We start from the raw sequence: 72089 nt of genomic DNA, 5'->3' as shown, positions 1-72089 counted from the left end.
CCCAATCAGCAGCTGTGCGTAAAAAGAGAAATTGTTTAGAAGGCCAGTCCCAATCAGCTATTGTGCGCAAAAAGATGAACTGTTTAGTAGACCGTTTTATGCACAAAAAAGGGGTAATCGGGGCTGGACCCCACAGTTTGAAGCAGAGCTATATGTATCTATATATTTTTTTTAAATTGTCACCAGTTCCAATCAGCCGCTGTATGCAGAAAAAAATTGTTTAGAAGGCCGCTTTATGCACAGATGGGGTAATCGGGACTGGGTCTACAGTTTGAAGCGGTGTCATATGTATGTATTTAAATTAGTTTTTAAAAACTGTCACTAGTACCAATCAGCCGCAGTGCGCAAACAGAGAAATTGTTTAGAAGCCCCGTTTTATGCATAGATGGGGTAATCGGGACTGGACCTATAGTTTGAAGCGGAATCATATCTATCTATTTAAATTAGTTTTTAAAAACTGTCACTAGTACCAATCAGTCGCAGTGCGCAAACAGAGAAATTGTTTAGAAGCCCCGTTTTATGCATAGATGGGGGTAATCGGGACTGGACCTATAGTTTGAAGCGGAATCATATCTATCTATTTAAATTAGTTTTTAAAAACTGTCACTAATCCCAATCAGCCGCTGTGCGCAAAATGAGAAATTGTTTAGAAGGCAGCTTTATACACAGATGGGGGTAATCGGGGCTGGACCTACAGTTTGAAGCGGAGTGATATCTATGTATTTAAATTAGTTTTTAAAACTGTGTCACCAGTCCCAATCAGTTGCAGTGCGCAAAGAAAAAAAATAATTTAAAAGGCCGCTTTATGCACAGATGGGGTAATTGGGACTGGATCTACAGTTTGAAGCGGTGTTATATGTATGTATTTAAATTAGTTTTTAAAAACTGGCACTAGTTCCAATCAGCCGCAGTGCGCAAACAGAGAAATTGTTTAGAAGCCCCGCTTTATGCATAGATGGGGTAATCGGGCCTGGACCTACAGTTTGAAGCGGTACCATATGTGTGTATATAAAATCACTCTTTTAAAACTGTTACCAATCCCAATCAGCCGTTGTGCGCAAAAATAGAAATTGTTTGGAAACCCCGTTTTATGCATAGATGGGGTAATCGGGACTCTACATATAGTTTGAAGCGGAGTCATATGTATCTATTTACACTTGTTTTAAAAAACTGTGTCACCAGTCCCAATCAGCAGCTGTGCGTAAAAAGAGAAATTGTTTAGAAGGCCAGTCCCAATCAGCTATTGTGCGCAAAAAGATGAACTGTTTAGTAGACCGTTTTATGCACAAAAAAGGGGTAATCGGGGCTGGACCCCACAGTTTGAAGCAGAGCTATATGTATCTATATTTTTTTTTTAAATTGTCACCAGTTCCAATCAGCCGCTGTATGCAGAAAAAAATTGTTTAGAAGGCCGCTTTATGCACAGATGGGGTAATCGGGACTGGGTCTACAGTTTGAAGCGGTGTCATATGTATGTATTTAAATTAGTTTTTAAAAACTGGCACTAGTACCAATCAGCCGCAGTGCGCAAACAGAGAAATTGTTTAGAAGCCCCGTTTTATGCATAGATGGGGTAATCGGGACTGGACCTATAGTTTGAAGCGGAATCATATCTATCTATTTAAATTAGTTTTTAAAAACTGTCACTAGTACCAATCAGCCGCAGTGCGCAAACAGAGAAATTGTTTAGAAGCCCCGTTTTATGCATAGATGGGGGTAATCGGGACTGGACCTATAGTTTGAAGCGGAATCATATCTATCTATTTAAATTAGTTTTTAAAAACTGTCACTAATCCCAATCAGCCGCTGTGCGCAAAATGAGAAATTGTTTAGAAGGCAGCTTTATACACAGATGGGGGTAATCGGGGCTGGACCTACAGTTTGAAGCGGAGTGATATCTATGTATTTAAATTAGTTTTTAAAACTGTGTCACCAGTCCCAATCAGTTGCAGTGCGCAAAGAAAAAAAATAATTTAAAAGGCCGCTTTATGCACAGATGGGGTAATTGGGACTGGATCTACAGTTTGAAGCGGTGTTATATGTATGTATTTAAATTAGTTTTTAAAAACTGGCACTAGTTCCAATCAGCCGCAGTGCGCAAACAGAGAAATTGTTTAGAAGCCCCGCTTTATGCATAGATGGGGTAATCGGGCCTGGACCTACAGTTTGAAGCGGTACCATATGTGTGTATATAAAATCACTCTTTTAAAACTGTTACCAATCCCAATCAGCCGTTGTGCGCAAAAATAGAAATTGTTTGGAAACCCCGTTTTATGCATAGATGGGGTAATCGGGACTCTACATATAGTTTGAAGCGGAGTCATATGTATCTATTTACACTTGTTTTAAAAAACTGTGTCACCAGTCCCAATCAGCAGCTGTGCGTAAAAAGAGAAATTGTTTAGAAGGCCAGTCCCAATCAGCTATTGTGCGCAAAAAGATGAACTGTTTAGTAGACCGTTTTATGCACAAAAAAGGGGTAATCGGGGCTGGACCCCACAGTTTGAAGCAGAGCTATATGTATCTATATATTTTTTTTAAATTGTCACCAGTTCCAATCAGCCGCTGTATGCAGAAAAAAATTGTTTAGAAGGCCGCTTTATGCACAGATGGGGTAATCGGGACTGGGTCTACAGTTTGAAGCGGTGTCATATGTATGTATTTAAATTAGTTTTTAAAAACTGGCACTAGTTCCAATCAGCCGCAGTGCGCAAACAGAGAAATTGTTTAGAAGCCCCGTTTTATGCACAGATGGACTAATCGGGGGCTGGAGACAATTTTACAAACACAGTTTTATATAGATTAATGATGGAGTGAGTGACTAGTTGACAAGTTGTTAGGTAATTTTGAACTTATAATTTTCAGATATCTTCGAAAAATGGAAACTGGAAGTACTACTAATTTTGAGAAGGTTATTGAAATAAGCACCCAAGAGGTGTTGAATAAAATCAGAAATGAAGTCGGAGAATTTAGTCAAAGTAGCTGTATATCCACCCAAGGTGTGCTCAATGATTTGGATTTGGTTTTGGGTACAACTGGGGGAAATAATTCGATTGACAACATAGACAAAACCGTAAACATTGATACTCAGGATATTTTTGTTGCTGTTGCCAATGAATTGGGGGAAGACATTGCTAATAAATCAACTGGGGTTGATTATTCACAACAGCATAATAAGCACAAACAAAATGTCTCTTCTACTGTTCATAGTTATGGTAGTTATAGTGACTACATCCAATCTACCCCCTCCACCTCAATGGAAAATGCAGGCACTGCTAATTTTGAGAGGGGTATTGAAATAAGCACCCAAAAGGTTTTGAATACAATCAGAAATGAAATTGGTGAATATAGTCAGAGTAGCTGTATATCCACTCAGGGTATGCTCAGTGATCTGGATTTGGCCTTGGGTACAGATGGAGCAAATAAATCGATTGACAACATAGACAAATCTGTAAACATTGATACTCAGGATATTTTTGTTGCTATTGCCAATGAATTGGGGGAAAATAATGCTAATAAATCAACTGGGGTTGATTATTCACAAGAGCATAATAAGCACAAACAAAATGTCTCTTCTACTGTTCATAGTTATGGTAGTTATAGTGACTACATCCAATCTACCCCCTCCACCTCAATGGAAAATGCAGGCACTGCTAATTTTGAGAGGGGTATTGAAATAAGCACCCAAAAGGTTTTGAATACAATCAGAAATGAAATTGGTGAATATAGTCAGAGTAGCTGTATATCCACTCAGGGTATGCTCAGTGATCTGGATTTGGCCTTGGGTACAGATGGAGCAAATAAATCGATTGACAACATAGACAAATCTGTAAACATTGATACTCAGGATATTTTTGTTGCTATTGCCAATGAATTGGGGGAAAATAATGCTAATAAATCAACTGGGGTTGATTATTCACAAGAGCATAATAAGCACAAACAAAATGTCTCTTCTACTGTTCATAGTTATGGTAGTTATAGTGACTACATCCAATCTACCCCCTCCACCTCAATGGAAAATGCAGGCACTGCTAATTTTGAGAGGGGTATTGAAATAAGCACCCAAAAGGTTTTGAATACAATCAGAAATGAAATTCGTGAATATAGTCAGAGTAGCTTTATATCCACTCAGGGTATGCTCAGTGATCTGGATTTGGCCTTGGGTACAGATGGAGCAAATATATCGATTGACAACATAGACAAATCTGTAAACAATAATACTCAGGATATTTTTGTTGCTATTGCCAATGAATTGGGGGAAAATAATGCTAATAATTCAACGGGGGGTGATTATTCACAAGAGCATAATAAGCACAAACAAAATGTCTCTCCTACTGTTCACAGTACTGTTCATGACCTCAACCAATCTACCCCCTCTACCTCTACTGCTATTAACAGCAATCAACCCAGACCCTCTGTCTCTATTTCTAGTGAGACCAACCAACATGTTGAAATGTTTCCTAACAACTATAACAACCAGGATACAGAGATATTTGGGTGTATTGGAACAATCGATGAAAAATGTGGAGATATTTTCCATTTAGAATCTGTTTTAGACACTAGAGAATTGGAGCAATGTACAAATCATATTTCGCCAGCGTTATACCAAATGGTGCTTAGGGATTGTATTCAGGAAGCGGAAGTGTGCAGACAGGTAGGCGGTGGCGATGATGCAGTGTTACATCATGTTGAAGTTATAGAAGAGACAAAAAGGCGTTACCAAAGATTCAATATGGAAGGACGAATGGTGCGTGCTCGGTTGCGGGGGGCACCACACAATGAGAATCCGGTGATATGGGTTCAGGAGGGATTGCAAGAACTGGTCCAATATGTTCTACGTGATGTGGCCGAGCATGACCAAGTTGGTATTACTATCAGAAATGAAGATCACCCTGATCGCCCTTTTTGGTTATCTTTTCGGGAAGCACAGGCGGTAAATATGGAGATATTGTGGGCAGCATTGGAAAAAGTATTGCAGAGCAATACAACATTTTTTTCTGACAACAATTTCTATGTATATCTCCATCATGTCCAAATGCCACGAGGGGGAGGACGTGTTCGCCAAAATGCAATGAATGGGGAACAATTCTGTAAACTAAAAAAAGGAATTATAACTATTAAAAATTCCGATAGCAGGTGTTTGGCTTATGCGTTGGTTGTGGCAAGAGGTATTAATGTTTACAAAAATGAACCTAAAAAACGTTATCAATATGTTAGACAACATAAATGTGTTATGGAAGAAGAAGTGGATAAACTGTGCAGAGAAGCTGGGGAAAATTTGAATAGTGGTGGAGGAACTACCGAAATTCAAAAATTTCAGGACTATTTATCTGATTTCAAGATTACCGTATATAATGGATTTTCCGGGAGTGATGTGATATATGAAGGTCCTTTATTACCTAGGCGCGAAACTTTAAATTTGGTGTACATAAACAACCATTTTAATGTTATAACATCTCTTACAGCTGCATTCTCCGCTAATTTCTATTGTGAAACTTGCCATAAAAAATATGATCATGTTTCTAGACATCTAGGATCCTGTACAGCTGTTTGTTCACAATGCCAAGAAAAGCCCAAATGTACTGTTTCAGAAACCAAAATAAAGTGCACTGATTGTAACAGATTTTTCTATGGTCAAAAATGTTACAATAATCATAAAACATGTTACAATAGAAAAAACTCTCTTTGTCAGACAGTAAAATGTTGTGAAAAATGCCTGAAAGCGTATGCTATCCGTACAAACAGAAATCCTCATATATGTGGAGAGAAATTCTGTGTCAGCTGTAAAAATATGGTACCATCTGAACATCTATGTCACATCCAAAAAATTTATGGCAAACAAATATCTTCTCTTATATCAAAAAAAGCAATGCTTGTTTTCTACGATATTGAATCGAGGCAGGACACAAAACTAGAAGGCACTGAAAACAAATTTCTGCATATTCCAAATCTTTTGGTGTGCCAAAATGTATGCTATAATTGCATTGAGAACAAAGATATGTCTCAATGGTGCAGTGTATGCGGAAAAAGACAGCACATTTTTGATAGTACAGAACCTGTTTACGATTTTCTGCAATTTGTTTCAGCTCACCGCACCAAAATTAACAATATTGTGTGTATTGCACACAATAGTAGAGGGTATGATTCGCACTTTGTACTGCAAACTATGATCGAAAAAATGAAATGGACACCGTCTGTGATCATGAATGGAGCCAAAATATTATCTTTGAAGATGCACAATATCCATTTCATAGATTCTCTCAACTTTATTCCAATGGCGCTCAACAAATTACCGAAAGCATTTGATCTCCCAATGTCCAAAGGGTATTTTCCTCATTTTTTTAATACTTTGAAAAATAAAGAATATGTCGGATGTATCCCTGGTACTGAATTTTACGCTGTTGATTCTATGATGGAGAATCAGAGAACCAGTTTTTTGGAATGGCATAGTGAGCAACAGAAAACAGGGGTAGTTTTCGATATGCAGAAGGAGTTGAGAAAATACTGTGTAGAAGATGTTAATGTACTACGTGCTGCCTGTTTGAAATTCATGACCACTTTTGAAAAAGAAACAACAGTGAACCCATTATTGGAAGCCATCACCATCGCTTCAGCTTGTAATAAAGTATTCCGTAAAAGATTTTTGAAAGCAGAACATATAGGAATTATTCCTAAAAACGGATACAGATGGTGTGATATTCAGTCTATAGAGGCTATTCAATGGTTGGTATGGGAGGAAAAAAAACATAAAATCGAAATCCAACATGCAGCCAGAGGACCAGAAGTAAAAGTTGGAGGAAATTTGAAAGTAGATGGATATTTTAAAGATCAAAAGGGGCAAGAGCATGTATTTGAATATCAAGGATGCAGAACACATGGTTGTGTCAAATGTTTCCCTACTTCACGTACAGAACCTCTTCATGATGACCCATATGATACATTGTCTTTTCGGTATGAAAGAACAGAAAATAAAATTACCAGATTAAAAGCACTTAACTACATTGTCCATGAGATGTGGGGGTGCGAATTTCACCAGCAGTTGAGAAATAACAAAACCATGAAACATTATGTTGAAAAACATCCGTTATCAATTAAAGCCCCCATAATTCCCCGGGAGGCGTTTTATGGTGGTAGAACTAATGCTACCAAACTACATTACACTGTGAAAAAAAATGAAACAATTCAATATAAGGATGTATGTAGCCTGTACCCTTATTGTTGCAAAGTTAAAAAGTTTCCAGTTGGCCATCCGGTGAAAATTTATGTGGGGGAAGAATGCCCCGATATTTATTCTTTTGAAGGACTTGTCAAAGCAACAATACTTCCACCGAGAGATCTGTACCATCCTGTGTTACCATATCGAACCAATTCAAAATTAACTTTCCCTCTATGTAGAACTTGTGCCGATGAAATAAACCAGGCGGAATGTAACCATACTGCTAGGGAAAGAGCTATAACTGGAACCTGGGTTGTGGATGAAGTTCAGAAGGCAGTTCAAAAGAAATACAAAATTTTAGAATTACATGAGGTATGGGAATATAATGTTGAACAATATGATTCTGCAAAAAAATCAGGTGGTGTTTTTGCAGAGTACATCAATACATTTCTCAAAGCAAAAGTTGAAGCAAGCGGCTGGCCATTGTGGTGTATTGATGAAGAATCCAAAAAAAAATACATAGCTGACTATCTTGAAAAGGAGGGTGTGTTGTTGGATGAAAACAGAATATGTGCTAATTCTGGATTACGAAGCTTAGCAAAACTTATGCTGAATTCATTTTGGGGTAAATTTGGACAGAGAGAAAACCCTGGTCAAGTTAGTATTATCAACAATCCTAAGGATTTTTTCGATAAACTAGAAAATCCCAATGTTGAAGTACATCAAATTATACCTATAAATGAAGATATGTTGATTGTTCACTGGCAATATCTCGAAGAATCTGCACTTCCATTATCGACTGTAAATGTAGTTATTGCAGCATACACTACAACACATGCACGATTAGAGCTTTATGAATATTTGGATACATTAGGCGAAAATGTATTGTACTATGATACCGATAGTGTTATTTATATTCAAAGGCCAGGTGATGTTGATCTGCCTGTTGGAGACTATCTAGGGGAGTTAACAAATGAACTAGAACTCTATGGGAAAAATGCTTATATCAGAGCATTTTCATCCAGTGGGCCGAAAAGTTATGCATTTGAGGTAGTAAATCCAGACAATACTAATGTTACTACTGTTTGCAAGGTGAAAGGCATATGTCTAAACCATAAAAACAGCAGCACAATCAATTTCGAATCACTCACCAATGCTATTCTCAACAACACCTCCTCTTTAACTTTACTCAACTCGAACAAAATCGTACGCACAAAAACACATTCCGTTGTTAGTAAGCCGGAAATAAGGGTTTTTCAGGTGGTATATACCAAAAGAAAAAGATGTGCATCAAGTTTCGAGACTTTACCATATGGATTCAAACAACAGAAAACAGAATGAGTTAATTTTGTAATGCAGTGGAATATATTTTTATTAGATTAAGTTAATGCTATCCTTAGTAATAGTATATCTGTGATTTGGTCAACATACAAACTGGATACCAAAACAAATCTCATATTATATGCAAATGTTAAAGCTTTTCATTACCAAATCTGTTACTTAGTAAAAAATAAAAGTGAAAACCATTCATTTGAAACCATTTGCTGTCATTGAAATATAATTATGCAGCCGCTATAATTTTTTGCTTATTATCAGTGCAAATCTGATATTATGTTGTGCACTTTAATGATGGAGTGAGTGACTAGTTGACAAGTTGGTTCTTCGGTGCAACGTTGTATGGTACAAACGGCTTTGTGCCCCTCTCCAACTTAAAAAAAAAAGAGGCCCCCACAGATGGTAGCCACGTTGATGTCGTTGTGGGGCTTCTACAAAAAGCTACCTGTACCAAGCCCAAAAACTTATTTTGAGATGGCGAATAAAAACTTTCCATGCCTGTTGACCTTTAGTTTCCTCAACACACATACCCCAGTTGTAATCGAACCCTCGACCCCCCTTTGGTTTCAAAACACATCTGTTTGTGCATAATGGCTAATCGAGACTGGTAACGCATTTTTTTAAAAATTCGATACTATTATTTATTTTTGGTTTTAAAACATAGCATACATTAGTGGAAAAGTCTTTGCATTGTAATCAAAAGGTTCCAGGTTCGATATTCGTTGAAACAGCTTTATGCATTACGGTTAATCGGGACTGCGTTAAAAAACGCCAACATTAGCCCCTTGGTTACGCATTTTCTATTTGTGTATCAAAAATAATCGGGGATAGTAACTCACTTTTTAAACAAATCAATGTTATTCTGCAAATTTGCCAGCATTGGAACCCAAAACCTTTTGAATACTAAACAACAATATGAGCTATTTTGTTTTGCTTTTTGAATATCTGTTCGTGCTAATCGGGACTGATAACACACTTCTTTTTTTTATTTAAACAGAAAATCATTATTAGGCACTTTGACAACAATTTCTATGTATATATCCAACATGTCCAAATGCCACAAAGGGGGGAGGACGTGTTCGCCAAAACGCAATAAATGGGAACTAATTCTGTAAACTAAAAAAAAAAAAAATTATAACTAGGAACTCGAACCTGGAACCTTTCGAATACTAAACACCAGTCACAGCCATTTTGTTTTGATTTTTAATATCTGTTCCTGCATAAATACTAATGGGGACTCAACACACTTCTTTTTTTATTTTATTTTAAAAACAACATCATTATCAGCCAATTTGACATTGTGAATCGAACCCGGGATCTTTTCATTACAGCATAAACATCCTATTTCCAATTAGTTCATTTTCTCTTTGTGCACAAAAAAGCTAATCGGAACTTTTAAACAAATACAATTGAATATCCAATTTTCACTAACATTGGGAATCGAACCCTCAACCACTTGGTTAAAACATCTCGCGGAATAAAAAACACCACCCGCGCCGCGCCGCCCCGCGCCGCGCCCCGGTCGCCGCCGCCGCCGCTAAACACAAAACGCGGCCGCCATTTTGATTTTATTCAAATACTATTTATGCACAGATGGACTAATCGGGACCTATAATGGCGGGACAAAATAATTGGCTTCATTTAACTACCTAGAGAATCGAACCCGCGACCTCTTCATTACCAGGCGACAACATTAACCACTAACAAAAGGCCGCCATATTGATTTTATTCAAACACTATTTATGCACAGATGGACTAATCGGGGACCTATAATGGCGGGACTTAACAATTGGCCTAATTTAACTACCTAGAGAATCGAACCCGCGACCTCTTCATTGCCAGATGACAACATTAACCACTAACCCAACTCGATTTTCGAACTCAAACATTTTGTTGCCTTTATTTACACCCAGGCTAATCGAGATCATTCAATATTGACATCGTCGCCTTGTAATCAAGGGGGTCCCAGGTTCGATACTCGGTGGAGGCACATAGTGGTCCGAATCACCACTTTTCAACTGTAGCTCCAATCCTGATTAGTTTTGCCGTGCATAAAACGGACTTAAAAAACTAACTCAATCTATCAATCAATCAATATTGACTCTACCAGGAATCGAACCCTCGATGCCTCTTGTTTTACAGAGCAATAACCTTAGCCGCTAAGCTTTCGGGGTAAAGAACCTTCGGCGCCATCTTTAAATCATTTCTTCATGTCTTTGAATCATACGCAATGGTTGCGCGCGCATTTCCTCCACACACACACAAACATACGCACGTGTTAGGTTAGCATACATCAACAAACAACGTGACAAATCCATTGACCCCCCTCCCCCCACCGCTTCCGATGTCTTCAATGTCAACAGTCACGTTCTGCTGACTCAACAATAAAATCGCTCGTGGCCCGCTACCACCGGATGTAACATAACACCAGGCGCATCAAATTTTTGCTGACGCGTAGGAACATAGTGCTGCCATTACTACTACAGCTTACTTTCTCTTGATAAATAAGAGGCCATAGTGCGGGGACAAAAAGTAGGGGGCAACTGCCCTCAACGCCTCCCTAATATAATAGCCGCCACTGGTATAATATATATATACAAACACATTGAATTATTGTAAGGAGTATAGTTATTACTCCTATTAATAATAGCATTATATTTTGTGGTTAAATGGGATAATAATAACAAAAACAGAGGGAAAAAGTAATCATAAATAAATAAATATGTTGTGTTAAGAAACAACGTGTTTATATAATATGCTCTACGTCATTATCACTGGTTTGCAATACGTTTCTCCCACTCTTGATGAACAACTATTAGAAATGAACACGTTAAAGAATAAATAAATATGGAAACTTAAAAGCATTTTTTTCCTATGTATTGCGACTTTTGGCCCACCCTGTATGTGTGTATATAATGGTTGTACGCTCGCACACACATTTCTCTATCTCTCTCTCTCTCTGTGTGTGTGTGTGTGTGTAATCTTTTCTCATTTGGCGTTTTTTTTTTACTTTTCGGATGCTCTTTATGGGTCACATTTTTAGATTGCGATTTTCAAATCAGCAATGTGGGAGAAAGCCAGGAAACTTATAATTCGGTAGAAAACGATAGTTTATCGGTTGACTGAAGGCCAGGTTTTTGCGACTAGTCGGTATGGTATCTGACTGCCACGCGAGATACCCGGATTCGATTAAGGTTGGAATTTTTCCGGCCTTGTCCCCACTCAAAACGGCTCCGGTTTTCACCCAGCCTCAAATCAGTGGTTACCTGGAGGAAACCGTGGGAGGTGAAGGCGGTCGGAGAGTGGTGCTGATAACATCACCTCCAAAGCGGTCTAGATCGAGAATATGTGGGGCCCTATACCCCACATCCACTAAATGTGCCTCCTCTGCACGGGGAACTTTGCCTTGACTTCCAAAAGACGAGACCAACGTTGAGACGTGCTTCTCTAAAGACTGAAAGCACTGAGACCTACTGTTCGACACTCTCGTCTCGTTGGATAGCTGGTCAATCAGAATGTGTGGCCTTCGAGAAATTAACCTAAACCAAAGTCGCGCTAGACCTCAGAACTCGAAGGGATTGGTACAAGTTTGTTACATCTCAATATTCTAAATTTTAATGACAGGGCCGAGAACAAGACAAACTTTGTAAAATCGAGACGAGACAGAGACCTACTGTTCGATAATGACCCCCGTTGGAGACTTTGGTAAACTGTAATGTAGGCTATGGTGTTTGAAAAATACCCAAAAACATAAATACATTATTATTTAATTTATCACATAAAAATGGGAGTAAAGTTAATTCATTTCATTCCTCTGACGACCTAGGGCGCCCGAAGAATTTTTGTCTGCAGGAAGGTGAGGCATGTCTTCATCTTTAGTCATTAGGAAAATATATATTACCTATATTAATATTATTATTATTATTAGGGCTGAGCTGATAGCGATGCCGATGTATCGGTATCGGCCGATACCAGTGATATCGGTATCAGAAAGTATCGGTTGGAATTCTTCCACCGATATCAGCCGACACTTTCCCGGCATTTTGGTCCTTCACGAGCTCCGCAAAAATGCCGCGCAACCCTTTCGTAGAGTCTAATTATCCTGGAAATTATGCAAAAGTCAAACTTTCTTTTCACCAATTTTTGCACCAATTTTGCAAGACAAACTATATTTCTTTATGACATAATATATATTTTAATATTCTGATGCAATTCTTGAATATTATAAAGCAAATTTCTTGGTAAATCGATACATATAATTGGAGAAGAATATTTACACACCAATATTGATCAATATTTTGAACAAATTTTAATTATTGCAATTTTCAAGTATCGGTATCGGTGAGAGTATCGGTATCGGTGAGGGTATCAGCATCGGTATCGGTTCAAAGTGGTATCGGCTCAGCCCTAATTATTTTACAGATCATAAAATTCTAATTGAATTCATAATACTTTGGCATTGTTGACAAGTTCATATTTGAGTCCACTATCATTATAAAATAATCGAGAAAATAAAAACATATAGAGATCACTTTCTCTGCTCTCCTTCATGGTATCCCTGATGCATGATTTTACGCGCCGAAAGATTATGCAGAAAAAAAAAGTAATTGAAAATACCGTCGCGTGTATTGTCAATGTCAGTTTCCGACTTCCCTAAATGATTTCTGCACTTTCTAGATCCCGAAAACGAAAGTCTAGAAATGTCAATACAAATTCAAAATTTAAATTCCATGAACTTGTTCCAGATATCTCAGGGGGAGAAGTTCTCTCCCATCTGGTGGCTTCTTTCCAGACGCCACAGCAACTCTCATATTGCAAGAAAGTTGACCGAGGGTTTGGGTGTTCCTCGCACCCATCAACAGTCATAAATTATATTGCCGCTAAGTGGACGAGGGAGGCAGCTGTGGACTTGGGGTGCTCTTCGAACGACCCGCCTCTTGTGCAGTGTTCCCTTGCGCAGTGTTTCCAACGAGTGTAAACCTCGGCAAGTTTTTAATTGTCCCCCATCGCCTTAACTTCTGAAAACTGCCATTTCCGAGCCTTCTTCCGGTGTAACTGCACTGCCCTTTGAGCCCTAGCTGCTGCGTTCAGGTGGCGGAACGAGCAGAATACTAATTACAACAAATATGTGAGAAATATATATAAAAAGAACAACGTGTTGAAGCTATTGACGGCGCCAAAGAAAAGACAGAAGAGAAACGTGGAGAGTACAGTGATATTTTACGGGAAGCAGCAGGCACGTTTCCAGGGATTCCTTTCGGGGGGGAGGCTGAACACCATTTTTTAAAGGGGTATCACAATTGTATGTTTAAAGCCAGTAGTGTCAATTGGGTTCCAAAATGTGTGTGTGTGTGTGGGGGGGGGGGGGTGGACAAGGAGACAAGCATTAAGAGGCCATAGTGTGATAGTGTGGAGGCAAAAGAATGGGGAGCAACTATCTCCTAAATCGTCGCCACTGTTTAAGGCTGTCATCTTAATCAGAACGTGAAATCGGGACATTTTCTACCACTCAACTCCTCTGTTTCCATGCATTAACATTGTGTGCCGGAACCATCTCAGTATGTGTGTTTGTCCATTTCTTCTCATCAGGCATCAAAACATCTATGTAGCTACCAGAAGTATTTTTACGAAAGTGTTACACATGCACGGAATGCACAATCCACTCGACAACGCGAGATTCAAACTGTGTGCTGGGATCTGGACGCAGACAGTTCACGAATATTTCTCTCTCATTCGAGCCTGAACACCACTAATGTATCTTGTCCTCCCATGTTTGCAGCTCTTATAAAAGCCGAAACCCACCAAATTGTTCATATTAAGGCCTAAGCACTCGCAAGTGTTCAAAATTGTCTGTTGAGTGTGTGTCGAACCCAGTAGCCTTAAACAAAAGTATTTTTTTTATGCCATGAAATTCTCGGACTGCATACACAAAATTTGGTTCTGGCACAACCAAGTCATCACTCAAAACTTTGATTTTCAGTTGATCTGTGCAGCTTATTTCTTTCTTTTTTTTTTTTTTTTTTAATAAAACGCTCCAATGCCCAGCCCGATACTGCCGAAATATTCACTTTCGAGAGAGAGACCTTCGATCTCTTCGTCTTTCGACCCGAACTACTCGTAGCACTACTCGAAGTTCCGCTGTCGTCAATGTCTTTAGCTTTGGGCCCGAACTGGAACTAGTAGTAGACTTCGCTACTTTACGGTATTTAGTCCATTTCATTTTCGAATTACTAGAACTTATAAAGCAACCAATGGACACCGACTGATCACTAATCGACTGTATGAATTGTCACACTTACTGAAGTCTCCACCTATTCTGTTGTACAGATCAACCGGGAAATTCAAGCCGCGTATTAATATCCTCATTATATTCTAGAACGTTCCGCAGATAAAACGATTTGTAAATATTTCCAGTAGTTCGACTCCTTCTCTTTTTCAAGAAGGTTCCCCCTCGCGCTTTCCAGAGATTAAAAAATTACAATGAATCCGAATCGCCCTACGTGTGGCGCTACCTTTGTTGTGCAGCTTGCAAATGCTGACAAGTCTCTACATAGAGTTCAAGTTCGCTACGACAACACCGAAAGTGTAAGAAAAGTTTACGTGCAATATTATCAACAGCAGGGTTATAGAACATTCTCCGTCTAGCCTTGATAAGTATTTCTCTCCTAAAATTATCGTCACATTATTCAAGAAGACAACAACCTAATTTTATCTAGTGTAAACTGAAAAATTTCCTGGTGGAGGGAGGGGGGCGCGAGTTACGATCCGCACCTTGGATACACGCTATAAACAATAACAGGGTTATAGAACATTCTCCGTCTTGCCTCGATAATTATTTATCTCCTTAAATTATCGTCACATTATTCAAGAAGTCAAAACCTAATTTTATAAGTGTAAACTGAAAAATTTCCTGGGGGAGGGGCTCGAGACACCTGATGCCCACCTTGGATACGCACTATTAACAATAACAGGGTTATAGAACATTCTCCGTCTCGCGTCGATAATTATATATATCAAATTATTATCACATTATTCAAGAAGCCAAAAACCTACGTAATTTTATCTAGTGTAAACAAAACAATTTCGTAAAGGGGGGGAGGGCTCGAACTCCTGATCCCCACCTTGGATACGTTCTATTAACAATAATAGGGTTATAGAACATTCTCCGTCTTGTCTCGATAATTATTCCTCTCCTTAAATTATCGTCACATTATTCAAGAAGTCAAAAACCTAATTTTATAAGTGTAAACTGAAAAATTTCTTTGGGGAGCGGGGGGGCATCGAGCCACCTGATCCCTACCTTGGATACGCGCTATTAACAATAACAGGCTAGAACATTCTCCGTCTTACCTAGATAATTATCTCTCAAATTATCACCATATTATTCAAGAAGCCAAAAACTAATTTTATCTAGCGTAAACTGAAAATTTTCTAAAGGGGGGTTTGAGCCCCCTGATTCCCACCTTGGATACGAGCTGTTACCAATAACAGGGTTATGGAATATTCTCCGTCTTGCCTCGATAATTATTTCTCTCCTTAAATTAACGTCACATATTTTATTTGACACTACAAGAAACAAAAAAAAATAATCATTTTATCTAGTGTAAACCGAAAACTTTTGGGGGGCTCGAGTCCCCTAATCCCTCCCTTCGATACGTGCCTAGGAAGCAGTGACGTTTATTACACCCTTACATTTATATACAATATTAAAAAGTTCCGCTTTTAGATCTCGCACAATGCCTTTTTCACAAAAATACCGCATTTTTTATATCAGTCAAGCTGTGATATTTTAGATTTATTCCGTTAGTTTTCTGATAATAGTTTTCACAGCTTTCCATAGCATTTAGGCATGATTTCAGTTGACAAGAACAAAATAATCTTATTTCAAAACATAGAGCAAGAAGAAATCCAACGCGCTTAAGTTAAAACTCCCTTACATTGGAAGCCTGGAGAGAACAAAACAGGGGTTCCTTCATAACACGATTTCTTGAAAACCATTTGACACATTTGAATCAACTTTGTGATAAATTGATTAGAAAGGATGAATCTTAACAGTAAAAGTTGTAACTTTTCACCTGCTTCTATATTTTAGAAGATATTCGTTGTCAAATATCTCAATATTTGCATAAGGAACCAGCCTCTTGCGTGCCGAGCGTTTCGATGATGACGTCATGCATCCACGGACAACTGCGCATACGATCTGCGCCGCCGAACGAGCACCCCCTGGGTGACATCTGCTGCCGATTCGGACGCGACCTGAGATGAAATAGTGAATGTGAATCACAGACTACTAAGTACAGCTGTCAACGGAAGTACAAAGTACAGCACAAAGAAACGGACATATGATGACATTTTTGGAATCTGTGGATCTGTTCTAACGGGTCTCACTTATCGCATAACATTTGAGCAAACTTGTGTTCTGACGTCACATAAATCTTTAAATTTTAGACTAAATGCCTACGTTGTTAGATTAGGCTAACTATGCTTAGTTCTCTTAGTCTAAATAATAATTTTTCATTGCATTTATGCTAATTGAACCTAAACTAACAGGGCTAACCTTAACATCAAAGGCATTTCTTGTCTGACGTCAGAACACAAAGTAGCAAGACTGTTGTGCGACAAGGAACACCCGTCGTCTATGCCCGTCGTATACAAACTTCCCATGAGGCAATCCTTGTTTTATATTTTTCACTGAAATATGAAACTTTTGTGATAGTTTAGTTTAAAACAATGAGACCCAAATTACTGAATAGAAATTTTTATAAGCACACAGAAATAGGGGAGGATTACCATAATTTATGTCGGCTTTGCTTGACAAACACTAGTTCGAAACTGAACATCTGCCTAGATGAAGGACAAAGACGAGATATTCAAGGGAAAATATTAAATTGTCTATCCCTCATTGTGAGTATATTTTATTATTTGTAAGCATTACTTTTAATTTATTAGTTCATGAAGCTTTTTTCAGTGTGGATAATGTATACCTTTACCAATATTTTGGGAGCTCACCTAGTCTTTGGCAAACCTTTGGAATAAAGGCGGCCAGAGTGCGTTGCTGATCATATCACATCCGAAATGCCCGAGATCTGGAATATGCAGGGCACTGCACCCTGCCTTTGTGGCACGGGGAACATTTCCTTATCTAACCTTGCCAATATTTGGGGTTCAGTACACAAGAATCCATTACCCCATTGGGCCCAAGTTCTTTTTGTCTTATTGCGATTTCATCATGTTACGAATGCAAATTTTGGTAAATATGCGATAACGCCCGGACACCTTTAACTCATTTATTTCCTTTATTTTACCACTGGTACTTACCTTTTCTGCATTGCGGAACATTCTTTAAGGTGAAGTTATGCCTTTTTCCATAAAATAGTGTCAACTTTTCATATTACGAGTGATTATTTGTCTTCCTGTCTTCCTTGTTCCGCTTGGGTAACAGACAATATGGCATGCACTTGTCATGGATCATCGCGCCGTGCTTGTGTTTTCTCGTTTTGGAGCGGGTATGCAGTGCTTCAACCTTCTTAACCGAAAAATACCTACTTTCATGTTCATTATGTCATCACAAACCACTGACGGATAGCCCCTAAAAACCATTCACGATAGCTCCAAAAACCATTTCTGGCAAGGTTAGATTAGGTTAGGTAAGCATAATTTAAAAAAAAGAAAACAAAATTCTCGTAAAAAAATGCACGTTGGGAAACAGTGACGAGACTGTGTGACTTTCGACGCTCTCGCCATCTGCACGCACACAATGGAAGCAACGGCATAATATGGCAGGCAATGCAAGTTTCTTACGTAAAAAGTGATTAATTCTTGTTCGGCAGCGTTCAAATACAAAGTTTTTAGTTTCCCGTGAAAGAAAATACCTCCAAGAACGTCCAGAATGCTAAAGAAACTCATTTCAGTAAGTACTTTCTCCTGTAAATTTGAAGAAATCCATCCGGGCGATATCGCATATTTACCCAAATTTTTACATGGTTCGAATTCGATGTACATCTGTTAACACATACTGCGGAGTTTTAGCGATTACTTAAGGTTTTGTTCAATATATGCTTTCGTGGTTAGGTTAGGTTCCCTTAGCATTAAAATAAAGTCCCTTAATGCATTCTACTAAGGTTCCGATTTACTTCTACATTCATTCCCACGCTTCTACAATATTTACTGTCGCTTGTCGACGGAGAATATCTTGTCCATAAAAAGTGCGTAGGTAATTTTCAAGTTTTTTTTTCAACATAAAAAAAAAATTGAGTCCAAACAGTGCTCATTATGGTATTGGTAACATTATAGTATGGGAGAAATGGATTCCTTCAAACTTACAGGAGAAAGTACTTACGGAAATCATTTTCTGTATCGTTGTGGAAGTTCGTGAATGTAGTTTTGATACATTTTAATGCGAAAATCTCTGTCCGACACACTATTTCTGCTCCCGCCATTTGCTTTCTGCACAAGAGTACAATGTTCCGTGTGTTAAGATGATGCAACCCCATAGTCAGTGTTTCAGCTTCACCGTGTTTTCACTAGAACATGACATTTCAAGTATTTTTAATTTTTTTTAACTATGCTTGCCTAACCTTACTTAACCTAACCTAACCTTACGGAAAATGGTTTTTGGGGCAAACGTGAATGGTTTTTGGGGCTAACGTGAATGGTTTTTTGGGCTAACGTGAATGATTTTTGGGCTAACGTGAATGTTTTTTGGGGCTAATGTCAATGGTTTGTGGGGCTAACATCAATGGTTTTTGAGGCTAGCATCAATGATTTGCGACTTATTAGCATAATTTCAAATCTGGGCACGAAAGTTAGTATTTTCCAGTGAACAAGGTTGCAACACTGCATAAATTGACAAAACACTTGCACAATGTGCTCTGAACCAGTACGCTATCGCCATAATGTGTTACAGAATCGAAATAAGAAGTAACAGTAAGTACTCGTAAATCTAATAAATAGACATTGAGATGCATTATTTCACTTTAGGAAATGTTCCACATTCCAAAATAGTACGTTAGCAATGTAAAAAAGCCCGAAATATATGATTCATAGGTGTTTCGCCCATACTATAATGGTACCCTCATTACTTTAAGGAAGGTTCAAATTTCGTGTGACAATGAATTCCAAAATTCTACGATAATTAGTCTTTGTGCTAAGAGAAATCATGGTAAATATCCGATATCGCTCGTATTTCTTCAAATTTACAGGAGAAACTACTTACTGAAATCAGTTTCTGTAGGATTGTCGAAGTTCTTTGAGGTATTTTCGGTAACAATTTCATAGATCGGAGACATATTAAAATCGCATATTTTGTGTTTCACGTGGTTCGTACTTACCAATTGTGTATTGCGGAACATAGTTCAAGGTGCCATTATGCTTTTTACTCGAAAACAAACTCAATTTTTAACATTTCGAGTGCTTTTTTTTTATTCCTTTCTTCGCTTCCGGAACACCCAGTATGGTGGGCACATATTGATTCACGTTATGGTTATGCAGTGTTTCAACCTTCTTTACCGAAAAATACCTACTATAGTGTTCGTCACCGGTGAAAATTATACATTATGCACAGGTAGCTGACGGATAGCTCCACGAACCATGCACGGATAGCCCCGCAAACCATTTCCAAGAAGGTTACGTTAGGTTTGGTTGGGTTAGGCAAGCATAGTAAAAAAAGAAAAAGGGGGTTGAAACACTGACGGGACTGACGTCATCAAACGTACGCAGCATCCGGTTGTGGTAGGGCAAGCAAATGAAAGCAACGTCAATTGTGCGTCGCTGTGATATTTCTCTTGAAAAATACATGATTTCCTGGTTAAATATATTCCAGATGAAAGAAAATACCTCGACAAACGTTGTAAACCTTTGAAAAACTCATTTCCATAAGCAGTTTCTTGTGTAAAATTGAAGAAATGTGTCTCCGATGTATGAAACTGTTACCGTATTTTCTTTCAAGGAAACTGAAAACTTTACCATACCATGATGCAGAACAAGAAATAATCGCTTTTTACGTAAGGAACTTGCATTTTCTGTATCATTATGCCGTTGTTTGCATTATGTATGTGCAGATGGCGTGAGCATCGAAAGTCACACGGTCTCGCCATTGTTTCCAAACGTGCCTTTTTTTTACGAGATTTTTTTTTTAACTATGCTTACCTAACCTAACCTAACCTTGCTGGAAATGGTTCATGGGGCTATCGTAAATGGTTTTTGGGGCTATCCATCAATGGTTCGTGGGGCTATCCATCAATGGTTTGTGGGGCTATCGTGAATGTTTTTTGGGGGCTATCCGTCAATGGTTTGTGATAACATAATGAACACGAAAGTAGGTATTTTTCTGTTAAGAAGGTTGAAACAATGCATACCCACTCCAAATCGACAAAACACAAGCAGACGCTTGATGATCCACGATGAGTGCATGCCATATTGTCTGTTACCCAAGCAGACGCAAGGAAGACAAATAATGACTCGTAATATGAAAAGTAGACACTATTTTATAGAAAAAGGCATAACCTCACCTTAAAGAATCTTCCGCAATGCTGAATAGGTAAGTATCAATGCTAAAATTAATTAAATAAACGAGTGAGAGGTGTTCGGGCGTTATCGGATAATTACCGAAATCATAAAACAATCGGAGGAACCGTTACCGATGCAGACACCAAATACACTACTTGACTCCACATCAACGAACTAGACGACTTGGTGTTGCACCGTGCAACCAACAAGATGCTACGGTGCAAACAGAGTCAAATCTAGTCAAAAAGTGCAGCCAACTACATGGGATTATAGAAATATATGGAAGCTAAAAATCATTCTCTAGAAACTATGCATTAAATAATCAATCAGTAAGATTCTATGACATAGATACCAGGGTAAAAATTTGGTATTCCCCGGACACCTATAACTTCTTTTGACATTCGTACTTACCTATCTGCTTCGCGGAACATTCTTTAAGGTGTATTCAAGTTCTTTTAATAAAAGTAATTGCAATTTTTCACATTACGAGTACTTCTTTCTTGTAGTCTTTTCGCTTGCCTGAGACATAATATGGTGCGTACACCTTCCTAGATAATCGCACGTAGTGCTTGTGTTTTGTTGATTTTGATTCGTTATGCAGTGTTTCAACCTTCAGAACCAAAGAAATACTCGTGAAAAAAGCTCATCTGATCTAATTTTTTTAAAAAGTTTTTCACATTGTTTTACGAAGAAAATTGTAATGATTCGTGGGGCTATCCGTCCCGGAATCGGTGGGAAATTTGAACTAAAAAATTATTTTCGTTTGAAATTTTTGAGTCTAAAATTCCCACAGATTCCCATCTCCGCCCCTTGGGTAATTGACATGCTGCTACCGTAACCCTGCTTCAGCTCCGACTACCTGGCTTTCTCTATAGAGTCCCTGTTAAAGGCATGTTAGAAATTGGCCGGAGTCACCTGCCCGCAAATGGGCCCTAAACTTGTAAATTTGAAGAAATCTGTTTTCTGTTCAAATCTACACGGAACTCTTTTAAACCGTGACTTCCCACGTCCCTGGACTCTCTTTGAACACGCATATACCCACAGCCCATTCCTTCAAACGAGTAGCTTACATTTCACTGCCACATTTTGGACATTCCTTTCCTTTCTTCAAGATCCCATGTTCAATTAAAAAATCCACTGGATGTTCCACACCCGGTACAAATTTCACCACGACACGTCATGTTTCTAACTTTCGTTGCAAACACAGACAGTTCGAAACACTGGATACCCAATGAACATGAACAAAACACAATCACGATGCGTGATGATGTACGAAAGTGTATGCACCAAAGGCTATTCTCCCACACAAGACACCTTCCAGATGTTAGACAATGCTACAGGAACTTATTACCGTCAGTAGTTTCTTCTGCAAAAATGAAGAAATCTGTCCGGGGAATATCAGATTAGTACCCAAAAGGGGTCACATTTTTCTTATATTGAAACCAACATTTTTCTTTCACTTGGTTTATTTTCTTATGTATTTTAAGATATCCATTTCCTATAACCCTATCTATAGCAAAAGTAACCACAAGTAATTGGAGTTTCGAAGTCTGACATTTAATATGCAATTTGTAATAAATATCTACTTTTGGGGTAGGCAAATAACATTTTCATAAATACCTATTATTTACCTACACAGTTTGTAAATACCCATGCTCCAACCCTACTTATGAATTCAATTTTCGCCATCTCAGGTTACAGAGGATGACAGTTTGCCAAAGTTTGTGTGCTATTTGTGTGTAGACAAGCTAGAAGATTTCCAGGATTTCCACAACATGTGTCATGAATCTGAAGACTTTCTCAAGGAATACCTGTCGTCTGCAGAAAAGGGGCGCAAGAGGAAGTCGAGTGTTAAGGTAAAGATAATTTTATACTTGAACAAATGGTGGCATGTGTAAAAGTAAGTCATACTTTATTTGTTCATGGCGTGGTAATACATAGATTCATTTTTAAAAATTAAAATTTTTACACCTGCTATTACTAAGAATGGAATCATGTATTCTTTCGTGAAGGCCCATAAAGAAGGTGGTATGTGGGTTTCTGGGCTTTTGTGTATAAGATTGTTTTTTATTACTCTATTCTCCTCAATGTTTTGAATAGCAATGCATTTTTGTGGATGTAGGAGGTGACCTTTTCCAAAGACATCCAAATGACAACCTTGCTTACGCATAGCAGACTCTAGTCTGCATTGTTGCAGACTAACGAGGCTCTAGCACTTGAACCTCTAGCCAGTATAATCCTCTGTAGGAATTGTGTTGTCGTCCATGTGTGTTTGCAATGTTCTTCATCCACTTCATCGTATCACCATTCATCCTCATCTTTGCAATTATCCAAAGTGGCAGAAACATGAAGTAAAATAAATCAAATCTTTCATTCGTTCATTTTTGTACGCAACATGGACCTCATTGTAAACTTTTTGAAATTACATTCAGAATGAAATATACCTAGTCATATCATAAATTCTGTTACAAAGTTAGTAATGAACTACAGGCACAGTAAGCAAGCTAATGTATTAATATTTGGATGTTACAAAGGTACAAGTCTTGTCAACACAGAGCACCAATCACTGTTCAAAATGGCCACCTCTGGCCTTCACACAGGCCCGAAGTTTCGGAGGACAGTCATCAATCGCAGCACGCATGGTCTCGAGGGGAAAGTCCACCACTGTCTTTCCATTTGTGTAACGCTGAAGGAGTACACAATGAACCACAGAAGTTATTAACCAATTAATGTGTCAACCAGCCCATGCTCTTTCTTATCCTATTAACATATCTATTATATGAATAGCTGCCCCCCCGTGGCAGAGTGGTTAGCACATCGGCCTTGGCCTAGGCATCAGCATCAATGTCATCATATCATCATTCATCCCCATCTTCGCAATCAGCCACAGGAAAGTGAAGTAAAATAAATCAGATCAATCACTTAGTAAATGTATTTTTGAACCTGCAAATGTATTTTCGACTAGCCATTTTGCTTGAGATTTCTGCACAGTGCCAGAGAAAGTTGTCTATTGTGAAATATGTGAGGATCATTTTAAAGAAAGTTATTACATGCTCTTAACTGACTACTTATATTATTGTGGAGGATGAAATTACTGCATAGTCTTTGGCCAAATGTAGCACATATTGCCAAAAGTTCTGGCAATAATCTCATGCTGTCAGCAGAAACATTTTTTCCAGGGATGGGACAGATTAATTGGTACACTATTGGTATTGGCCAATATAGGCATATCGGTTTATCAATAAAATTACTGATAATTTTACTGCATCCAATGTATCTATAAATATCTAATAATGTATTGCAATATTCTGCCATTTTGTCATAATTTTTATGGGATATAAACATACAATCTCCATACTTTTGTTGAAAGTAAATCTTTAAATATGCAGCTTCTTTTGGATTGCAGTCATGTGGTAACACACACTTATTAAGGAGATGAATGAAGCATTTAGATTCTTCAAGGATCATGTAAAATTTTATATGGGATGAGTCGAACATTGGTTATCGGTATTGGTAAATTTCATATCGAGTCATCCCTAATTTTTCTATATATGACTGAAGTACCAGCCTATGATGTGCACTATGTCATTGATGTCACTGTAGTGGATCTTCTAGCACTTCCGAACCTCATTACTCAACCAGTGGGCCCACTAAATTTGCACCATGACTCCTTGGTGCTATGGTGCAGCAGAATCGGATGTCTTCCAAGAAGTTTGTCATTTCTGACATAACACTGGACATACCCAGAATGTTACTGTAATACCCACTGTTCACAGTGACAAAGGAGAACGACCTTGTAGTTGTAGACAACGAGATGCACCACCTAAGTGTTGCTGGGTGCTTGTCAGAATTTTCACAGTGTTGGCAAATTAGTATGGCGAACCAATGTTGGATATCGAAGTGCTTCATCACCACAAGCCTGCACCTGCACAAGTGCTTTGTGACACTTTGCAGCATTTCTTCCACATACAATTTGAATTTTGATGTACAGAATTAGTTCCTTTCATTTGAACATTTTTCAGAGTGCACTACTCAGTAAGACTACTGCAGCATATTGCTGCCACCACATGTCACTCTGAGGAAATTTGACATGTCATGTGTAGAGGCAGGTATAAAGTCATTATCAGATTCCGTGATTCATTGTTGCTACCAGTGGTAAGTGGTGGGCATTTTGTTAATCACTTTTTTTAAGTGCTCTCTTGTTTTTTGTTACATTAAGGCTTGATTCACATCTACTCTCAAGCAACACTCAGGTCACTCTCCCGTAACGCTCTGCTCACAGCCAGGGGTGGTCCCTCTGATAAAACATCAATATTCACAAAATTATTCAAACGGACTGTGTAAAACATTGTAATACTCCAAAAACTGAACCTGCTTTGCAACACACGGAAAATGCCTCATTAAGCAATCGATGTGCCGTTCTTAAGTTGATAAGTTCTGCATGGTACTATATTTTCAATAATGGTGATGGAATAATTCAACAATGTTCGTTAAATGACAATGACTCCTTACCACAAGAATATAATTATTCTTTAGTTGCTTGTGTAACCACACATATATGTCTTTCCAGTGACTTATTGCAAGGGTTGGTAGGGCCCCCTCGATGGTGCAGTTGTAGAGTCCTCGCATTGTAATCAAGGGGTAGAGACACATAGTGGTTGGGATTCCACTTTAAACTGTGGGTCCAGTCCTGATTAGCCTTACTGTGCATAAAGTGGATTTAAAACAACAAATCAAAATTAAAAAGTAAAATTATTGCAATGGTTGGCTATTTAACTTGACCCAATAAAATAAACTTATTGCGTGAGGCAGATTCATGTGAACCAAAAATAGCCCCAAAAAATTAATTTACCTCAAAATGACAAAAATGTATTCACTTGTTTAAATTTTTGATTCATCGAAAAGTTTGTTAAGGAGTTTAGTTTGTGTTTTAAGTCCACTTTATGCACAGTAACACTAATCAGGACTGAACCTACAGTTTAAAATGGAATCCGAACCCCTATGTGCCTCCACCGGGTATCGAACGTGGGACCCTTTGATTACAAGGCAACAATGTTACCACTGTGCCATCAGGGAGGCATCGTTTGTTAAGGGGGATTCTCAAATTCGGTTTTCACGAAATCAAGAAAAATAATATATGACTGAAAAAACTGTACAGTTTGTGAAGATGATTACTTTTAACACGTTGCATGTTTTAGGCTGTCTCAATAGTATAAACTTAAAATTTATTTGTTGCAAATAATACTACTTGCCCGGAGATATGATAATCTACATAGGCATCATGCCAGCATTATACTTATTTTAACATGTGTTTGGCTCTGATTGTAACTGTTTGCATATATGCAGTTTACTGCCACACAAGCGGTCATTCTTCAATCTGGTCACAAACTACACAAGCTGGAAACATTGTTGGGATGCAATGGCAACACCAACCCTGCCTGTTTATGACCTGCGAGGGGTGGAAATGCGACTCCCTCAAAATTTCTAGAAACATCGAAGTGCTCGGTTCCTACACTGACATCCACTATAGGCAACATCTGCTGCCTAATAGGTAGCCATAGTCAAGGTGAAGTGATCAGCATGAGACTCCAGCCAGTACTCCTTCCCCCAGATTCATCAGAGCCTCTTAGATTAGAGGTTTGGTGATAATTGGAGCTGGGATGTTGCCTGAAAACTCCACCTGAGATCTCTCACTCCGGGAATGAACTACACTTTCTGTAAAAACAACCCATGCACCCTCGTAACTCAGTCCCATAATTGCTGTAGAGAATGGGTTCCCAGAGTACATTGTGCTGCATGACAGTGCACTCTAGCAGACAAAATATCAACCTGTGCATCAGTGTGTGTGTTCATTGTAACATCTGGTGTAGGAAAAGTAAATTGGTAAAGAAAGTCTTCATGAATTAAGTAATGATATTGGTATAAGATTGATTACTTTTGCAACCTCAAACAATTTAATTGTGAAAAGTACCACTTTTAAACATAAAGATATCCATAAACATACCTGGTCTTGGTGGTAAAACTCAAAATCAGATAGATCATATTCTCATTGATAAGAGAAGGCATACTAGTATAATTGACGTTCGTACACATAGAGGTGCTGACTGTGCCAGTGACCATTATTTAGTAATTGCTAAATTAAGAGAAAGACTCTCAGAGATAAATCATAAGCAACAAAATCTAAAAGTTATAAAATTTGATACAGGAAAGTTTACTGATGAAAGAATTAAGAAAGATCACCAAATTAAACTGTCAAATAGATTTGATGTTTTGCAGGATTTAAATGATGTTGAAAATATAAATGAAACAGACGTAAATAAGAATTGGGAGCACATACGTAATGCAATAGAATCAGCAGCTAAAGAAAGTATAGGATACCATAAACCAAGAAAAAGTAAGCCATGGTTTGATAATGAATGTCATAATCTAATAGAAATAAGAAATCAGGCTAGACTTAGGTGGTTAAATAACTCTAATGATTCAAATCTAAACAATTATAATAGAATAAAGCGAGAAGTTAACCGCACGTTTAGAAGTAGGAAAGGGAGGAAAGAGGAGTTTACAGGATTCTTGTTGGGAAACCTGATGGTAAGAGACCTGTAGGAAGGCCAAGACGAAGATGCAGGGACAACGTTGAGATGGACCTAAGGGAAATCGGTAGAGATGGAAAAGAGTATATAGAACTTGCTCAAGATAGGGAAAGATGGAAGGCCTGTGTTGCTGCAGCCATGAACCTTCGGGTTTAAGAAGGCTAGGGAGTTAGTTAGTTTGGTGTAGGAAAAAATATTACTGAGGAGTCATGATATTGACTGATAGCCTTCATACCAAGCAAATGCAAACAAATAAACAGTGCAGATGCAATCTTATGTTGTGGAGGATAAATGTTGTCCTTCATTCACCATTGAGGTGTGCCTGGGAACACTGAAGCAGCCTTTATTTGTTGGTGGCTTCTATACTCCATGAGGCCTTAAAAAGATCACTTTGTGGGCTTGCAGCAGACGACAATATCGGGGTCTGTCTGCGAGAACCAATCAGATTCGCGAACGAGCGAGCGTGGTTGCCACAGCTAGCTGGCTGCTCCCTTCTGGAAGGATGAGTGACCTCTGTCTCTTGCTACCTCGGCCGGCCTGTTTGTTTGGCTGAGGAGCAGACGGCACGAGAGTATCGGCAACAGTGTGCGAGCGACATCTGTTTTTAGCCAATGAAGCGACCTTTCTAAGACCTCCTGCAGTATAAGCTGCATTAGGATAGTGATTTCTGTAGGAAGAGGGAAGGGTTGTTTTATATGTGAAAAGGCAATATCATAAAATCTATGTACCTTACGGTTGTATTTCAGAATCATTCTGCATCCTCGTCTCGTGGTAGTGAAGAAACTGTGCCTGCTCCAGTATCTGATATGGGTTTCCCTCTTCCAGAAGTGACAACAATAAAGTCTGAAATGGAAAGTGCTGATTCATTAGTTTGTGAACAATCATCTCTGGAGAATGTTTGTCTTCCGGACGAGTCGTGTGTCAAGACTGAAACCAAATCATTCGAAGAGCCTCCTAATGTTGACATCAATTTATCCAGTCAGTACATTGATGAAACTTTAGTTGATAAAGTTGAAAGTGAGAGTGATGAAAAATTGATGCATTTTGAAAGCACAAGTGAGGAAGCTCCTAGTGAACAGAATGTTTCTGAAAGTGAAGGATTTTATCTGTATGACTGTAAAGAATTTGTGGAGAAAGTGCCTGCTGAGGATAGTGACAATGATGCGTTAGTATTAAGTGATGACGAGGACAGGAAGAAGAATGCAGTGATCACCGAAGAAGTGGAAGGCCAAGGGACAGATCCTGGAGAAAGGTAGGTGAAGGAAATTTTAGTACAAGGATTGAAAGCGAACATGACAGTACTAAAGTTCAAAATTGGACCTTATTACGTACGAGTTACAATGCAATTAATTTATTGAATATTGTCACCAATGCTGCATTGGTAGTGGGTTATTCCATACAAGATCATCCAGATATCCACCCCACCATCTCAGATTTGGATGAAATTTGGTGTGTGATATCTGTGGATAAATATAATAACCCATTTTTTTTTTCATTTTAGGAATATCAACTCTAGTTTGAAATTTATAGTTCTTTAAAATTTTCTGCCATTTGATGGAATTTTTTGTGAATTTACATGCTCTACTTCACATTGCTTAAAAGTTTCAGACCCAGTTATTAACGTGAAAGTTTGAAATTTATCATAATACTTAATCAAAATTTTATGGGGCATTTAATATGCACATATTTGCTTTTGTAACTTTTCTATTAATTTTTACAAACTTGGACTAATTCCCATCAGTGTTGGCTATTTTGCCTGTTTTTTGTATAAACAAAATACAACTGTGTGGTTTGCTGTTTATACAGATATTCAAGTTTGTAAAATATAGACCATTGTGAACCACACAATGAAATGCATGGTTTTTACTAAGCACAAATAGATTCACCTGTTCAACCATATTCTAGAAGTATGTACGTGGGTCGTTCCATGTCAGATCAACAAAAATAAATGCACTTTTCAGATTTATGTCAAGAGTGAGGCAGTCAGGAATGATGAGAAGAGATGTATGCATCAATGTTTTTATTGTTGGATCTTGGAAATAGATTGTGAAGTGGTGAACTGTTGCCTGGGCATTGTTCCAGTGGAAACCTTGGGCTGCATCCTGGAGAATGAATGAACAGTTCTCAGCGAAGTCGCAGATTACAAGATAGCCACCTTCTTTCAGAGATTGCTTCAGATGGGTTAGGTAACTGGACTGTTGACTAGCAAGAAACGAGTATACTGATGAATTCTTCAGTAGGTTTGACTAATGTCTCGAGATGTTCTTTTTTCAACTTTTATCCACTGTTTGTAGGTGATGTTTTGAATGCAGTTGAGCTCGAAAGCTTCTTCAATCTTCCCTTGACTTCTTCACACCCAGAACAGTTTTTGCAATCTCCAAAGTAGCAAGCTTCAGTTGGATTAGCACACACTACATACATCATAATATCTTTGTAAGACTTAATTGGTCTATCACCTTCCATCAGTTCTTTCATCCTACAATGCATAACCATAAGTTTTGGGTTTTGGTGCATTGTACATACACAAACACTGTGGGTTCCACTTGAACCTGCAAGAACACAGTACTTAGGACTGAGTTCACATAACTTGGAAAATCCTATTTTCAGCAGTGGATATATCTGTTTTTGCTGCTTCAAAATCTAAAGTTTTACCAGGTTTAGGATCAGGACATGACATGACACCTTTTTCTTTAACCAGGCTTTTAGCTTTCCTTGCAATGTAGTCTGATACTCCAAATTCATCTTGAATGTCTTTCAAAGTCCAGCTTTTAGGGAGCGTTGTCAATATTTGCATCCTGATGCTCTTATCATCTGTAGTATTAAATTTTTCCTTCAATTGGTTGATAATTTCATGTTCAGGGTCTGAATCTATGTTCAATACTCTGCTTTTGAACACTGCTGCTGCTTTCTTAAGCTTTTGTTGAAGGTATTTCTTCTCACATAATCGTCTTTTCTGAATAGCTGTTTCATTAAAAGCTATCAAACTTTTGTTCAGAGCATTTAGAGGTTAATCTTTTTCTCGGGGTAAACAAAGGATCTAATTGTTGAAATTCTTCATCAGTACTAGATTTTAAATTATGTCTCTTTTTAGCAGATGCTTCGAACTGTTTGTGGCAAGTATCACAAATTTTGTAACCTTGTTTAAGAAAAGTACATGTTTGCACCAAGCTCTTGTTTACAGTTCTTAGGTTTTTCTTGAAGGAATTATGACTTGACTTTTCAAATGGATTGCAACAGTACATTTTACTTGAAGCTGTTGAAGTTGATGGTTCCATGCTGGTCACTGAACTCTGGTCCAAGGCAGTGATAAACTAAGTTGTTTTTCTCCAGAAGGGTAGAGCTAAAACAAAGATCCTCTTGGGCAGTACACCTCTGAACCTTTTGTTCCAAGAGATGATCACAGACGGAATGTTGCTTGTCTGAACAGGATGAAACATGTATTCTTTTGCTGACACTAGGAGTGCATGTCATGACATGCTACCTCATCAAGTGACAGTCACCCACTCCTAAATGTTAATTATATTGTATTTTCATATTGTGTCAAACTAAAAGGAAGACTGGGAGGGGAGGGTTTTCATTGATTGAATGTGAATTAACAATTGCCACAGAGAGGGAAAAATTGCAATATTCAGCTGTACCTAATTGTTTTAAAATTATTTTTTAATATGATCCCATTGCAATCCCATTATGAAATGTTACCACATGTACAACACATTAGTAAGCAAAAAATATTTTTTTCAGGTTTTTTTTTTTGGATATAGCACAAGGTCGTCATAATTTTTTTTGGTGACCTTGAATTATGTCACAAAACCTTGCCAAGTGACATGTCATATGAAAGCCCATTCCAAGAGCTTTAAAATGGAACCAAATTGAACTCTGTATCTCTTATAGGAGCTGAGAAAAATGATCTTTTGTAATTACCCGCACCTTACTTTTTTGCATTTTTTTGACTTTTTACATCCTACACAAAAAACTGAGCAACTGAAAAATCTTAAGTTTTTTTTCGTATCACTATAGATATAATCCATTCTGTGAATTTTGTTGAAATTGGTGATGGTCAAGTTGTGTGGCTTGTTGATTTGATATTGAATGGCCCACATACTTTTTTTTTTATAGAATAATCCATTTATAGAATGATTTCAAAGGGAAGTCAGCATACCACAACCGACAGTGTGGCATATTTTGTGAAAATGACTATTGACTTATTTGTAGTAGTAAGCTCAACTAAGTGCCCCCCCCGAACATTTCTTAAGAGCATGAGGAATGATTTCGACAAGGCTCTTTCGTGTACTCATTTGGCTGTGAACTGGGGCATCCACCCTCATGCCCCACTATTGCTCCGGCCCACATAGACCAACTTTTGCCCTTAGTATACATTTTGCATGTGACGTGATATTGTTAAATTGGCTGTGTTACCCCACCCCCTTCTTACCTCTCCAGCTACTTTCTTATTGTGCTGTAGCTGACATGAAGATGACATAATGTTGTTATCCCGGAATCATTTATTTTCGATTTCATACGACCATCGGTGGATTTGATGGGTGATGTTACCAGATCTAGATGCACCTCCCACCCCTTAACACCTAAAATTACCCTAGGAGGCACTTTGTCCAACCTTTGTAAAACTAGCTCCTTGAAAGTCAGTTTTAACTCCCTTTAAGGTGGAATTTAGCTGTTTTATGCACATCAGTATTGGCAACACTGCCACGATTTTCATAGAAGGCAAGGAGAAATGCATTGCACTTGTGGGAGTATTATTTTATTTTTTCTCTTGGGAATAATAAACTTGGATGGCATAGAAAAAGATATCAATGAAGGAAAACAGATTGAGGATCTAATTGACAGCAGAAAAGTCAAAACTTCCATTTGATTAGCCGTAACTTGAAGTTGTCATGAGGAATACATGGGATTCTGAAAATTGTTATTAATCATATTTTCAAATATTGTGTCTACCTTAATAATCAACATAAAAAAAAAACATGGGGAGAAATTCATACTTTCTCATCATATTTTCAAATATTGTGTCTAGCTTAATAATCAACATAAAAAAATACATGGGGAGAAATTCTTACTTTCTCATACACTGTGTTTCTTGTAGTAGTAGTAGTAGTAGTAGCAGTGCTCATTCGGACGATATTGAAATAAATGTACAACCAGTTTGAAACTGTAACTTTTCCCCTTAAGCTGTTTACAATTGTTGATGTCACAAATATTTAAAGCACTAATTTACAACTCTTTCTGACAAGCCCCACTTCTTAATTTGGTTTTTGGGAAGTTTTATTTGAACTAGGTTTCTATGAAAGAATCCAGATGGTAAAATCTGTGTTGAGTCCATCCAGACCAATGCTGAGTGCCATTGAAGACAGCATTAAATTTACTAAAAGATAATGAAATAAAATTCGTGATTATTTGCACCCTGTCCCTCTTTATAAAAATAATATGGCAATTGTTAAAATACCTTTTACAATTATCCTCGGTTAATATTCTTTTTGATTGTTCAAGGATTTTCCATCAAAGCTCGACCCCTTCTTCCTCTTTCACAGGGTTTCTTGTTCAAATTCTGCCACTCCAGTCTCAGCAAGCATTACTGAGAAGTTTTTGATATCCTTTCATCATAAACCAGGAAGACAAAATTTTGTGAGATTTTTACACCGTAATGTCAACCTACCATTCCTAAAGTAGTAGAGCTTTTTGATATATAAAAGCTGACCTAAATTATTACTGTCATGTTCATTTACAATCTGACATTTGAGGTTTCTTATGTTTTTTTTTCTCTTCTCTTGTTTGACGTGTGTAGTTTGAAAAGAGCGAATAGGATTTCCAGGTGTGGCTGCAGTGCAGGGTTATCTGGGGTAGTGGGTGGCAAATCATCAAGCAATGATCAGTACTGATCCATCACTACCCCAAACCAGTTGATCATGTCTGTTTGCAAACAGATCATGAATATTTTTCTAGATATTATCATCGGATACAAAGTACATAGATATATATTTTTTTTGACTGAAATTAAGTGTACGAACTTAAGTATCATATTTCAACTTTTGGATATGGAAGAAATAGACAGAAATGGTATAGCTGTACTTTTATAACCACATTTAATAACTACTTTGAGAGGGCTTCCCTGATGTCGCAGTGGTAGCGTTGCCACCTTGTAATCAAGGGGTCCCGGGTTCAATACTCGGTGGAGACACATAGTGGTTCGGATCCCACTTTAAACTGTAGCTCCACTCCCGATTATCCTTACTGTGCATAAAGTGGGCTTACAACAACAACTCAATCAATCAAATAACTATTTTGAATATCTTTAAATTATGGAATTACCAAGTATGTCAATATCAGCAGCAGTTGGTGAGAGCAATACTGGTATTGGCTCAAAATAGTGTGCCAACCCTAGTACATGTGCCTTGTTGTACACAAAGTATTCACAAAGGATGCAATTCAATTGGCTTTATCATATTTTCTATGTAATTTGTAAAAAAAATAAGTGAGATTAGTGTTATGCTGTATAAGAGATGCAGTTCATTGACTCTGATCTAAACATCTTTTTATTGCTTAAGTTTAAGCCAAAAGAGATGAGTCTTTTTTTTTTTTAAGATAATTGAGAACAAAAAGTTCTTCGCGACTGATACTTCGGTTACTTCACCACCCAACTTTTAGGTTGCAAGTTAAGCACTACTAAAGAACTGCTTAGGACCACTTTCCCCCCTTTATAGTTATTTGAGTCTCCCACGCTTCGAATGTATGGAATCAAATTTCTTTTCAATGAGACAATATTCGTAGAAATATATGTGTAAAATCCACCCTGATAGTTTTAGCCCATAATCAACTATTTCATTTTCATATATGTCTATGTATTGGTACAGTCCCACAGAATTAACTTGAGATAAATGGCCGCTCTGTGAGTGATGCAACTGCACTCGAATTGGCTAAAGCGGGAGACTTCCCGCTGTAATGGGCCAACAGAAACTCTAATGTTCGGGCACGCGAAACGTTAAAAACTTTTGAAAGGACTCGCATGCAGTGACTGGTGAAGCAAGCGAAGTGTCAGTGCATAGAGCTTTCTTTCTGATTTTTTATTTTGTGTATTAGTGACTGTCTGTGTGTAATTGTTTCGACAGCGCGATACATGGATAAAAGCCAAATCAGAAAAGAAAGAACTGCACATTCACACAACGAAGTGTACGCATTCGCATTGACGAGGCATTCCAATAAGTATCAGTTGAAGTTTGGAGAAAAGCAGTTGAGAATGCGCATAAATGGGAAAAATTTTATTGGGAGAAGGACTGTATCATCGAAGAAAATATTGACAATTTCATCATCAATAATGGGGAGTCAAGTATTCTGTCGAATTCTTCCTCAGACAGTGAACAAGACGACTGCAACATAACAGAGCTTGATGGAGACTCCAAGGATGATGACCTCAGGTGTTTTCAAATTACGGATTAAAGGTCAAGAATAAACTGTTTATCCATTTATTGTGTAAGATAGAATACTTATAATTTTCTTAGCGTGTCCTCTTAATACAGTGATATTTGCATTACACAATGTAATTATTTTTCAAATCTCCCATCTCCCGTTGTCAGCCGACTGCCCGTGATTCGCGTGAGAGTCAAGCGTTTGCTGTAGGTTGGTACTCTTGCAGCAGCACCAGCAGCCATTTCTATTAAGTTAATTCTGCGGGACTGTAAGATAGATTAAATTACATTTTAACATGGAGATGATGACTATGTTCACTTAAGTTTCAATTTCACTGTGTCTTTCACTTGATGATTCATATTTGAAGGCCCACTACAACAGGAAAATTACTGTTGTATGTGTGCTACTGGGCTTTGAGCGTATACCGCTCATTTTGCCTGTTCGAGCATTTTTCGCTCCTGTCAATTACGTACGCTGTCTAGCGTCATCCTTACGAACTATTAGACACTCGAACAAATAGCCCTTGCTGCAGCACTCTACCCACTACTAACCTGCACTGCAGCCTAAGGCCCAGGAACATCAAGAATGGTGAAATGATGCATGCACCCTTGTCAGCTGTCAGGGGGTTTGATGAACTTACTTTATTGCATTCCAAGGTAGGTCATAAGGTGAAAAGTGATAATTTGATTTCCAATTTATTTGATAATTTCAGTTATATGAAAATATTTGTATGTATTTTGTATTATAATTTTTGTGTGTGCATGAACTTGGTTATGAAGAGAAACCAGTATCTGTAATGCTGTTTTAACTGTAGCAATGAGATTGGATAAATTGGTACGGGATGATGGGTTTAAAATCGCATTTTTCGGCATTTGAGCACTGCATGGGATGTGGACTTCTGCATTCAACTGTTTACCTTTTACCATGTAGGCTTTTTACTATTCGCCTCCATAGTTTTACAATGCTGAATTTTGTGCGTGATTTATAGCGACATATTTTTATTCCATAAAAATAAAATATTAAGAAGACTACATCCTGATATAACCCCTAAATGCTGAGCCTGATTTTCCCGAATTACACATTACCGAGTCTTTTTCCAACTGGAAATTTAAAATTATGCAGAGCTTTAAATAAAAATGTATATCTTGGAAACTATGAATGCTAGAGTTACAGATATTAGCTCCTTTTGTTCAGTACAGGTTAGGCTATGAGCTTATCTTCAAAAGCTCTATTTCCTTTTTCAACTAGTAGAAGAAAAAGAAAAAAGTAAAAACAACAACTTTTTTTTACAAATTTGTTACTTTGTCTGGCTGCCACGTACAGGCAATGCCGGTGGTGGTTCATATGTGTTACATTCTCATGACAAAAATTGTGTACTTGTTTCCTGATAACTTTTACAGAGAAAAATATTTCCTAATGCAAATGCTGTGCTTGTCTTCAGCGAGAATTTTAAAATGCCATAAGGGTTTTATAAAATTTTATATGTATACCTTGGTGCAACCTATCTTGATAGTGACGTCAGCTGGGACCGTACTGCAACTTGATGTATCACTCCGCGACAAGCATGAAAAATTCTCTCCGTTACATTTGCGTCTCAGAGTCTGCAGGGAAAGTACATAGAAGGAGCGGAATGTTCTTGTGTGCAGCTGATCTTCATGCGGAGAAATGTCAATGCTTGGCACTAACGAATTACGAACACAAAAAGATAAACAAATTACAAAATTAAAAATATATTTGGACTGAGAAACTAAATTACTTTTAATGTTTTGAAGACGTGTATTAAACAAAGCACTAATATAAAGTAAACTTTGTTTTTACCAGTCTTCCACGAAAGCTAGTCTTGATGTATTTTTTCTCGAAACATTGTTTGGTACCATTGCGAACAGAATGATAGGATTATCCATTGTCCATGACAATTACGCTATTTGGTTGCAGTTTGGGTAGAATATCGACGAACCACATCTCAGAACGCTGCCTCAACACCTTTTCTCAAATGAAATAACAAAGAAACACTTTCCACAAAACCATCTTCGCTTCCTAAATACACAACAACGAACCTTTCTTTTTTCGCCTAAGGCTGAACTCTGAGCCTAGATGGAAAGCATACCAATGTGACAGGCATGTATCTAAAAATACATTTCGGGGAGGGTGTGACCAAGTGTCTCAATAATAATAATAATATAATTAGAATAATTATATTGAATTAAAATAACATTAATTGAATATGTAAATTATTTAATATTGCATTGTTGTTGTTACATGAATAAAGTAGGTAAAAAATGGTAAAAGAATAGAATAAGAACATCCATTCATTATGTAACTTACGTGTAGTTAAGATCGTCAAAATTTGTGAAAAAGCAACAGCCTTGGCAAGGAAATTAATGTCAAATAGAGACACATGCGTAGAATTGAATAATTATTGAATAACAACAAAAGGACTTAGATCATATTGTATCAGGCAAAAATAATTATACTGTGATCACATTTAATTGCCTATTGGAATTGATGAAAAGTGAAATTGGTGATTAATATTTCATGCATTATCATCATCACAAGTAGTAATGTGCATAAATCTTTGAAAGCCATATGAGCAAAATTCTTTGCCTTTCAATAACCATCGATTTATAACAAATCATATTGTATTAGGCAAAAATAATTATACTGTGATCACATTTAATTGCCTATTGGAATTGATGAAAAGTGAAATTGGTGATTAATATTTCATGCATTGTCATCATCACAAGTAGTAATGTGCATAAATCTTTGGAAGCCATATGAGCGAAATTCCTTGCCTTTCAATAACCATCGATTTATAACAAATGCTAAAGAGTTATATTTTAAATATTTAATTTTAATACGTGCTAAGTCTTTCGGGGCAGGTCCCAATCTATGCCCCCTCCCCTTCCTAAATACATCCTTGCAATGTGAAACAACTGTTGTGCCCTCCCAGGCTTTGTTTACAGAATGACCGAAGGCCGACATTAACTTGTGTCTCATACATGTAATTCATCTACAAATGCTTTCTTATCTTAATACAAATCCAGGTGGTACAAAATACGCCTCAATGTTGATATGCTTATGGATCAAGATCTCAATCAATCACTTTTCCCACTGTTGGAAATTTGGTTTTCCCATTGCCCTGCCCACGTTTTTGTGACAATTGAACTCGTAGTTTCAACACAAGTACGTAGCAAATACGAATACGTTTATACATACCCCCTCCCACATGACTATTCATAGTTTTCCCTCTACAAAGCGATCTAAAGTAACCCCTGCCCAGATCTCGCTTGCTGAGGACGCGTGACAAGGATAGACTTGCCCTTAACCTCACTTCGACCTGCAACCACCTCTGAGATTCGGGCCAACGAACCCACGCATATTTTTTTTAGCTTGGACATGCAGCAAAACAATCGTACCGGATACTGTTCATTTCAACAGGTTTTTCAGAATCTAGCATCTGTAATACATTTCCATGTACTGTATGCAATGCAACGTGCTTCAAGTAAGGAACTATATTTTTGTGCTCAAGTCTCGCGAACTTGCCGTTCGAAGGTGTGTTGCCATCCCACATTCATTAACTGAATCCAAATCAGTTTCGTACAGTTTATTATGTTTATGTTTCGTGCTCATTTTAATGGTTATTTATTATACGTTATTATATTCTGCAAGAATCCCCTCATTGTGACATTTTGAAATTCCTTCCCTTGTATCTTAATCTATTGAATTTCATTCCCTTGTCTTTCTTTTTTCCGGGTGCAGACAGTGAAAGTATGAACACTGTAGGTTTGCAATGCTGTTACGACGTCACTGTCAAGATAGGTTGCACCTTAGTATAGGAGCCTATGAATGCCAGAGTTACAAATTATATGTTGTTTTCTTTAGTACAAACTAGCCTATTAGCCTATGGTAAAAAAAAATAATTATGAAGTAGAAGAAGAAGAAGAAATTGTGAGAAAATTATTTTTGTTACGAAATTTGAATTTCATTTTACCCCCACTTAGGCAATACCGAGAGGGGGGGGGGGGTTCAAAATGGTATAGTGGCACCACAAGCAAAAAAACCTGCGCAGAAGCACATCGCGCCGGCGGGTGTGGGAAAGGGCAGGGGGGAAGGAACATTCAGCCGGCTCACGTCAGCGTTGCCAGGCCTATTGATTTCTCGGGAGAATTCCTTAATAAACTATTGCTATGGAACCTCCAATGGCCAGCTTAAAAACACGTTTCCTGCTCATCTTACTTGAACATGGAGGGGGGATGTGGAGTGGAACTCCACTCAGCCATGAAAAATGCTGTTTGAACTGTGAAATTATGTCAAACGCTACTCAATTGTGATAGGACATTATTTTATTACTTTTACTACATTACTATTTTTAGATGGCTGTATTTTATCCCACCCTAAACTCTATTTCTATTTTAGTTATTTTACGTCGCTTTTGTGTGTCTACTGTAAGTACGACAATATGGATGAATGAAAAACTGATGAAATGGATGATGTGACACAAAAACAGTGAAACGTCCTTGCCTTATGAGGTAGAAACACTGACTTCGTAGCGTGGGCAAATTATGTTATACATGTATGTGTTTGTGTGTGTGTGTGTGTGTGTATTTCTAGCAGATGGGGAAGATGGGTGGCACCCTAGCATAAGCGTTGCTATCTTGAATTATTGAGGAAGACATGCTGTCTAATTCACCAAATATATTTCACATACGTAATGCATTTTCTCATTATGGTGCAGGACGCGTGCCCACCCCTATCGATAGTTGTACACCAAACACCAGCAGAAGGCAAATTGATTTGTTATTGTTAGCATTCGACTTGAAAGATTGTGCAAAATTGCCGACAAGGAAAGGCACAAATGTGTTAGCTTCATCTGTGAACACAACTTTCTACCATTTCCTGTCATAAAAATTCCTTGCGATAATAGAGGCATCGCAAACCCCTTGTGTTGGTGCTGAGAAAGGGCAAATTTGAGGGTGTTTTTCATGCACCCTCTAACCGGAAAATGCGGAAGAGATGAAAGATGTTGGTCGGTTCCCTCGGGCAGTTTACTTTCTTTTGTTTGAAACATGTCCACTCCTGAAATGGAGATCTTCGGTTTATTTTCGCCAAACACAGGGTGCTGGGTTGAGCACCATTGTTACAAAAGTATCTGTGATGTTTACACCGTAAACAATGCGCGCCACTCTAGCAGGGGGCTTTTTCTGTGACCCTTTGCTTGGCGACTCTAGTTTATTCACAGCCTATCTCGTCTCTGTCTCGTAGGTGTTGTGAACTTGATATAGTTTTAGTTATTAAATGGCTTCCTGCTCGTCTAGTGCATCTGGAAGGCCTTTAAGGGGCCAAGCGCGGGAAATAGTTTATAATGTTGCAAAACATTTACGAGAGCAAAAGATCTCCACAACCTTACGTATAACGTTGTCGTGTCGACCAGTGAAGTGACGGGGATATCTCAGTCGTGTGTGAAGTGTATTTTGGAAGAAGGAAAAAGTGCCATGGTAAGAGGTAAACTTAAATTTTCTACACCAACTGGAAAAAAGAAGAGTCACATTAAGAAAATAGTTGTAGACGAATTTGCAAAATGTGTTATAAGACATAAAATACACGAATGTTACGTTAACAAGAAAACAATACCTTCTCTAAACAAACTTAACAAACTTTTGAAAGATGAAAACATTCTTCATTGGGGTAAGGAATATCTCTGAAAATTATTGAAAGGAATGGGATTTAAGTGGAAAAGGTGTCAATCATCACGTAAGATTTTAATCGAAAGACCGTGAAATGTCACGTGGAGAGCCAGATAAACAAACTATTATGGACTGGCTTAGGCATAACAATGTTGCGTTCCAAGAACCTATAACTAAGGCAGAGCTCATGCTATTAGTTAAGCATGTACCAATAGAACCAACTTACAAGATAAACAAACTGTTCGTTGATGCCGGTCATACAGTTGTGCGTTTGCCACCGTATCATCCGGACTTGTCACCTATCGAACTTGTTTGGGGTGACATAAAAGGTAGAGTTAGTGAGTTCCTATCTGAATCCCTGCAAATTAAATGTCAACTTTGTGAAAAGTTATTTTTAGAATTTTCAATGGACAAGTGGAAAAAGTGTTGCGACCATGTAATTAAAATTGAAAATGAGTACTGGAGAAATGATGCTTTAATGGACGATGCTGTTGATGAACTCATTATATCTTTGAATGGGGAATCATCTGATTCGGATTCCAGCAGCTCGGAGTCGGAAACAAGCGATGCAGATATGGTATAAAGGTTACATTAAAGGTACGTAGAATTTATTATTTTCTCTTTTAACATCTAAATGTAACACAATGACACACTGATTAGGAGAGCAAAAGCTTTGATAAATGTTCAGTCGGTAAAGAAATACCTCATTCCATCTCACTGTTTTATTGTATTGGTGGGTACCAAGCGGGCATAAATAGTGTCAGGTACCATCGAAAATTCCCTTAGTGTAATTTTAGGCACGTATATGTGTGTGTGTGTGTATAATGTGCATATATATATATATATATATATATATAATGCAGCAACATAGAGGCAGCATAAATAACGAATAAAGCATGTGAGTGTTAATAACAAGAAATTTGCTAGAGAACGAAGCGGCATAGTTCAGTTACAAAGGAATACTGCACCCCTCCCCCTTTAGTTGCTTGGAACTTTCATGGGCTTGAAAATACTTAGTTTTCTATCCTTAATATACTATTCTATACTTAAATATTTAATTTTCTACAAAATTATATAGCGGCATGGACGTCCAGAAGGAAGTGCAAGGATGGTCGCCACCCCCCTCCCCTTCTGGAAAATGAATGTTGACACAAAAGTACCCATTATTTCAGATGTATGAGTTGATTTTAGTCACAGTAATTTACATCCATTATTATAATAGGGATGTAGGAACGTGATAATTTCAAACTCAAGTGGTATTTTCTGAGAGGGCAACATTATTACGGGGTAATATGCCTCGTTCACCCGCTTGATAAATATACATTGTTTCCCCCTCACTGGAAGAAATCTGTAAATGTCCCCTCCCCCCCCCCCCCCCAGTGCACACGCCTATGCCGCCTCCAAGAATGTTGTTCATCCGCTACTATTAGATCATCGGATTTTGTAGCAGATCTTCTGGTTTCCCAAGGAACAATCTCCCGAATTTTTCAAATCTGACCTGGCAACACTGCCCCGAACACCGATAACGGCAGGGAAGTTGCGTGAACGCTTTGGACGGAAGGTTTTTTCCTTGTGGTCGAGCTATACCTGTGTGTTGCCTGATATGTGTGCCATTCTTCTGGGGAAAGAATTGCACACTTGTTATTGATAATTTCTGATGAAAGAAACATTCTAATGTGAAAGCTATGCTTGCTTTCGGCAGGAATTTTAAAATTCTGCAAGGTTTTTAAAAACTATGATTTCTAGAGTTACAAACTATACCTTGTTTTCTTCAGTACAGACTAGGCTATAAGTCTATGGTCTTAGAAAAATGAATTTCCATTTGTGAAGAAGAGGAGGAGGAGGAGTAGGAGGAGGACTAAAGCAAACTTTATTTTAAATTTTTTTATTTTTAAATTTGCACTTTGTCTCAGAAACTACAGAGCGTTCGAAAAGTCCCCGCACTCAAAGTTTGATAATTTTTTGCTTATAATTCTTTGAACTTGTCAATGTAATGAATACATTCATATCTTGAAATACAAAAAAAAATAATTTGTAAACTAAATGTGAGGAGTACTGCAATCTCTGAGGTCGGTAACACACTGACAAGATGGCATACAACTTTCCGTGCGATGAAATACACAAAAAGAATATTGAAACTAAATTTTAAACAATCCTCCGTTGCAGTTTTACCTGGTGCGGGATCATCAGCAAATAGACATCTCCATTTCTCCACACATCTTTCATATGACGTACTGAAAATATGCTTCCAACATGTGATTCGCTCTGTGTGTGTAAAGCTTAAAGCTCACTGAGACGTGGAGAGACACGGAAGCAGAACCCAACTGATGCATTTCTGACGTCTCAGTGGGTGATAACCTTCAACATAACCTGCAGACTTCTGGGATGGAAATTTCTTGCTTCTGTTCCCCGCATTTTCCTGTAGTGGGCGTTACACCATTTGATTTCAGTGGAAGCAGACAACAGAAGTCCTGTTGCCACATTACTCAGTGTTTCTCCGCATCTCAGTGGGTGGTGTGCTTAAAAGGCATTGTTGACAAACTGTGATTGTACGTCTCACACTGAGGAATGCTCTACACTGCTCTAAGCATAACATAAACTCGTTCTTCAAGGTCATACCAATCACTACTGGCAGACTTGACAACTAATTCAGATGAATGCCTTAGAAGCTTTTTTCTTTTTGAAGTATGAGTGCGGGGACTTTTCAAATGCACTGTATGAATGCTATAAGCCTATGGTCGAAAAAACAATTTACCAAGAAGAAAAAGATGAGTGTAAATACACATTTTTTATACAAAAACTGAAATTTGTCGGATCCTCACATGTGCAACGGCAGGATGCGAGTGTTCAAAATAATACCTACATATTGCCTGATGTATTTGTTCCATTCTTGTGTCAAGAATTTTGCACTTTTTGCTGATACTTTTGTAGAAAGAAATATTTTCTAATGTAAAAGCCATGCTTGTTTTTTGTGGTAAATGTAAAATCCTCCTGAAGACTTATGTAGCACTCAAAATATTGTATCTCTGAACATTACCTGAGGTACAGTATGCTCCAAAAGTCTAAAATGTTCCATGCCAGAGTTAGCGACCTGACCAAAATGTGACACACATGTCACACCAGAAGCTTAAGGGTTAAAGGTACCTACACTTAAATTCAGATAAACAAGCACCCATGTTTAAGTTAGTAACTCCAGCTTGGGAGGTGATCAAACATATCAGTACATCTGAAGTAAAAGATAAACTATGACTTGCCATGGAATTTTATATGAATAAAACCATGGATTTTTATTTGTAAAATCTGCTATCCATCTACTTGTACATAAGTAATACCCACTACCATAAATTGTTCCTTGCACCAGTCTTTCCAATGATTCATGAGTTTGTTTTTTACTCAAGGTAATAAATCTGTGTACCATAATCTGTTGAAACTGTATGTTGTAAATCTCTGGCTATATTAGCATATATGTCCACTCGTTCATTTCCCACATTAATATATAATTATATGCTTTAACATAACTAAATTGTATATCAGTGTTCCTTTTACGAGCCAATTGAACTTGTTGAATTATTAGAATATTGAATATAAACTGATGGCATAATTTAGGATAAGATGTAGATAAAGCTTGTAATACATTCAAAGCATCTGTAAGGATAAGATTTTTTTTATAACCTTCGGATATTCTACTTTGTACAACTTTGATGAATCTATAGGTAATCTAAACTGCTTGTACTTTTCTTTTCTCTGGGATGTAATAGGCGCATCCTACCCCTTGGTTATCCTTTGAACCATCAGTGTATATAATTACGTGTGTTGGCCATTTTTCTCTGTACAATGCATGTAGTCCTAGATCTCTGAAGTGTATTGTACATTGTGTTTTTAATGGTCAGACGAAGTAAAATAATAAAAATTTTGCATTTTAAATATTTTAGAGAAAAAGTAAAAATAAGTCAGAATATTTGCATCTTTGTGCGAAATTAGTCAAATGACGCCATGATACAGCTAGAAATACGCAAGAGATTTGCTCAGTTTAGCGCATCAAAATGGGAGCCCAGTTCTACCGCCCATGCCCAACCTTTCCACTATGTTTCCTGTTGAGTACAATGGTGTCAGGTGACCCAAGTCATCACAGCAGGTCTGCGAATCCAAAGTCCTTCGACCGCTGGTTTCTCCCGCTCTTGAAGGTCTGGTCATAAAATACCTTTTTTTCAGTCCCCATGTTTACAACCACGGTAGGCTTTCTGTGACCGGATTTTGGAGGCAATACGAAATTCGGGGAGAGAGGTTTAACAATTTTTCCATTTTTCAAGTTATCTGAAATTTTGTATTTTCTATAGGATTTGCTCTCCCAATTTTTCGGAACTTCTCATCTGACGAAAATGTATGGTAAACAGACTCAACATTTTTCGTTTTCTTCAGATAATCTAGACATGCTAAGTACCGTCAGATATTATTATCAATCAGATACTAGAATATGAATCGTACAACATAACGCATGACCTTGGTGTTTATCCTGGAGAAATATCCCCCCTCCCCCCACCTCCTGACTTTTGGCAAGTCTTGCGATGACTTAGTAAAAATGTCACGCTTTGCCACTGTTAATGGAATATCAAGTTGATAAATCAAAGGATGTAGGAGAGTGAAAGTCTTGGATCGAAGTTCTGGGTCTAAGTAATGGCAGTATACAAAGAAATATGAGGTTGTTTGTGGATTTATAACATGGGCTTCAGTCCATTGTTTTTGTATTTCAAACAGTTTATGAAATGGATGAGGATGATTTTCCCAAGATTTAAGGAGGAATTTTATTGTTTATTGAATCCGCCTGTGTCTCAAGCATGTTTCTTAGTTCTCCATATAAACACTTACATTGGGGCTTGATTGCATGAGACCTAAAGAAATTCGCAATGCTTTTCTTTGTTATATGTCTATTTTTTTTCGAGTAGACTGGATCTTGCTCCCCGGTAACTGAAAGCTTCATAATCCAAAAATGAACAAAAAACATTTTTATAAAAGAGAAGTAAAATTTTTGGGTGCCCACCCCATTTAGTTGTTGCCATACTACAGAGTATATTTAAAAATTTCTGTAAATTTTTGTAAATTGCATAATGAGTGTATTCCATGTAAAGCATTTATCAAAATACACACCTAAATATTTGTGAGTATCTGTCACTGGGATGTCGGAAATTTGTAGAATAGTATTTGGATATGTGCCAGAATTTTGGATTTGTTGTAGAACCATTCTTGTATGTTGATGATTAATCTCTGCATTTTTATTACGCCTGGGGTTGCATCATCTGTAGTACTATAAAAACAAAAATCATGTGCATATTGTACTATCTGGAATGGATAAAGAGCTAAGGTATGCATTTCATTAGTGTAAATATTAAATAATAAAGGACTCTATGGTGCACCTTGAGGAATTCCATTTGAAGTAAAGGGAGGGTCACTAAGTTTTTCTGAGAACCATCCATGCATCTTTCTGTTGGAATATACGTAGGTTCCATATAATTAACAATAGTTGGCGTGAATATGAAGGTTTTCTAATTTATTGAAGAGCATATATAAATTCATTGAACCATATGCTTTTTCTAAATGTATAAAAAGACTAACAGTATGATCGATTAAATTTACTATTTTGAATTGGAGCACTAAGGATGGCTATTGCATCTTGACTGCCGTAATTAATTCTAAAACCAAGTTGAGTAGGATAAAAAAACGATAACGTTCTAGTGTCCAGGTAATTCTGAAATAGATTGTTTGCTCGAATATTTTTTCCAAGACTGAAATTAGCACTATGGGTCTGTATGATGTTGCGCAATGAGGTTGTTTATGTGCTTTCAGAACTGGGAGAACTACGTAATTTTTCTATTCCCTCGGTACTATAACTAACTCCCTAGCCTTCTTAAACCCGAAGGTTCATGGCTGCAGCAACACAGGCCTTCCATCTGTCCCTATCTTGAGCAAGTTCTATATACTCTTTTCCATCCCTACCGATTTCCCTTAGGTCCATCTCAACATTGTCCCTCCATCTTCGTCTTGGCCTTCCTACAGGTCTCTTACCATCAGGTTTCCCAACAAGAATCCTGTAAACTCCTCTTTCCTCTCCCATTCGTGCCACATGGCCTGCCCACCTAAGTCTTCTTGATTTAATTATTCTAATAATATCTGGACATGAATACAAATTATGTAGTTCTAAATTATGTAACCTTCTCCACTCACCTGTCTCCTCATCCCTTTTAGGTCCAAAGATTTTCCTAAGTATCTTGTTTTCAAATACTCTCAATTTATGTTCCTCTTTCAATGTAAGGGACCAAGTTTCACATCCATACTACAGGCAAAATTACTGTTTTGTATATTTTAACTTTTAGTTTCTTAGATATTAAACGAGAAGACAAAAGTTTATGAAGAGAGAAGTAACATGCATTTCCTGAATTAAGCCTACTTTTTATTTCCTCTTTAATATAATTTTCATTTGTTAATATTACTCCTAAGTATTTGAATTTGGAAACTGGTTCAAACGAGTTGTTATCAATAATTAGATTTTGATTATTACCTAACACTTGGTTTCGGCCTGTAAGCATATATTTAGTTTTCTATTTGTTAACTTCCAAACCTATCTCTTTAGCAGTTTTGAAAAATATTTTAGCATTATTCTTAATTGTATTCACATCATCCCTCGGTACTATAGCGGTACAGAATATGTTGTTGTAATATGTTGCAAGTATATCTAAACCTGCTTCCGGTAAATATCTTATAGCTTCATAAGGTATTCCATCCAAGCCTGGTGCTGTGAGTTTAGCATCATTCATTATATTTTTTAGTTCCTCTGTAGTAACAGGAGGGAATTCTTGTGTAAAATTTGAATTATTGTCCTCCATTTAGATGTACCGATGGCGGAATCAATTGCGTTAAAAATTGGTATTGTCAGCTATTATCTATTGGCTGTTGACGAGATGAATGTGGTTTACGTGAGGAATTAAATTTATGCCACACGTTTCGGGATAATTCCTGCATGTGTACTGAATTGCAATATTTAATCTACGTTTGACGTTTGGCTTGCAGAAATATTTTCTTTGCTTGTGCTATTGACTTTTCCATAATATACAATTTTCAAGGGTGGGGTATGATACAAAATGAAACACTCTATTTTTTCGATATCTTTTGCCATTTTCCACTCTGTGGTCCACCAATGTATTTTTCGAAATATTGTTTGCGAAAAATTGATTCTGTGAACTAAGAATGTCTAACACTTTTGGATGATTGGAGTAATGTATTGTATGTAATCAGTTGAGAGGAATTTTTTCATTTTATTTAGTATATGAGAATCTATTAGTACTGTATGAGAGGAATTTATTCGTTTTTTTAGTATGTGAAAATCTATTAGTACTGTATATGATCCATGATAGATTATTAATTATAATGAGAATTATTGGAAATATAATGTGTGGGATTGGTTGTGATGATAAGAATTGGGCATTAACATAAATTGGAAAATGATCACTGCCATGAAGTTCCTCCACTGTGGTCCACTGTAATATGGGGAATAATGACTCTGATATTATTTTAAGGGTCATTGATGTGGGGTTATTTCCATTGCATGAAATATGTGTGGGCGATCCATCATTTATGACAATAAATAGTTGTTTTCTATCCAGTCAGCAATGCTGGACCCAAGTCTATCTGATGAGTGTGTCCCCCAAATGACATGACCATTAAAGTCACCAGCAATAATGTATGGACTAGGGGTATCAATGCTTCTAACTCTGAAGGTTTTTATATTCTGAGAGTTGTAATTTGATGGAATATAAATATTGATTATTGTTATTTTTTGTCCTTCTATGGAGATTTGGATAGCCCATGCTTCTATTTTGTAATTGCGGAAGAGTTTATGATGTTTGGATAATTGTACTTCCTGATATGGTATTGATTCATGGACATATATGCTAATACCTCGTTCAGGGTGGGCCTAAACAATAGTGAACAATTCTGTGTGTTTCATATTGTCTGCCTTGAGTTTCAGGATGATACAACTAACTAACTCTCTAGCCTTCTCAAACCCTAAGGTTCATGTTTGCAGCAACACAGGCCTTCCATCTGTCCCTATCCTGAGCAAGTTCTATATACTCTTTTCCATCCATAATTCCAATTTTTTTCCTGTCGATAGTTAATTAAATTACAAGGGACTCTACACCGATATCATTATTAACAAACCCGTCTAAAAATTTCCATTTAAGCGATTTAGATATGTATAAGCACACGCCACCTCTAGATTTGTTTAATCTACATCGAAGTAATGTGTAATTTTCAATGTCTACTATATTCTTACTAATATTCGGTTTTAACACTAACAAATATAATCGTTCAGAATATTTATAATTACTGAAATATATGTTTTCTGTTGCAACTATAGTATATCGGTGCCACTTTTTGTATTTTGTACCCAGATCTATACCTCTAATTTTTTCCATTGCCCAGCTGGTACATATTTTTACCTTTTGGAATTTACTTTGACTCAGATATTGTTCAGAGGTAAATGCTTTTATTGCTACAAGAACTTTAAAATATATCATTAGTATTAATGAATACTAATTTTATGATGGCTATATTGGAAAAGGGGGAGTGGTCATAATTAGATTAATTCTTTCCTTGTAATGTATTTTCAGAATCAATTCTGTAGCCTAAACATGAGTTTTGCCAAGGCAAAGTGATCTGTTTTTGTATGTAGACAAATGCAGTGAGTTTCCATTTTCAAAACAGAAAGGTGCTGTTTCGGTCATTGCAATAGTGTTCAAGAGAGCAGTGTGTTTTCAGTCACAGCTTGACGGTCTGTCAACCAAGGAGTGTGAGTACATGGGCACTCTTGTTCTTTTGTGATGCCTTGAACTAAGAGTGTACACTTGTTCCAGCACTTGGAGACCTGGCATTATGTGATTACATACTCATATTTTGATGGTGATCCTTACCTGTCTGTTTGAAACATATGATTGATTTGTTGTTTTCTGGTTCTTTTATTTCTTGATTTAAGCAGTAACAACTGATTGACATAAAGCTTTTGTCTGATAAAAGGTTCCCAATTTATATTTGACATCATCTCTTTCTCTGCTTTTACTGAGCAATTTACCATTGACCACCGTTCAGCATATTAAGAACAAGTTTTACAGAATACTGAGGCAATGAACCCCACCAAGCAACTCATACTTCTTCCTAGCCCAAAGATGAGTTTTCCCTCACCAGAAGGTGGGAAGATGCCCAGGCTTGGTAGTTTGAGCATTCACATTATTACATTATTAGATTCAGAGTCGTCATTTAATATACAAGGGTCGTTCAAGGTTGACCGGGATTTTCGTACGTAAAAAATCGATGAATAGCCGGATCATGATGAAACGTACCACTGACGTAATGTATTCCTTCGCGAGTAACTAGCGCCCGGCATGACGTATTTCGCGCATGCGCAGCAGTTGCAGCGAACATGGCGGCAAGCAGTGTGTCTGTGGCTGTGGAGCAGCGGTGTGTAATCAAATTTCTCGTGAAGAAGAAAGTGAAACCGGCTGAGATTTTCAGACGATTGCAAGCACAGTATGGTGAACAAACAATGTCGCGGACAAGAGTGTACGAATGGTGTGAGCAGTTTCGCAAAGGACGGGAGCTGGTGACAAATTAAGCGCATGGACACATTCGCCCGACTGCAGTCACACGATCAGAAGTGGACACGTAGGATGGTCTGTGAACAGCTTCTGAATCGGTTTCGAGCAGAAGGTGATGAATTGTTGCAATCCATCATCACGTGTGATGAAACATGGTTGCACATTTCAACCCCAGAGACCAAAAGACGCAGCATGGAGTGGCGGCATAAAGGTTCCTCACCCCCCAAGAAAAGCAAAACGCAGCCGTCCGCTGGAAAGATCATGGCAAGTGTCTTCTGGGACATGAAGGGCGTTATCCATGTGGATTTTCTGGACAAAGGGAGCACGATTAATGCCCAGTATTACTCCACATTGTTGAGTGGTGCTGTACGAAAGTCCATTCGCAAGAAAAGACCTGGGATGTTGTCTGGAAATGGCATTCTTCTCCATGACAATGCCTGCCCTCACACGGCCAATGTGACAACAACAACTCTGGCCGACATGCGCTGGGAAGTTCTGCCCCATCCCCCCCTACAGTCCCGATTTTGCCCCTAGTGATTATCATTTGTTTGCACCCCTTAAAGACCATCTGAGGGGGAAGAAATTCACGACAGACGAAGCACTGCGGAGCGATGTCCTCCAGTGGCTACGACAACAACCAAGTTCTACGCCAAAGGAATTCGGGACCTGCCAGAATGATGGCAACGGTGCCTCGGCGCGCACGGAGAATAATTTGAAAAACTGACATAGTTTGGTGTATCTTCTGCTACCTATTTCCTCTGCAGAAATAAAAGTCTCGGTCAACCTTGAACGACCCTTGTACTTCGCTAGCAGTGTGACTTGTTTTTGCTAGTTTTTGAGATGTTGACAGATAATTGATTGTTAACCAGAGCCAAACCCTCTTAGTAATGTTATACATATGTTTAAAGTTACTAAATATGTTGGTAAAAAATTAACGAATTTAATAAATGCTACAATTTTTTTGTTTGTTTGATTGTTTATGGTCACCAAAAACATAACCAAACACATTGAGGCTGTACTAATGTTGATTTTGCTGTAATTTTTTGATAGCAGATGGTAGCACTGTTAGTCATGGCAACCGAGTGCCATGTTACCAGATCTATGTGCATAGTCAAGATAAGTACAGACAGGTTGGTCGATCAGGTTATTTACTGATGGAAGATGACGTCAGATTAATTAGTGTAATTTAGACAAAATTCGTAGGGGTGCAGCAATGTTACTGATTTTTATGACATCAGTTAGAAACTCTTTATCAGAAAAAAGAACGAGTGTATCAGCAATGGAAAGTAGTAAAAGTCCAAAATATTCCAAAATATTAACAAAATATAAAAACAACCCTGTGGTTAGTTCATACACCAAACAGAGCAAGTAAGTATAATACAATTATGTAACAACTGCTGCATGCATTGACTACAAGATAATACATGTGTTTCACCTACGTCACAAACTGTTGAATTATGACTTCGAGCAGCCATGATTGAGTCCAATTCTTGTAAGCATATGGAAGTGAAGCAGGCAGGTGGAAGATAGTAACACAGATATTTGTAATTTAAAACAAACGTGCAGGTCATGGAGATGTAACAAACGCTATGTGGTGGATATTTCCTTGCAAACGACAAATAAAATTGACAGCAAACATGGCTGCTGTGCACATCCTGACATCACATAAAACCCACCTATTGAAGGTACTTACAGATAACCCACTTTGTGTAACACTACTTGATGACATTTCTCGCTTTTATCAGAAATCTTTACCATATTTTCTTCATAACTTTGCAGGAGGAAGTTCTGTCTTCAATATATCAATATTTCTCATAGTTACTCTCTAGTCATTCTCCAGTCCTTTGCTTATAAGTGACTAAAGATTGAGTTCTTTGGACTTACTATTTCTGGAGTTATGTTTCATTCTTAAAATATTTTACAGAAATACAACAATTTTGGAAGTAAAATAAAACACAAGAGTCCTGGGTCCACAATAGAAAAAGGCATCAGGCATCAATAGTAAAACGTGTTTGTTCTAGGAATTTTTTGCTTGTGTGTGATGGTGATCATTAGTATTACCTCAAAATTTTCTTAGGTAGACATTTCAGGTTTAGATGATTTCCAAAATAGATACCATTTTCCAAGAGAAAGTCAAAAGAGAGTTGAGTATTTTAGAAACCACGTAATGTATTCGTTTTAGTTTCATAATATATGTTTTGAGAGTTTGTAAATTAAAAAATAAAGTCACAGACACAATATATTTTCTACAGATGTTACTTTTTAAAGAAATTGATTGATTTGCTTTATCTTACTTCGCTTCTTGTGCAACTTTTGGCTAACTTGCAATGATGGGGATGAGTGATGATATGAAATTGGTTAAATTGATGAATGGACACTCACAAACATCCATACCCAGGCCAGGATTCGAACCCCTGATGTCTGGCGTTGTGGCACGATGTGCTAACCACACCGCCATGGGGGCTGACTTTTTAAAGAAATAGAAACATTGAATAAATGCTTAAAATTCACTTGTAATGTTAATTTTTTTCTGCTGCAAATACGCAATATTTTCAAGCAAATGCCGGACTGAAAAAAGGTTGATTATTAAAATTGTAATAATAATAATAATAATATTTTTATATAATTAATATTTAAATAATTATGTTAATTATTAAATATTTTATAAATTAATATAATTATTTTTTATTTTTTTTTGTTTTAAATCCACTTTATGCACATAAAGGCTAATTGGTAACTATATCTACAACCTATTTGCATCACCAAAAATGAACAAGTGCACGTCTCTACCTTATTTGTATTGGTACACCTACGACATGAGTACATACACATGCAATCTTCGACAATTATCTTGGGAATACACAACTTCTTCGTTGATCAGCATTCCTACAAAAATATATTTTTCCAAACAAAAATAAAAGCCTGATCATCATTTTTAAGTAACAGAGATTTAGTTTAAACGTTAACGTTATTACACGTATATTTTTATGCGTAAACATATATTAACTAAATTATAATTTTATGTGACTTAAGGTGGTCATCGGTGAAAAGTGTTATCGTTGTTATGAAACATATTTAACTAGTTTTATCAAATACAATGCAATAGTCCTTAGTTCAAAAAGTCAAAAGTACGTACAACAAATTCTGCTTACAGAGACTACTAAAATTAGATACTTAGGGTATCATCAAAATTTACTTTAATATTTTGTTTCAATGTATCTTGGTACTTTTTCTCCTCGTAACCTGTAAATCATTATCTGGTTCTCTGAGAGGTATGCTTCTTGCTGTGCGACACTCATCTAGTTCAGGATGATTTTAATGTCGTACGTTTTGGGGGAAAAATATCCTTTAAAGACTGGACCTACGGTTTAAAGTGGAATCTGAACCATTGTGCCATGTGCCTCCACCGGGTATTGATCGAACCCGGGACCCAAAATATCTCACAAATCGCACCACAGGAACTGTTCCTTTTTAATAGCTCTAGAATATAATTCACAATTTCTGTATATGTCATACATAATCATTTCTTGAGCAGATTATGGACTCTTGATGTCTAGTAAATCATCTCCATTGCACCAAGTTGTCTAGAAAAAGGAAACACAATGAAGGCCATTGGACTCCAAGGAGCGTATATTACTCTGTTATGTAAATTACACACAATCATCATTGATGATTTGTATTTCACAGCATCTTATGCGCAAGCTGCGATGGTGGACAGTTGCCATTGTCAATCAATTTTGTTGTCCTCTTTTACAAAGCTACTCTCAAATGCTTCTCTGAAAAAGAAGAATAAAAATAAGGGTAACATCGTGTATGAGTCAACTTATAATGCATTTTAAAAATATTTACATTATATTGTTACAACCTTAGATAAGTTAAATATTAATAGTGAAATACAAAACTTACGTATCTTCTGTAAATGGACGTGAAAATAATAGATCTAAATGGTACTACAGCGGTTGACGATATCATCTTGTAATTAAAGGGTTACTGGTTTGCTACACGGTAGGTGATCACTTCAATGCATCAGTTCCAACTTTATAATGTTTGTTAAACATTAATTTGTACCTAACAGGAATGCACATTAATAAATAATAGCAGCACTTATTGTTACATTCATAGATTGATTGATTTGGTATTAAAAGTCCATTTTGTGCACAGTAAGGCTAATTGGGACTGGACCTACAGTTTTAAGTGGAATCCGAACCACCATGTGCCTCCATCGGGTATCGAACCCAGGACCTCTTGATTACAATGTGACGACGCTACCACTGCGCCATTCATAGAAAAATACAAAATAATCGTTGGATATGTTTTCATATAATGTGGCAAGTACAATGCTTTATGGAGTGATGTTCGTCTAGGTTCGAACCCTGCTTTCATTGTATTTATCCTCATCATTCATTTCATAAATTAATGATTTATCTCATTGTCGCAAGAGGTAGAAAATGGAGGTAGAATAACGAAAAACAAAATATAATGGACATTCAGTTCCTACTGTTTTTTTTAATTGTATTAATATATTTTAGCAACACTTCACTCGAGTTTGCAAAATCACAAGTTTATGTACATTGTTATTTAGAACAAGAAGTACCTTACAGTTGGAAATACAAAATTTTTACAATGCAGAATGGTTTGACAATAATTATTTTAATGTTGTAGTCAAACTTTATACTTAAACCTAACTGAACTTCAACGACTACTTAAATTCAATAGGATATTGAGCGAGACCCTGTGGCCGAGTGGTTAGCACATCGTGCTGCGATGCCAAGGGTCCCAGGTTCGGATCCCGGTCGGGTTTGCTTATTTGTGAATGTCCATTCATCAATTTCATCATTTCATCACTCATCCCCATCTTCGCAAATTAGCCAAGAGGCACAAAACGTGAAGTAAAATAAACTAAACCAATCAATCAATCAATAGGATATTGAACCAAATATACATGATCAAAACAAAATATGATTTCCAGGATGCTCTATGCAATTACAATTACAATTGTGTAATTTCCCTTGTACTTCCACAATATGAGCACTAATAATCTTGACTAATATACAAGTAAACTAATTTGTAAATTTTTCATAAACATGCAAACTATGGATTGGTAGACGGTGACACTTTAGTTTCTTAGCTGTCGTAATTTTACAATTTAAGAATAAACCTTAAAGCATGAAGTTATGACAAATCTTTACTACGAGCTGTCCTAGATTTTTAAAGGTCAAGAGAACAGAGTTATATACTTTCTACAACCAGTTTTTGATGTGCTTCTGTGAAAGAAGATAACAACGGTTTCTATAAATTCTAGAACATTCAGAAATCTAGTACCAAATTTATTCAAATCCAATCTTTCTTAGACTAACATGTATGTGAATATTTGAAAGTTGTATAAATTGCCTCCTAGTTTCTAAATAAAAAGAAAAAATGTCGAAAACAGGTCAGAACGACTTTTTCAACCATGTACCTACAAGGGCAAAATGAAATTGTGAAACAATCACCTATAACAATAGATGTACATGTGAATAGAACGGGTAGGATGGTGATGGAGCATTTCGTGCAATACTGATTTAATAATAACATGTGTAATCCATATTAGAGGCATATTTCTTGCTCTAGTAAGAATCCTAACACAATAATATCTGGGCCATGTATAACCTAAAATACAATCAATTATTATTTTCGAAGGAAAAATAGGTGTGCATATACGTTCAAGCGATATTCTTGCAGATATGATCACATATTTTCTCAACATTAAATAAATATACATTCTGCATCTGTTTCATATAACAAACGTTTTGCTTTTAATGGATAATATCAAGCAACAAGCAATTAAGTACAAGACTTACCTTTCAAGTTGTTCCATTTTTCTCACTCCTTGAAACATTTGTTCCATTGTTCTCCTATATGAGGTAGTTACATTAGTTATTCTCTGGTAGCTTTGTTTGAATTTCAGGCAATCAAGCACTTGCATTGATCATCATGAACATAACCACTACTTTCTTAAGATATGAAAGGTGTTCACCTTTATCTTATTCACTTAGATGCCTTTAATTGTAACAAAATTATAGGTATTCCAGGTTCTAGTGAATAAAACAATCTTTCATATCAGAAAATTTCTTCCTTACTGAATCTATTTAGTGCTGCAGTTGTGTCTGGGAATTTGGGCCTATTCTTTAACATGGCTTTAGAACCCCCTTAAATAAAGTAAATCAATTCTTGTGTAATGGCAACACACACCAAATAGAAATGTTAATGTACATTGACAAAATCTTCACAAATGATTTACTTTTGGCTACATATAGTTTTATATAAAAAATTGTCAATCAATTGCAGTGAATAGAAAAGTTGATCATATCGTTAGAAATCACGGAGTGAAATTTTGGCAACAGTGTATGCTAAAATTAGCACCACGATGATACGGCACTTCAAAAACCATGAACATAACCACTACTTTCTTAAGATATGAAAGATGGTCACCTTTTCACATAGTATTTCAGGTACTTGCGGCTACACACTGGATTTGTTGTTTCACAACAAAATCTTCCTTACTAGTCATAAAAGACAAAAATGCACTGTTCTTGACAAGAACTACCACTTCAACGCCATCTGTATGCAGCAGTTTGAACCTGATGGAGACGTTATATTTTCTCTTATTTACTTAAATGCCTTTAATTGTAACAAAATTATAGGTATTCCAGGTTCTAGTGAATAAAACAATCTTTCATATCAGAAAATTTCTTCCTTACTGAATCTATATTAGTGGTGCAGTTGTGTCTGGGAATTTGGGCCTATTCTTTAACATGGCTTTAGAACCCCCTTAAATAAAATAAATCATTTTTTGTGTAATGGCAACACACACCAAATAGAAATTTTAATGTACATTGACAAAATCTTCACAAATGATTTACTTTTGGCTACTTGTAGTTTTATATAAAAAATTGTCAATCAATTGCAGTGAATAAAAAAGTTAAAAGGTAAAGTGCTCCCCCGTGCTTTGCACCATGCCATGAAAGTATATAGGGGGTGTGGAGTAGGGCCCACACTTTCTTGATCACAGCCGAAGGTGTGGGTGATGTGATAAGCACCATGCCCCTGACCACCTTTACCCCCTCCCCCCAGAGTTTCCTCCAGGTACCCACTTTGTACAAAGCTGGTTGGGTGCCAGAGCCGCTTGAATAGGTGTAAAGAATCCTGTTTCCCCCCTACTGGGGATCGAACCTGGGTGTCTCACATGGTAGAAAGATGCCCTAACGACTGAGCTACCACGGCACATACAATTGCAGTGAATACACTTGCTTTTTATTTCAACCCATGGTGCAACAGCCTGGGAAGTCGATGGCCTACTTACTGACTGCTGGCCTCACTCCACATGCCTCAGCAGAGGTGGGCCATCATCCAACCAGTTACAGGATGATGTGTTGAGGGCACGACGAGTCATTGTTGTAGGTCTCCATGACTGGGTTCTGCTACTCATTCCTAGCTTCCAAATATTCTCACAATTGTGGGTGGCCAACTGTCCCACGGACTGGTTGAAATCTCATGATAAAAGTTGTTACACTTCCCCCAGGAGACTTGAACCAGCATACGTCTCATAGCCCGAGGCCAAATCCTGATGCATTTCACAGCCATTTGTAAGTTTGGAAGGAAGCATGTGTTAATTGTGGATTGAAAAATAAATTAACTTAAATATGAATTTTAATAAGAAGGAAGTGTCATGCTTACATTTTAAATATCAGTATACTTTATGCAGGTGGAGAGTGGTGAGCAAAAATGAAGGAGCACTTTACAGTGATCACTTATAACCATATTGAAAACTCATAAACCCTGAAATGTGGAGCTCCCATTTTCCATTTGTCCAATGTTACCTTCTAGAATGACTTTCTGTAATTTTACATGTAAATATGTTGAGAATATTTACAAAAGCATTTTGTAATTTCTATAGCATTCATGCTTACAAGGAATTACAGTATTATGTATTTGTGCCTAATAAATTTTATTGGAATGTACATAGTGTATATCTGAAAATATCATGCAAATACGACACCTGAATCATTTTTTGAATATTAGGCATCCCCCCATTCCGACTCCTGAGAATGAATTTCTCACACAAATGTTAAGCCTCCAGAGACTGATACTGAGCCTACAAGAGACTTATGAGTGTGAGACCATGTATGACCAGAGGTTGACCTTGAGTTCTGAGTCTGAGACAGAGGCCATGTGAAGCTAGAAGCTGGCCTTGATCTCAGAGGCTGACCTTGAGCTTTGACACTGGCAGGGTGGCGACAGACCTGGAAAACCGGGAAAAGTCAGGGAATTTGAGGTGTCAAAAAAAGTCAGAGAATTTTGTCTTGATTGACTTTTTTTAAGAATTATTATTAAGATAAGTTGTGTTTATGAATGTGCAGTGATGTGTGGACACATTTTTCGCCCGTTCAAAATATCGAAATAACGCAAATTTGGCATAAAATGCGAATTTTTTGCGTTTTTAGCAATTTTTTTTAAATGTCCTAAAACAATGAAAAATTCCGTGAAATCCAAGATTCTTGTCTTTTCTAGGCTTAAAGAAACAAAATGTGCCATATTTTTTGTACATAGAATGTGCAAGTTTTCCAACATTTTATCAAGAGTAAACTATAGTGTTTGTTATGCATGGAATGCTTCCAAGAGCCACATTAAATCATGTATTCCCCACGATTTTTTCAACTTCTATGAAAACAATTTGCATCACAGATCAAAGTGGCAGGTTTCTAACAGAAGATCGAGTGCATATCTACCATCACACGGGAGCTGCATCTTCAGTATTTGTCGCGCGAGATGTGTTTTGAATTACCAAGCTAAGTGCGCACCATTGGCATTTGCCGAGCGAGAAATACTGACTACCATGCGAGAGACCCAGGGTCGATCCCCTGCGGGGGAGAACCAGGATTTTTTCCACCTGTTCAAACTGCTCCGGTACCCACCTAGCGTCGTATCAAGCCAGTACCTGGAGGAAACTGGGGGGAGGAGGTAAAGGTAGCCAGGAAAGTGGGGCTGATCACATCATCCTCAATTTCTGCCGTGATCAAGAAAGTGTGGGGCCCTTCATGGTTGGTGCTAAGCACAGGGGAGCACTTTACTTTTACTTCCTCAAAAATCTGTTCCAACATATCAAACTGTCACGAAAATACGTAGACAATGGAAGTACAGGGTGTCCCACGAACAGCCCAACTGGGAATTAAGAGTGGCGTTACTTTGTAACCGAAACCTGTACATACATAAGTCATACACCAAATGTTATCCCTGTCCAAGTAGATATTTTTAAACATAGAAACAACAAACGGGGTGCAGTGTTGTTCATGCAGTGTTGACAAATGTAAGTGAAAGTGTAAATTTATTTTTCCACAAAGCATGGAAAATTGCATGTCAAACATTCGTACGGAAATTTGGACGTCAATTTCCACCTTGGGTAGGTGGACTATTTCGCCATCTATAGTTCAGAGAAGAAAACCGATCGTTTTCGCGTATAGCCAATCCTGAAATGCCTCGTAAAGGCGTACCGGTCCAAATGAGTGTTTTAAAAAAATTATGAGGTACAGTGGCAACACTGTTGGATGTTTGAAGGCAACAAAAGGTGTGTTTAGTGATGGTCTATGACATGGAAATACTGGAAACAGGAAAAAAAGAAAATTAAAGTTATGGTGAAAAAATTGTTACTTACCTTATCCTGGCAACCATGCAATGCGATAAGAGCGCCCACCGAACGAGAACAAAAGAATCAGTTAGTTCTGTACTCAGAACTGTTTGAGCCGTGCATTTCGCATTGTTCGTAGGGGAAGATTAGAATTGTTCTGTGAAATGAAGTACTCTTTGGAAGAGAGGGTGTTCATTGTGGAACATTATTTTTGTTCAAAATCGTACGCTAGTGTAAAAACTGTGTTTCACGAGAAATATCCAAATAACAGTGTTCCAGAAAATTCGACGATATATCGACTTCTTTCCATATTTCGTGAAACAGGATCAGTTAATGACAAACCCTACCACAGACAACCACCAGTTTTGACACAAGGTGTGCTGGAGGATGTGGAGCAGAGAATATCACAATCTCCCAGGAAATCTGTTCGTAAACTTGCTGCACAGTCAGGTGTATCAAAAACAACAACTCACCGAGCGTTAAAACAATTGCACCTACGTGCATATAAGGTACAGGCTGTGCAAGAACTGAAGGAAGCAGACAAAGGTGCACGTGTAAGATACTGCCAGTGGTTTAGAAATTTTATTAGAGACAATGGTGTGAATATTTTGGATAAGCTTTTTTTCACGGATGAAGCATGGTTCCACTTAAATGGATATGTCAACAGTCAAAATTATCGACACTGGTCAAGTAACAATCCCCATTTGTTACATGAACAATCACTTCATCCACAAAAGATCGGTGTGTGGTGCGCAATTTCACGGAGAAAAATAATCGGTCCATTCTTTTTCAACTCAACAGTTGACGGAATAGTTTATCGTGACCTTATCACACAGTTTATTTCTCTGTTGGAACGTGATGAACGTGATTGTTGGTTTCAACAAGACTTTGCAACATGTCACACGTCTAATGAAACTTTAGACATGTTGGCAGAGTTTTTTGGCGATCACATTATAAGCAAAAACTTATGGCCCACTCGCTCCCTGGATCTGATGTCTCCAGATTTTTTTCTGTGGGGTTATTTGAAACAAACAGTTTACATTAATAACCCAAGAACACTTGATGATCTAAAAATAAACATTTGCACAGCCATTAACAATATAAACCAATCAACCTTGCATAAAGTTGCTTCCAACATGATAAAACGTGTTGATGAACGCCTCAGGGAAAATGGTTGTCATTTTCAACATCTTGTGTAAAGCTACACTGCCTGTTACGTGCATTGTATGGTTGCCAGGAGTAGGTAAGTAACACTTTTTTCACCATAATTTTCATTTTCTTTTTTTCCTGTTTCCAGTATTTCCATGTCATAGACCATCACTAAACACACCTTTTGTTGCCTTCAAACATCCAACAGTGTTGCCACTGTACCTCATAATTTTTTAAAACACCCATTTGGACCGGTACGCCTTTACGAGGCATTTCAGGATTGGCTATACGCGAAAACGATCGGTTTTCTTCTCTGAACTATAACAGTTGGGCTGAAAAGTTCATAGGCTGACTCATAGATGGCGTTACTAGAATTAAATCCATGTGATTTTTACTTAGTACTAACCTTCAAAAGATACGTGTATAAATTTCACAGCTGCCGGATAATTAGTTCGTGAGATATAGCATTGTGAGTGAAGCAGCTTTTGTTATTGTGAAAAAATGGATAAAAAAGAATTTCGTGTGTTAATAAAGTATTGCTTTTTGGCGAAAAAAAAATACTGTTGAAGCCAAGGCTTGGCTTGATAAACATTATTTGGACTCTGCACCAGGAAAATCAACCGTTGAGAAGTGGTTTGCTAAATTTAAACGAGGCGAAATGAGCATCGAAGACGATGCACGCAGTGGACGCCCCAAAGAGGCTGTTACCGACGAAAACATCAAAAAAGTCCACAAAATAATTTTAAATGATCGTAAAGTGAAGTTGATCGAGATAGCTGAGACTTTAAAAATATCAAAGGAACGTGTTGGACATATTGTGCATGAATATTTGAACATGCGAAAGCTGTGTGCAAAATGGGTGCCGCGCGTGCTCACAATCGATCAAAAGCAACAACGTTTTGATGATTCGGAGCAATGTTTAGCGATATTCAACCGTAATAAACACGAATTTTTGCGTCGATATATTACAATGGATGAAACATGGCTCCATAACTACACTCCAGAGTCCAATCGACAGTCAGCCGAGTGGACTGCACGTGATGAACCGAATCCAAAGCGTGGAAAGACGCAACAGTCTGCTGGCAAGGTTATGGCATCAGTATTCTGGGATGCGCATGGTATTATATTCATCGATTACCTCAAAAAGGGCCAGACCATCAACAGCGATTATTACATAGCGTTGTTGGAGCGTTTAAAGGATGAAATCACGAAAAAACGGCCCCATTTGAAGAAGAAAAAAGTGCTGTTTCATCAAGACAATGCACCGTGTCACAAATCAATGAAAACGATGGCAAAATTATATGAATTAGACTACGAATTGCTTCCCCATCCACCACATTCTCCAGATCTGGTCCCCAGTGACTTTTTCCTGTTTGCAGACCTTAAAAGAATGCTCGCTGGAAAGAAATTTAGCACTGTTGAAGAGGTAATCGCCGAAACTGAGGCCTATTTTGAGGCTAAAGAGAAATCGTACTATAAAAATGGCATCGAAAAATTGTATGACCGCTATAATCGTTGTATCGCCCTCGAAGGCAACTATATTGAATAATAAAATCGAATTTTGTCAAAAAAAATATTTTTTACTATGTTAGCCTACGAACTTTTCAGCCCAACTGTTAGATGGCGAAATAGTCCACCTACACAAGGTGGAAATTGACGTCCAAATTTCCATACGAATGTTTGACATGCAATTTTCCATGCTTTGTGGAAAAATAAATTTACACTTTCACTTACATTTGTCAACACTGCATGAACAACACTGCACCCCGTTTGTTGTTTCTATGTTTAAAAATATCTACTTGGACAGGGATAACATTTGGTGTATGACTTATGTATGTACAGGTTTCGGTTACAAAGTAACGCCACTCTTAATTCCCAGTTGCGCCGTTCGTGGGACACCCTGTATTAAGTTTTGGTATATTTGGCAGAAAAATGTTCTAAAACAAAAATGCGAATTTTGGGAAACTTAACACTAACAAGTCAAAAAAAGATAATGCCACCTGAGATTGATTGATTTAAAATTTTTGGGTGTGTCGCTACTTATGGTCATTATGCACTCTTCAGTATGTACGAGTAAAATTCCGTTATCTAAAACCCTTACAAAATTAAAAAGGTGGTATGGAACATAAGTTTCCTAAAATAACTTCCAAGATACGAAACTCTCATGAAGAGGGGTATAGGCCATGTGACTTACATTTTGAAACAGTAGTTTAAAAACACCGTGAAGATATAATTTCAGGTATTTGCCAGAAAATTCACTAAAATGAAAATGTGAATTTTGGGGAAAATAACACCGCATAGTAAAAAAAATAAAAAATACACCAATTTGAAAAAAACCCACAAAAATCAATGTCCCTACCTATTAGGCATAAAATAGAAAACAACAAGAATATCAGTTGTAATTTATTGCATTAGTAACAGTGAGTCCTAACCTAATTTTCGGCATAATCACCACCGTTGTTCTGGCATTTGTCGTCGCATGGCACTAAATTTTGTATGATCATGGCATATGTGTCTGACAGCAAAGACTGGAACAATCTCTACCGCAGTGTAGCTGTCAAATCCTTGTCTGCCAGAAACCTCTTCAATTGAAGGAGGAAATGAAAGTCAGTTCATGCAAGGCCAGGGCTGTACACGGAGTGGTCCAAGATATGTCACCTGAAGTGATGCAAAGGGCCCACGTATACTCAGCTGTATGGGGTTGTGCACATTCTATTAGCCTTCTGTGAATTGTCTGCACCATTGTCTGACCGTACTATCACTTACGATGTTCGGTCTGCACACCTCACACCATTGCTGGTGGCTCTGTGCCAAATTCTGAGCATGAAAAAATCTGATTACTACACGTATGCTACATCACAGTCGGTGGGAGACTGTATGAGCACTGCAATCTTTAACCTAGAACTGCTGAATTGTGACTGTACCAGATTACAGCTATAGGCCACTTCTTCCTGCCTGCTCTCCAGCCACTAGTGCTGCGTACAGCATCATTGGAGCTTTTTTTCAGGATGCCCCTCGTATATGAACTTTCAGATGCTGTTACTTACAGAGTGTTCCTGTTTTAATATTTGGTTAGCTAAATCAGGTACCTATACAATTCTATAAATTGGTTGCATTAAATATTTAATACCTACATCCCCTTTTCGTCAGCAATAATGGTATAACTGCATGTTGTCAGTTTCACAATACTTCACTTGGATGTACTATACTGAAGCAGAAATCCCATTGATTAAGGAAATATGACACTTTCTTTTGTACAATTCAATTGTTTCACTTATATGCAAGAGTTAAGTTGACTGCTTTACAGAGAAGAGACAAGTAGCTTTATGCATCAAAAAATGAGTCAGCACTCATGGTTCTTGCAAGTAGAGGGTTCCAAACCTCAGTGGAACTTTTAAACTTACTGCATATGATAAAATTCCGCAAACTTTCCTAGCTTGTGAATTGCAATCATTTTCCAAATTCACAATTTTGCAGTTTGAATTCAAATCATAGAGATTAGAGAAATGAAGTCAATTTCATACTTAACAAATCCATACCTGGAACCTTATGAGTTTATTATTTCCATTTGCAAAAACAAGGATTTAGTTTAGTTTGTAATTGTCAGGGAAAAATGTAAATTTTGTCCTGGATAACCTGGAAAAGTCAGGGAATTTCATTTCTGCTTCTCTGGGCAGTGCCAGTGCCAGGCCTAAGTTCAGTGGACATCTCTGGTCACTTGTAGATATTAATGTAACTCTTGTTTGCCCTGCAACAGCAAGAAAATAAGTGAATAATAAATATCAAATGATCAAAACAAATTGTCATACTATTGATCTGCACATGCACAAAGCATTATGGCCAACCTAATGAAAATTACAGCAACAATATGGATATTTATTGACTGGCCTTAATATTTTTTGTTTAAGTTTTATTAAAAATTTTCAATGCTGATCGATTAATATATTAATATTTTCATGCATACGTCTCCTTAACAGTCATTTCTATTCTCTTTTGTTTTCCATGTTTTCAAAGTATCAGTCATTCTTGTTACTTACTCCGAAAGTGAATCTACATTTTGATCTCATATTTTTTTTTCAGCTACCTGAACAAAGACTATATGCAAGGATCGAAGAAGATGTACCAATGTCAGTTCCACATTTGCCAGTGTCTGCAGGAAAGTTAAGAGAACAAGAGCATCCAAAAGAAATTGCAGAATGTATAAGTAGAGATGAAAGATTTGAGGCTGAACCTTCACCAGAAACCCTTGCAAGCAAGACACATATTGACCATGCCAAGACTAATAACGCGAGAGAGCAATATATTGGTCCCATCTACAACACCACTTTCTCTGGCAAGAGAGATTTGATATCCCATGCACCAGAGGTGCTTTCTAATTGTTCAGTTTCCAAGAAAGTTTTTGTCAATGAAGCTGACCTTAATATACTTATGGCTCTTCAATGTTCAATTTGCAACAAAAGTTTTTCGCGTAAAGGAGATCTTAGAGTGCATATGAGAGTTCACACCAAGGAGAAGCCTTTTATTTGTTTAATATGCAACAAAAAGTTTGCCCGGAAATATATCCTTAATACACACATGGTAATTCACAGTCAAGAAAAGCCTTTTCCTTGTTCAATTTGCAACAAAGATTTTGCCCGTAAATGTAATCTTATTCAGCATATGAGGGTTCACTCTGAGGATAAGCCTTTTAATTGTTCAGTTTGCAACAAAGGTTTTGCCCGTAATGATCGACTTAATGCACATTTGAATGTTCACACTAAGTAGAAGTCTTTCCATTGTTCAATTTGCAATAAATGTTTTGTCTGGAGATATACACTCAATATACATATGAAGCTACACAGTCAAGAGAAATCTTTGAAGTGTTCAATTTGCAACAAAGATTCTGCAATGAAGGATGTCTTAATTCGCATATGTGCATTCACACTAAAGAAAAGCTTTCAATTGTACAATTTGCAGCAAATGTTTGGCTGGAAACATAACTTGAATAGACATATGAGGAAGTTTCATGTCTAAGAGAAGCATCTTAAATGTTGAATTTGTGACAAAGAATTTCCTGTTAAGGTTTCTTCAGTATGCATATGAGAACATGCACAAAAAATAAACTTTTTAATGGTTCAATTTGCATAAAATATTTTGTCTGTAAATATAAATTATTATGCACGTGAGGAGATTACACATCAAACAGAAGTCATTAAGGCTGTATGGATGCGGGAAGGAGTGATTTGCCAAACAGTGATCTCTTGAAATTTTAGAAATCGTACCATTAGTGTTTCTAAGTAGATTTCTAAATAGAGATCTTTTGACTCTCAACAAATCTCACTTGCTTTAGGATCTCAACATCTGTTTTATCAAAATCAATTGTTGATGTCTACACATCGGTAGCAGGGTGGCTACTCACCAGAAATTCCTTGAATTCCAGGAATTCTGCATGAATTATTGGCTCTGGGAATTATGCGTGAATTCTGGTTGAATTTTTCTCCATAGACGCGAAGAATTGCAACTTGAATTAATCCTAATCCTATTGAATTTATACATATTGATAAATGCCCTGAGGCGATGTTTTCACAGTTGAGTTATTTTTTACCGAGGAAGGAAAATATTGTTGTGTGAAAAATAAAACAGAATTCTCTTGATCTGTTTAGTTTTTTCTGTCGTTTGTAGAGCAATCTGACAAACGGAAGATTATTGCAAAATAAGATTTCTTGAAGATAATTAGCTAGATTTGAGTTTGAAATTCTTACACAAGTTACAATTTGTTAGAATATACACCGTAACATTTGTGTGACTTGTGTTTGGAGTCTGAGTATGTGAAATGGCAAATGTAAACTAAGGACCTCAATTTAAATGTTTTAAATGTACTGTTTAATTAAATTAAATTAGAATTTTTGGATACATTGGAATCACACAGACACTTCATATTGTTACTATATTTTTGTGTCCATATCAGTAGCACAACCATAGCGGGGCAGGTGGTCATTGCCCCCCCCCCCCCCCAAACCTTGAATGGAAATCAGTTCTAAGGAGGGCGAGGGTGCAAACATTGATGGCCAAGGGCACCTCAGAGGGCACAGAGATGCAATTATCGCACTCGATTTCAATTTTATGCAAATAAAAATACATTTCATAAAATTTTCTCACTCGCATGCCTGCTTTTCTTAGTCTTCTCAAGTTCAGAGCCATAGCTAAGGAGCGGCGGGAGTCAGCCTTGGCCGCCAAACAATCTAAATGATAAAAGTTGTAAAAGAGAGAATTCCATGGTGCCTTAAGAAATTATTTGTGCTCTATTAAATCAATATTGTTTTCAGTTTGCAAGAAAATGGATTAGAAATGTTCTTGTTCGCTTCACTCGCAATATGATTGTTTTCTGTAATGAATTGTAAATTACCAAAGAGACAAATAAGACTTCTCTTAATTGATTTTGTCTTAAACGCATGAACAATTGTTAGTAGGAAAAGGAGCGTGCATATTTGAGAGACAATTTATATAATTTTTGCTGTTGGTTTGTAAGGAGGTGGATGAATTGATTATGTAATGAATATAAATAATAGTCCAATATGCTGTGTGTGTGTGTGTGTGTATATATATAATATATATATTAAAGTAATGTTGAATGCATACACAATTTAGTGTTGGCATGTTTTTTCTTATTTTACATCACTCCATTTTGAATATGTGTAAAACATACGTTGTACATGAAAGTTTTACATCTTATATATACAAAAAAGAAAAAGGTAAAGTGCTCCCCTGTGCTTTGCACCACACCATGAATGCATGTAAGGGGTGTCGAGTTAGGGCCCCACACTTTATTGATCATGGCCGAAGATGGGGGTGATGTGATAAGCACCATGCCCTGGCTGCCTTTACCCCACAGAGTTTCCTCCAGGTACCCACTTTATACGACACTGGGTGGGTGCCGGAACCTCTTGAACAGGTGGAAAAACTCTCGGTTCTCTCCTGCCGGGGATCGAACCCTTGTTTCTCCCATGGTAGTCAGATGCCCTAACAACTGAGCTACCACGGCTCTTATCTTGTATATCGTATATATACAAAAATAATAATATTCGGACTGCATTTATCATGCATTTTCTGTCATTCAAAAATACACTTTGTGTACTTGTTTTCTATTATTAATGAATGTGAAATTGAACGTTTTTTTATAAAAAAAGTTTAAAATTGTTTGTTCCAACACAAATGCTTTAACACCGACTTTACCCCTCGTTTTGTGTAATTTACGAGGATGATAATGTCTTTGACACTTCCACAACTACTACTAATAGTAATAATAGTCATAATAATCTCATTATTATTATTATTTGTACATTTATCCTAATACTTGCCCCCCATCCCAGACAAAAGTTCATGGTTGCACCTTTAGAGCATGTGTGTGGGTGTCGAGAGGTGGTAATACACAATGTTGAAATGGAGTAAACATCTGCTTGTGGCCTTGAATTTTTTGAAAATTTGCCTTGAAAACAGGAATTATACTTGAATGTTATCAAGCTGCATGTACTGTCTCCTATGTACTCATTGTCATGGTTCTTATGTGACACAAGATTCATAGATAGAGAGTAGAGAAATTCCATGGTAATTATTGCAGTTCATTTTATCACCTTTTTTAAACAAAGGAACAATTATGGATTCTTTCCACTGTTGAGGGATTTCTTCTTTATTCCATATTAAACAAATTAATTTATGAATTTGACATATTAATGAATTTCCACCATATTTAATTAACTCAGCTGGTATTAAATCAATGCCTTTTAATAGCATCTTTAACTTCAGTCAAGTTAGGTTCTGGAACTAAAGGTTCTGCTGTGTGGACTTCATTTACTTCTGATTTATCTCCTACATGGATATTTAAAAGGTCATTAAAGTAGTTCTTCCATCTGTTTAGAATATCGCTTGGGTCAGCTAGAAAATCACCGTCTTTATCTTTTATCAAGTTTACTTTAGGTTGCCACCCTTTATATAAATCTCTGATATTTTTATTTTTGCTGTTTGTTTCAATTTTGTTAATTTTGCTTTTCAAGTAATCTCTTTTTTTTTTTTTACTTCTAAACGTGCGGTTAACTTCTCGCTTTATTCTATTATAATTGTTTAGATTTGTATCATCAGAGTTATTTAACCACCTAAGTCTAGCCTGATTTCTTATTTCTATTAGACATTATGACATTCATTATCAAACCATGGCTTACTTTTTCTCAGTTTATATTATAACTAATATTATTGTTATATCTAACACTAATTAGTGTTTCTGATTTACTTGCTCATTTTTATGTGTTTCATCTTTTTCCCCTTTTTGTAATTTTTAGGCTTCAATATTCCCTGTTTCTAGAAAAGATCCTCCAGCAAACAACACTGGCTCAAACCAAAGAGAATTGACTGATTTGACATCGTAGTCTTTTTGGCTCAAACCCTTTGTGGTTTTAGTGGGGGGCACATGCCCCGTTCGTACAATTTTCAAATGAGAAGGGTATGTTTGGAATGCAGATTCGGAAAGGCGGGAAAAAAATACGATTGTCATATGAAACATTTGTCTGTACCACCTACCGTTTTCCATGTAGAAAATTGTTTTGCAAAAAAGGAAGGTGAGCCAAATCGAGTATACCGAGCTTAACAATTAAGATAAGTGCAGCACCATAACAGTTTCAGAAAGTGCAGGACTCAATCTTTCCAACAATATGCCACATGATGACTGCGGGACTAAAAAAGGATGAAACAGCATGACCCAAAAAAGGGGGTCTAGAGTTAGGGAAGAACTCAAAAATTTCAAATGGCAAAAGGTTTCGAGTAATACCTCGTTTTAAAGGTCACAGAAAACGCGAAAAGGATGCGAACATGATTTTGTAATCCACTGACCGGTTTCAAAATGGCGACCAAAACAATTCCGACCCCTGAAGTTAATGATGACCACAATCACTCATTTCATCAGTGATAATGCACACTTTTGTACCAAGTAATGACATTTTCAACTTCCTTACAAGAACATTTTTCAAACTGCGGATTAGATCATTCTGAATTTGTGGACTTAAGTAAGTGCAATTTTTTTGCCCGTTCACTAAGTGTTCTTTCAAAATGGGGTCATATTTGGAAATATGTATCTTCCACAATCCCATCACAAGGCTCTCCCTTCTACAGTGGTCTCTTTTCTACAGGCTTGCCTCCAAATGTGGATATATCCTTGCCAGAAGAAAGTTTTAGAAAATTGTTAACGATGTATGTATAATTTTGATTTGTTTTCAGTGACATCTTGTACTCTATATTTTGTTGTTGTTGTTTTTGTTATTTTCCTGCTGTTACTGTTTGAGTGTAAAATGGTCATTCATTACTGTATCTGAAACTTTAGGTAAAATAGAAAAGAAATTAAATCTATTTCATCTAGAAATAACCCCCTGTCGTATGTTTCTTTATTCTCGTATGACCTCTCAATGGGCAGTCTCCTTTTGTAAGACAAAGAATTATGTTTATTAGCCTCTCCATGATTTGTCGATTTTGCAGTCTTGTTTGTCCTTGCTTTGAAAGAAAAGCCTTCTTACAATCATCTAATTGGACATCAATTGGTTTATTTTTATTGTAGTTTGACCAGGAACTTAAGCTTTGCTCGTGTCCTTTAGATTTTTCATGACTTCGAAAACATTTGTTTGCTCTATGCCAGTTTTTAAAATCTCGTGTTATGAATGCTTGATCAAGGTGCCCTCTCACTGATGCATTGTTTGAAGCAAAAACTCTGCAGTAAAAACAAGATGCAGAGTCAACAGCTATACTATATTCCAACCATTTGTAACTGTGAAACCAGCTAGATTGAAAAACCCTTTCTTTCCCACCTGTTCTACTTCTAGGGAAAACCACCAGGTTTGGTTTGTACGGTCCTAATTTCACCCTTACATCACATTCTGTTCTGTTATGTGGTATTGCATTCACAGGGTCACAAGGATCTACTGATATTTCAATAGGTTTACCTGGTGTTTGTTCAGCATCAGGAGCATCGAACTAACTAACTAACTCACTCCCTAGCCTTCTTAAACCCGAAGGTTCATGGCTGCAGCAACACAGGCCTTCCATCTTTCCCTATCTTGAGCAAGTTCTATATACTCTTTTCCATCCGTACCGATTTCCCTTAGGTCCATCTCAACGTTGTCCCTCCATCTTCGTCTTGGCCTTCCTACAGGTCTCTTACCATCAGGTTTCCCAACAAGAATCCTGTAAACTCCTCTTTTCTCTCCCATTCGTGCCACATGGCCTGCCCATCTAAGTCTTCTTGATTTAATTATTCTAATAATATCTGGACAAGAATACAAATTATGTAGTTCTAAATTATGTAACCTTCTCCACTCACCTGTCTCCTCATCCCTTTTAGGTCCAAAGATTTTCCTAAGGATCTTATTTTCAAATACTCTCAATTTATGTTCCTCTTTCAATGTAAGGGACCAAGTTTCGCATCCATATAATACTACAGGCAAAATTACTGTTTTGTATATTTTAACTTTTAGTTTCTTAGATATTAAACGAGAAGACAAAAGTTTATGAAGAGAGAAGGAACATGCATTTCCTGAATTAAGCCTACTTTTTATTTCCTCTTTAATATAATTTTCATTTGTTAATATTACTCCTAAGTATTTGAATTTGGAAACTGGTTCAAACGAGTTGTTATCAATAATTAGATTTTGATTATTACCTAACACTTGGTTTCGGCCTGTAACCATATATTTAGTTTTCTCTTTGTTAACTTCCAAACCTATCTCTTTAGCAGTTTTGAAAAATATTTTAGCATTATTCTTAATTGTATTTACATCATCCCCTAATAAGTCTACATCATCTGCATATGCTAACAACTGAGTCACACCATTTAATTTTAGTCCTTTAGTTTCTTTTACCTTCCTAACAGCATATTCTAAGGCAAAATTAAAGAGCAATGGAGATAATGCATCTCCTTGTTTTAAACCA

The 72089-nt window shown here is 37.2% G+C and overlaps 1 protein-coding gene across 1 annotated transcript; it reads left to right on the top strand.

The window, feature by feature from the left end:
• Positions 1-17139: 17139 nt before the first annotated feature.
• Positions 17140-66580, top strand: LOC145996413 (uncharacterized). The gene is made up of 4 exons (XM_083132868.1): positions 17140-17395; positions 22693-22854; positions 28335-28840; positions 65226-66580. Exons 1-4 carry the CDS (start codon positions 17222-17224, stop codon positions 65308-65310), a joined length of 927 nt encoding a protein of 308 aa, XP_082988994.1. The 5' UTR covers positions 17140-17221; the 3' UTR covers positions 65311-66580.
• Positions 66581-72089: the final 5509 nt, after the last annotated feature.

Source organism: Lepisma saccharinum, chromosome 12, assembly GCF_977018435.1.
Source record: "Lepisma saccharinum chromosome 12, izLepSacc3.1, whole genome shotgun sequence".
Classification (NCBI taxonomy): Eukaryota; Metazoa; Arthropoda; class Insecta; order Zygentoma; family Lepismatidae; genus Lepisma; species Lepisma saccharinum.
The sequence above is the reverse complement of the archived record's forward strand: the minus strand, read 5'-3'. Positions and strand labels throughout refer to the sequence as shown.

Excerpts from the sequence above, each read along its gene's own strand:
- LOC145996413 (XM_083132868.1), top strand. The coding sequence starts at position 17,222 with ATGAGACCCAAATTACTGAATAGAAATTTTTATAAGCACACAGAAATA. Across the intron at positions 17,396-22,692 it reads TAAATTGTCTATCCCTCATT|GTTACAGAGGATGACAGTTT; the intron begins GTGAGTATATTT and ends TCGCCATCTCAG. Across the intron at positions 28,841-65,225 it reads GGGACAGATCCTGGAGAAAG|CTACCTGAACAAAGACTATA; the intron begins GTAGGTGAAGGA and ends TTTTTTTTTCAG.